Genomic DNA, 72,089 nt, shown 5'->3' with positions numbered 1-72,089 from the left:
CAAACTTAGAAAAATCAGATCTTCCACTCAGTAGGTCCAAAATTGGAAAACTTGGTACCGTTGGAAACTTCTTCCAAAGTACTAAAAGTTCCTAGAATACACTTTCCCATGATTCCTAACGGAAGGCATTCAAAAAAATTGGCTCAAAGTTACTGTTTTAGGCTTGCGAGACAGTTTTGAGGTTAGTTTTTCACCAATTTTGGAAATTCGGTAAAATTCACAAAATTTGAACTAGCCTCTCAGATTTGAAAATCAATTAGAGTTGCAATCAAAGTTTAAAACAAAACAAGCGAAACAAGAATTGGAGTTCTGAGCACCAAGATATAGTGGCTCAAAGTTGCTGAAAAATTGAGACGGTTAGGCAAATTTTAAGGTTCAATTTACAAACTTTGGGACTTTGTTTGAGCATTGAAATGAACTGGGAATGGCACCAAATTTAGCAGTATTATACTACCATATGAGCGCTATTCCTCTATCAAATTTCATGGAAAAATATGCCCGGAAAGTCAGTTAACAAAACTGTTGAAGTTTCAAGAATTTCCAAAGCAATTTGCCTTGTACTTTTGTTTTCCCTTTCTCAAACATTTGGCCCACAAAACCTCTTAAACATGGTTCATTTGTGTAGACATTTTCTAGGAAACATCCAAGATGTGTTTGGTAGGTGATTAACACCAAAATTTCGCAACATCAAGTCCCAAGCAACATTTGCTATAAATCAGTCCAAAGTAAGGGTTTTCAATCCCCGAGTCAATTTCGAACTTCGGCCAGAACTCACTCAAGTCAACTTGGAATTGAGCATGGTTGATGGCGTTGAAAATTAGATTCATAAAGATACAATCCCTTAGAAGAAATCATTTTCAAAATATGTCCACAGCTAGCTCACATTTGAGCATCAATTCGCTGCTCAAAACAGAGCTCCCATTGTAGACGAGAAACAGGACAGTCATGTTCAAACGATTGGTATGGACTACTCAGGTGGAATCAGAATGTGCATTTTATACCGTTGGAAAGATGGGAATGTCTAGTTTCCAGTGCTACAAACGGAACTCCATTTCGACATCGGAGTAAAAAGGTATGGCCGAAAGAAAAGGACTGCCTGGGCAATCCGGGAAAATTTTCCAGTTTTGCTAAACCTTTGAAATCGCAACAATTGACCAACCAAATCATGTTATTTTTCAATGAAACTTTCTACACCATTCATATAACATGTATACATCACAAACAAGTCATTATAACCTCAAAATGTTGCACCAAAGTGCACGAACATGGCAGGGGTAAAATGGTCACTTTTGTTCATTGCACCTTCCTTGAATTTCTACCAACAATCCAACATTATTCCACTAATTTAAGCACTAAACCAACATTAATAGCATCATCATTCATCAAATCACTCCATCCAATCCAAGTGGGAGTTCATAGAGCCCACACAACAATTTTTCCAACATAAACAAGCTACCCACATGAATATATAAGCTTATACGTGCAATATAACTTCCATAATGCAAGATTTGATGGGTTGATCGTCCATTACCTTCTTAGATGATCAAGACAGAAATTTTTGGTCCTCCTTAACCCAAGAAAAACCGTGGAAAGCAAGCTCTTTTGTAGCTTAAGATGTTCTCCAAGTGCTTAGCAAAGTGTGGTTGAATTTTGGTGTGATTTGGTGAAGATTTAGTGGTGAAATGGAGAAGAATTTGGAGCTGTTTTTCTTCCTCCTTGGTTCGGCTGTCTTGAACAAGAGAGAGAGAATTGTGTGCTGATGAAAAAGCTTCTCGAGGAAGCTTAAGTGTGTGGTTAAAGTGGCCTCAAAAGTCCGCGCGCACACGCGCATTTCGTGCTCGATTCCTCTCGAGTTTGTTGCACTAGTGTACTAAACCTCTAATGCACTTTCATTCATATTATTATTATTCACTCTAAGTAGTCCCAAAATAATGGTCTAAGGTCCCTCAATTAATCGCGTATGCGAAAATGCGTACTTCCGATTCGTGCGCGATAAAGTGAAATTTCTAAGAAATTCTTATAACGATAGTGTAACTAACTAATACTCGAGCATTTAAACATGAAAATACTTATTTCAAGACTAATGTATAAGTCTTCCAATTTTTCAAGGTCATTGTACTCTTAATTCGGTTATTGCTTCCAAACGCGCATTCACTATTCTCACTTAACGAGCTTCCAAAAATTAAATTGTGAAACAAGTCACTTTAAAAATATAACTAAGCTATAGATCCATATAATTAGGTCTAAAAAGGTTAGAAAATAATATTCGGGGCAATTGGCCAAATAAATAATTAAATGAGCTCGAAATAAGAATTTAAATAAGAAAATTTGCGAGTCCTCACATCCTCTCCCCCTTAAGAGAATTTCGTCCTCGAAATTCACACTTAGGATAATAGTCATACCCCTTAATAGTCACGCTTATCAGGTCAATCAATAACTTACACTCTGCAACCCATTTTTCATAATTTCTACTCACCCAATTAGTAGTCAAACTTTGATTCTATCTCATGAATCTAGGGTTTTGTAAAAGTGTGTGTCGTACTATGGTCACTTAGAACCTTAATTAAATAATAAGAAGCAAGAATCATACCTCCAATGACCTTAGCAGGATTTGAAACCTGTTGATAGCCTAATGTATAAACCCTAACTGGTGCTTTAGATCGACTTCCTCCAGCACTAGACTGCTTTGCAGCTGACTTTTCAAGCCTTTGAGTACTACCTCCTTCTTTCGGTATACTCGGACAGTTCGCGATCTGATGTTCAGTGCTACCACAATACAAACACTTTCCTGATTTCTTCCAGCACTCATTCTCTGTATGGTTAGGCTTGCGACAATAACCACAAATAACTTAAGGAGCCACAGGCTGACCACTTGGAGGTGTCTCCCTCGGTTGATCTCGTCCATTGTGGCCTCCTCTTGATTGAGTCTTTTTTTGTGTACTAGATGTCTCTACTCTTCCCGTTCCTTTTTCCTTTTTAGAGGGTGGGGCACCCTTATCAGCTTGTCCAAGAGGGTGACTGGAAGTGCCCCTTTTCTTGGCATGAAAATCCTTAACTTGCAACCTTGCACTTTCGACTCTCTGCGCCTTCTCTAGGGTTTCGGTGAAAGTAGAGATTTGGGCCGCTGCTAACCTCTCTTGAATCTCTACGTTAAGTCCCTGTACAAATCGCCTTATCCTTCTCCTCTCAGTGGCTACCAATTATGGGGCGTACCTAGAAAGTTTAGTAAATTTTCCTTCATACTCAGCCACACTAGACGCCCCCTGCTTCACTTTTATGAATGCATCCTCCCGTTTCTCTTGAACCAAGGGCGGGAGAAACTTCTCATTAAATTCTCCTAAAAGGTTTTCCCAAGTCCAAGGGGTTTGTGCTCTTTCCCATTTTCCCCTTATCATATCCCACCAAACACATGCTGCACCCTCAAACTGAAAGATAGCAAAAGTCACTCGCCTTTCCTCCGCATAATCTAGGGCGGAGAAAATGTTAGTCATTCTTTCTAGCCAATTCTCTGCTACCTCAGGATCAGACTCACCAGTGAACTTAGGCGGGTTGAATTTAAGGAACCTCTCCAAGGCTCTATCTTCCCCTCTATCCTGGCCCCCAGGTTGGTTAACTAGCACTGGTCCCTATCTCTCAGCTAATCGTTCTAGGATGTCAGTCATCCTATTAATGGCAGTAGCCATTTGGTTAACCTCTCTATTCTCTTGTCCTTGGGTCGGTCCAGTTGCCGATTCTTGTTCATCCCCTTGAGGTTGGACTTGCCTAGACCCTCGCCCACGACTCGTCCACTCCTTCGTCCGTCCATAATTCTAGCGATGCCTAGTGCAAGAAATAAAAGTGGTCAAGCGAGAAATTTCTTAAAACAAGAGCCGATCTTGAAAATATCCGAGATAACATTAATTAACATGTATTTACACTTTAAAATTCATAAAATTAGCAAGTCATGGGGAAATTACAAAAATATAGTACACAGGTACCATAAAAGTACTTTTAGTCACATACGACTAAAGTAAAGTCAACTGTCTCGAAAGTAGGTCACACAGTCATATAAAAGTACAATGGCCTTGGCACTAGGATCATCCCAACTAATTCTAACTACATCAGTCAAAAGGGTCTAATTTTTCTCGTTCATTTCCAACTCATACCAAACACTTGGATCCTATTGAGTTACATAGGACCATCCATCAATCTTTCTCTACCTCTCTCTCTTAAGCTCAACTACATTCCACTTCTCTCTAGTTAATATTATCCCACACTCGGTTAAAATATTTTCTGTCTGATGTCTCATTTCTCTTACTACACGAACTAGACATCCGTTGACCTCTTGCACTTGCTCTCACAAAACATTAATCCGTTCTTGTTCCTCGCAAATGGAGATCTCAAGTCCTTAGCATTGCCCTCAACTCTTAAGTACTCGGGTACAAGAATCCGAAATAAGGTAATTCACAACTCGAGTTGGCCAGTCCCAAGAGTAAATCACCACATTTGAAATTCCTACCCAGCATACTTATCTAACTTACCCAAGTATCAAGATAAAGGATTTATACTTATCACATTCATGATTCACAACTTACGATCTAGAAGAGTACTTAGGCCTTTACTCATTCACATAGTAAGGACCATAACACCACTTGGCCCAAAATCACGTGAAACGGCTCTGATTTTTATCCCTACAAGCAGTCACTTAACTTTAAAACCAGTCCCACAGTCTGGCATTCTAAACTTTTAAGCCTAGGATACACTACAAAGATCTGAAACCTAAGCTCTGATACCAACTGTGACGCCCCCACTTCTCCCAAGGGCGAACCCAAGGGTATTCGAGGAACGCCTGCCCAGCTCTCGCCAGGACTCGAAACAAATCGATTCAAATTTAACAATATACAACAATTTGTACTAGTCTAATAAGGAAAAGTCGCTTCCATAATCGAATATCTAAGTCTTGCACCGTTGGAATAACGAGTTCTCAAAATTTCATTTTCTAAGAAATCGGTAAATTTCAGCTTTGCGCGTCAAATTTAGAAAAATCAGATCTTCCACTCAGTAGGTCCAAAATTGAAAAACTTGGTACCATTGGAAACTTCTTCCAAAGTACTAAAAGTTCCTAGAATACACTTTCCCATGATTCCTAACGGAAGGCATTCAAAAAAATTGGCTCAAAGTTACTGTTTTAAGCTTGCGAGACAATTTTGAGGTTGGTTTTTCGCCAACATTGGAAATTTGGTAAAATTCACAGAATTTGAACTAGCCTCTCAGATTTGAAACTAAATTAGAGTTGCAATCAAAGTTTAAAACAAAACAAGTGGAACAAGAATTGGAATTCTGAGCACCAAGATATAGTGGCTCAAAGTTGCTGAAAAATTGAGACGGTTAGGCAAATTTCCAAGTTCAATTTACAAATTTTGGGACTTTGTTTGAGCATCGAAATGAACTTGGAATGGCACCAAATTTAGCAGTATTATACTACCATATGATCGCTATTCCTCTATCAAATTTCATGGAAAAATATGCACGGAAAGTCAGTTAACAAAACTGTTGAAGTTTCAAGAATTTCCAAAGCAATCTGCCTTGTACTTTTGTTTTCCCTTTCTCAAACATTTCGCCCACAAAACCTCTTAAACATGGTTCATTTGTGTAGACATTGTCTAAAAAACATCCAAGATGTGTTTGGTAGGTGATTAACACCAAAATTTCGCAACATCAAGTCCCAAGCAACATTTGCTATAAATCAGTCCAAAGTAAGGGTTTTCAATCCCTGAGTCAGTTTCGAACTTCGGCCACAACTCACTCAATTCAACTTGGAATTGAGCGTGGTTGGTGGCGTTGAAAACTAGATTCATAAACCTACAATTCCTTAGAAAAAATAATTTTCAAAATATGTCCACAGCTAGCTCACATTTGAGCATCAATTCGCTGCTCAAAACAGAGCTCTCATTGTAGACGTGAAACAGGACATTCATGTTCAAACGATTGGTATGGAGTACTCAGGTGGAATTAGAATGTCCATTTTATACCGTTGGAAAGGTGGGAATGTCTAGTTTCAATTACCACAAACGACACTCGATTTTGATATCGGAGTAAAAGGTTATGGCCGAAAGAAAAGGACTGCCTGGGCAATCCGGGAAAATTTTCCAGTTTTGCTAAACCTTTGAAATCACTACAATTGACCAACCAAATCATATTATTTTTCAACGAAACTTTCTACACCCTTCATATAACATGTATAAATCACAAAAAAGTCATTAGAACCTCAAACTTTTGCACCAAAATGCACGAACATGGCAGGGGTAAAATGGTCACTTTTGTTCATTGCACCTTCCTTGAATTTCTACCAACAATCCAACATTATTCCACTAATTTAAGCACTAAACCAACATTAATAGCATCATCATTCATCAAATCACTTCATCCAATCCAAGTGGGAGTTCATAGAGCCCACACAACAATTTTTTCAACATAAACAAGCTACCCACATGAATATATATGCTTATACGTGCAATATAACTTCCATAATGCAAGATTTGATGGGTTGATCGTCCATTACCTTCTTAGATGATCAAGACAGAAATTTTCGGTCCTCCTTAGCCCAAGAAAAATCGTGGAAAGCAAGCTCTTTTGTAGCTTCAGATGTTCTCCAAGTGCTTAGCAAAGTGTGGTTGAATTTTGGTGTGATTTGGTGAAGATTTAGTGGTGAAATGGAGAAGAATTTGGAGCTGTTTTTCTTCCTCCGTGGTTCAGCTGTCTTGAGCAAGAGAGAGAGAGTTGTGTGCTGATGAAGCTTCTTGAGGAAGCTTAAGTGTGTGGTTAAAGTGGCCTCAAAAGTCAACTCTCTCCCCGTGCGCACACGCGCGTTTCGTGCTCGATTCCTCTCGAGTTTATTGCACTAGTGCACTAAACCTCTAATGCACTTTCATTCATATTATTATTATTCACTCTAAGTAGTCCCAAAATAATGGTATAAGATCCCTCAATTAATCGTGTATGCGAAAACGCGTACTTTCGATTCCTGCGCGATAAAGTGGAATTTCTAAGAAATTCTTATAACAATAGTGTAACTAACTAATACTTGATCACTTAAACATGAAAATACTTATTTCAAGACTAATGTACAAGTCTTCCAATTTTTCAAGCTCATTGTACTCTCAATTCGGTTATTACTTCCAAACGCGCATTCACTATTCTCACTTAACGAACTTCCAAAAATTAAATTGTGAAACAAGTCACTTTAAAAATATAACTAAGCTATAGATCCATATAATTAGGTCTAAAAATGTTAGAAAATAATATTCGGGGCAATTGGCCAAATAAATAATTAAATGAGCTCGAAATAAGAATTTAAATAAGAAAATTTGCGAGTCCTCACAAATCGTTGTATATGAAAAATTATGTCACAAGATTTTGCCTCCCGTACCCATTATATTGCATCCCTTTTTCCTTGATCACTTATGTTTGTATATAATTTAATTTTCTTTCTTTTAGATTTCCTTTTTGCATACTCGTGACCCTTTTAAGGGATTATTTTGGTCTTCGTAATTAATGCGATTGATATCAATTAAACCCTTGAATGGACATTTTGTCCCTTCGATATTTTCTATAAATTTAAATTTGCATTCATGTAGGAAACATCCAAACGTAATAAATTTAAGGGTTAGATTAGCAAAATTTTGACTAAACCTCACAACTAACTTAGACTAAGTTGAAAGGGTGCCTTATGTAACGCCCCCACTTCTCCCAAGGGCGAACCCAAGGGTATCGGCGGGACGCCTGTCCAACTCTCGCCGGGACTCACTACAATTCATAATTCAAAACTAGGAATATTTCAAATAACTTCAATATATATATTTAAAGTACTCCAAAACACTTCATATTTACAATTAGTTAACTCTCAAACTTAATACAACTCAAAAGAATATGTACTACGGCCATTTGCTATAATACAATTTAAAGTTTCCAAAAAGGAAACTACTTAATACTATTCGCGAGCACTCTCGGTCTTGAACCCTGTTAAGGAAAACAAAAACGTGAAATGAGCTACACAGCCCAATGAGGTTCCAAGACACTCTAGCAGTTCTAATAAATTAAATAATTTGAGCATACCACATGTATGGTTCAAGGTTGCACATTGGCACATTAACATGAAACAGTTATCATTGTATAGAAATAAACACATATTGAAGGATACGGTGTTCCAGTGGAACCATTTCGGTCAACTTCACCTTATAACTTCCGATCCCCTCAGTTTGTCTGGCTATCGCTTTATCCCTCCTGTGGTAATAATCGAGTATACCGAAATGGTGGCCCAGGGTTCCAACCTACTCGATCGAGCCCAGTCCTGGCTCGAGCAGGTTAGTAACCAAGGGCAGGGTCTAGTTCAGCTTAGAGCTTACAATATGCACAAGTAATCAAGTAAATCGGTAAACGGTAAACAGTAAATGGTAATAGTTCTCGGTTAACGGTAAAAAATCTACCATTTTAGTAGGTCGAGTGAGATAATGTACACACTCGCCTTAAAACGGTGGGCAATTTCATATGAACAATTATCAGTAACACTTAACACTTAAACACGTAAGCAATATGCAGTAATTTCATATGAACATGTAATTTACGATAATCAAGTAATCAAGTAAGCAGGGAATCAAGTAAATCAGTAAACAGTAAGTAATCACGGTTAACGGTAAACGATAAACGGTAATCGGTAGACATTTATCATTTTAGTAAGCCGAGTGAGATAAAGTGCACACTCGCCTTAAAACGGTGGAAAAGTTCATAGGAGCAATTATCGGTAGTATTTAACAGTTAAACACATAATGACCATGGAGTAAACATGTCGTAAAACTATTCAAGTCACGTACTCCTATATGGAACACTCACCAATTCAAAACAAGTGAGTAAGTGTTCAAACAAGTGTTTAGGTGTCCGCTTCGAGTTCCTCTTGAAGGTCCCCTTGAACGCCTGAGCAAACAATAATTAACTTCACTCACAATCATGCATTTACCAAGAAAGGATGCCCACTCATTTAGACTAAATCAAAGCCTTAAAAGAGAGCTTTATTCTCTCAACTCGAGGTTCAAGAGTGAAGTTTTAAAGTCCGAAGAGAGACTAGCATCTTCCATGAAATCGAGTTCAAAACGTTCAATCGATATCGAGAAAAGAAGTCAAGTTCCTGAAATTGCATTTTTCTAAGTAATCGGCAAATTTCAGCTTTGTGCGTCAAGTTTAGAAAAATCATATCTTGCACTCAGTAGGTCTAAAAATGGAAAATCTTATACCGTTGGAAACTAGATCCAAAGCACTAAAAGTTTCTAGAAGACACTTTCCAAGAGTCTAAACAGAAGACACTCAATTTCGGTTTAAATTTACTGACTTGCACTTCCAAGACAGATTCGGGGTTGGTTTTTTATAAACTTTGGAAATTCGGAAAAATTTACAAAATGTGAACTAGCCACTAAAATTTAAAAATCAATTAGAGTTACAATCAGAGTTTAAAACACAACAAGCGGAACTAAAATTGGAGTTTCGAGCATCAAGATATAGTAACTCAAAGTTAGCTAAAAATAAGGACAGATTGAACATTTTCCAGATTTGAAAGGCTATCTTTGAAATATCATTTGACAATCGATTTGGCATTGGAACTACACCAAACTTGGTACGCTAAATCTTCCATGTATGAACAACATTTCTACCAAGTTTCATACAAAAACTCCCACGGAAAGGCAGTCATTAAAACAACTAAAGTTCAAGAAATGTTCCAAGGCTAGACTGTCTTCTCACGTCTCCTTCCTTTTTAAAAGCTTTGTTCCACACAATCAACCTCAATTAATTCAAATATTGAAACCAATGTTCCATAAACACCCAATAAGCAATTTAGAAGTAATTGACATCAAGGTTTTCGAAATATAACTTCCCAAATCAGATTTGACCATTTGGCCAAGAGAAAAGGAAAAGTTTTCTAGATTCGAAGAGCAACTTTGGAACATCATTTGTATATTGAAATGGTCTTAGATTGACACCAAAATTGGAAAAATTCAACTTCCATATGAGGACTACTCCTCTACCAAATTTCATGCAAAAATTCGTACGGGAAGTCAGTTAACAAGACCACTAAATTTCCAGGAATTTCTAAGGCAATTCTGCCTTATGCTTCCGTTTTCCTTTTTTCGAACCTTTGGCCAATGAAATCATCTCAAACATGGTTCATTTATGAAGGAAAGATCTAAGAGACATCCAACATACATTTGATAGGTGATTAACACCAAAAGTTTCAAAATAACAAGTCCCAATTCGAGCTAAGCCATTCAGCTAGCCAAAACTAGGGTTTTTTTATCACTGGTGCAGTTCTGTAATTTGGCCATAACTCAGTCAATTCAACTTGGAATTCATCATGGTTGGTGGCGTTGGAAACTACATTCATATGGATACAATTCATTAGAAGATATCATTTTGAAATTCAGTTCATAGCTAGCTCAAATTCAAGAAACAATCCTCAGCTCATCACTGACTTTCTAACAAAGCAGTAAAGCAGGACAGGTAACTTTGAAGAACTGGTATGGCTCACTCAAGTCGAATCAGGGGATAAATTTTATACCGTTAGAAAACTGGAAGTGTCTAGTTTCAAATTCCACAAACGGCACTCAATTTTGACATCGGAGCAAGGAGTTATGATCGTTTAAAGTTCGCTGCCAGAGTACCTCTGTACACGTTTTCCAGGTTTGAAAATATTTCGAAAATCCAACTTTTACCCAACCAAATCAAGTGATTTTTAGTGAAAAATTTCCACACAACCTATACAATATATCTACATCAAAATCAAGGTTATTTGGTCACAAAATAAATTGAACCAAGGCCTCTGCACAAACAGGGCAGAATCGGCTCTTTCTCATGCATCAACCTCCCTTTGGTTTCCTTCCACTTTTTCAACTTATACTCACTTATTTAAGACTTAATCAACATAAACAACACCCAAAATCATCATATCAGTCCAACATGTCCATTGTGGGATTTCATAGAGCCCACTCAAATGATTTCCAACAAAATAAAGATACCCACATGAAGCTACAAGCTTCCAAGTGAAATCTAACTCACTAGAATCAAGTTTCAAAGGTTGGATGATTTACTACCTCTTGGTTGATGAAACTCAGAAATTTCAGCCACTAAGAGCTCCAAGAAAACCGTGGAAATGATGCTCTCTTCCTAGTCCAAGTGAATCTCCAAGTGATTTGCAAGTTGGATGCAAAATTTGAGGTGATTTGGAATAGGATTTGAGGTAGAAATGAAGTGAAAATGGAGAGAGCTCTTTTCTTATTCTTTGGAGCTAAGTTTCGGCCAGCAAGAATGGTGAGGAGAGAGAGAGAGATCTTATAACTAAAGCTTCCCTTGGAAGCTTGGAAACTTGGGGCCAAAGTTTGGGAAAAGTCAACTCTCAATAGTGCGTGTACTCGCGCGTTTCGTGCCTGTTTCCTCTCGGGTTTGTTTCACTTGTGCACTAAACCTCTAATGCACTTCATTTATCACTATTATTATTCACTCTTAGTAGTTTAAAAATAAATGTCTAAAGTCCCTCAATTAGTCGCGCGCGCGAAAACGCGAACTTCCTACTTATGCGCGATAAAGTGCAATTCAAAAGAAATTCTTGTAACGATGATATAACTAACTAATACTAAGGTAAATAATCATACAAATAACTATTTTAGAAACAAAAACATGAGTTCTCACATGAGCCTAGTATTAATTCCTCAAATCTCCAATTAATTTGTACTAACGCGTCTTTCGGAAAACTTTCGACGCGCGCGCACGGTATAAGCTTAAACTTTAATTCACTCACATCTAATTTCTCAATTAGTTTTCTTAGTCTACTATTGATCATTCTTAATTCTCCAAGAGTAATGTACTCTCGGATCGAACATAGCCTCGAAAAATGTGTACTCCTTATTTCTCGCTAAACGAGCCCTAGAAAAATTAATTTTACTAACGAGACATATTAAAAATATAATTGAGACATTATTCCATGTAAATAAGTTTAAAATGATTGAAATAAATCATTCAGAGAAAACAGGTGAGTAAATAATTAATTAAGCCAGAAAAATAAAATAAAATAAGAAAATTCAGGTCCTCACACCTTAGGTTTGAGTTAATCGAACATTTGCCTTTCCTTTCTTCAACCGTGATTCTCGAACTCATTTTCTCTTATTTTCAAAGACCTGAAGTTGTCGAAAAGGGTTTTATTTTATTCTATTTTTAAATTTTATTTTATTTAAATTTTGTTAGAAAAACATTTTGGGTGACTTGGTACTCCCAAACTCAATACCAAGTGGCGATTCCTATTTTCTTAAAACTCTTTTTAGACTAATTTTTGGACCCAAACTGTCGCATTCTTTAAAGTCCCATTTTAGGCCCTTTATCTTTATTTATTCTCCAAAATTAAAAACGCATTTTTCTCACTCACCTTTTAATAAAAATTCATTTCTTTTGTAAATGCCTAAATTTTATTTTTCAAAAAAGGGGCGCGACACTCGCCTTCCTCTCCCCTTCTCCCTTCCCCTTCCCCACCACACCTCTCTCTCCCTTGATCTGGCCTCGACCAAATCGAGACCTTTAGTTGGCACTAGAAGCCACGATCTGGTCGTGGTCAGATAGCGACCATTTGGTCACACTAGATCTAAGGGAGGAAGGAAGGGGCGGGGTGTGGTTGGGAAGGAGAACGGAGGAGAGAAGAGGAAAGGAAGAAGGAAAGAGAGGGGTGGTGGGTGATGGATGGTGAATAGTAATATTAATTTTTAAAAAATATCATAAAAAATTTTATACTTTAAAAATATATGAAAATATATCCCAAAAACACCTCCAAAAACATCACCAAAAAATCTACAGTTGACTTCATTTGAATTAGTTGTTTTTTAGGTTGTTTTTAAAAAACATTACTGTACCAGTCATTAAAAAACAGACAATGTCATTTGGATTGTTGTATGTGAAAAACTCATAGTTTTGTTTAAAAAACCTTCGCTTCGATTTCTCTGTATTTGAAAAACAGCTGCTACGACAAAAATTTTTTCATCTGCAATCAGTTGTCAAACTATTTATGGCTATTTTTTTCATTTGACAAACGCCACAAGCCCAAGGCATTTTATGGCTAATCATTAGAACAACGGTGCACATGACCAAATTGTGCATTGTATCACTTTTGACAACAGATTGTCAAAACACGTATACTAATGCCACTCCCGTTAACATTTCCATACTGAAGTGTAGGACCTACCACCCAGTGCTGAAACCAATTCCAATAATTTAACACAATTCGACCATACACTAAGGTTCCAATCCAAGTACATCTTCACAAACTTAGGTACTGCAGCATGGACTTTTTAGCTACACTTGTACAATTCCGTGACAATTGTCCATCTTCCCATGTCCACTTCTATTGAATAAGGAAAAAATAACATGGCCTGCTCCATGGACTTTACCTAGTCCATCTCGCAGCGATTAAGATACATATGATTGGCAATTGCCCGCCGATCTTCGTTCCAATCAATAATTCCTTGTCGTGACATATCAACTGGCTAAGGAGCATGGACTTGGTTCCCTTCCTCGAAACTATCTTAATCGGCTCTGACGACATATCTTTCCTCGAAATATTGATCGTTCGGTACCTGATCTTACATGAAATTATGCAATGTACAATAGGCAAGGAAAATATTATTCTATGTGGCCATCAGGTAATTCTGCATTAGCCCCTTAAGTATTGGGAAGCACTTCTTCAGAACTCCGAACGTTCGTTCTATAATGCTCCTAACTGATGCATGTTGCTTGTTGAACAGGCTTTTGTTGCACGCTTCTGTGCCAATCCCCGAGCAGCTCAAAATGGAACCATGAATCCAAGCATATTTGTATATGCAGCGCCTACCACATAATACTTACCTTCACATTACCAATTCATTCAAGTCCAACAATTTCAAATACACAAAAAAACATGATTTGCTTTCCCAACTCTAATACTAAAGCATTACATTTTTGAGTTTTATTTGCATTTTTGGGATTCAAATTCAGGTCCCCTTTTTCCATCAACCACCGGACCTCATTCATGGTAAGATATTTTGGGAACATACCCGCCAGTGGCATAGGAAATGTTGCATTTTGGTCAAGTAAGGTGCTTTGTAGTACTCGTGAATCATGCACATTGCTCTCCCAACCTACCCAGACATATACAAACCTTATGTCATGGTTGCAGGCCACTAACACATTTTGAAATAAGCTGTTGTGTCTATTCTAATATCACTCTCTATCTCTTGCATTGCACCAGGCCGAGATGTGAGTACCATCTAATGTCTTGACACAATCCAATTTCAAATTAAGAAATTATGAATAATATATGTACAAACTTATATTATTCATTGCTGAGAACAAGGTTAACTTAAACCACGAGCAATACTTCCCACTATTCATAATCCATGGATGAATTGCATAGAAATTCCTCGGCCAGCGTTTCCAAGGAATCTTGAAAGTGTTTGGCCAAAACCTGATGCCGCTTATCATGACTTAGGCACACAATGGCAATGACAACTGAATCATGAATACCAACCCTCTATGTAGGGTGTAGTTGCCAATAATCTCGCTATAGCAATATATCATATAAGGCCAGGAACTGTGGAACCTCTATGCGCATTTTCTCGAATATCCTATCCCTGAGGCCATTTATGAGCTCGATTACCCATTGCTTGCCGCTTAAAGCACTGCCTTGAATCCTTCATCTCCCCAGACCACTGGAATTAGGGTCAAATAGAGCCAACAAAAATATCACAAATAGAACATATGCCAACACAACATCATCATTATCGCTCCTATCTTGTTTATCAAACCCCGGCAAGTTAATGAAATTATCCATTCAGTGTCCACGAGATCCCACCTAGATGGAAAGAAATTGCCCCAAAGGAAAGCAAAAAAAGAAATGTGCCAATCATATGCTATGTAATATTAAGCTCGAATAAAAACCGATTGTGTCGATATTTTGCTGCATTTGCATTTAAAGATAGTTTCAATAACACAGATGGCCAAATAGTGTTAGAAAAAATTCAAAAAAAAATGAAGTACAAATGACCGTCATAATAAATAGCCAATCCAATCGAGCGAAAACAATGCAAATTGAAAAAAAATCTTCAAATACAAATAGCTGACAAGTACAATAACTCAAAAAATAACAAGGTAGAGTAAATAACCATTGCTTAGTGTGCATGTTCCAATTCTACTAAGCATTCTAAAAAGCAGCGTGTTATATAGGAACTATAAACCATCAAGGTAGCAATGCAATCCTACAAATCTTTATTTGGTTGGGGAGATAGACACCCTCGAAGTCAGGCAAACTCAAGTATATCCTTATCGGATCTGGCGATGAACCAAATGGCATACTCCTCTAGATCTCGTAAGATATCGGTCACCTTGACATGAACTTTCCATGGGAAGTTTAGAGGAGATAGCTCCTGGAGGACAACTTCATAGGCGAACGGTGCATCTAATATGGGGAGGAGCATTTTTGGAAGGGGAACTCACCGACATTGTGCTACAGCTCTTTTTCCAGCTAACAAGGCTCTACAGTCCGTTCAGAATGTGATCAACTCTATTTTGTGAAAGCTTGGATGCGCCAAAGATGGGGTTTTCATTTGATGTGTCCCTGGATTTGCGTTTACCCTTTCCCTTTTTGGATTTCACTTTCTTCAGGGAAATCACCTGGACTTCATCTTCAGATGTGTCGTAGTCAACCAGACCCTTGCCCCTCGTATCTCTCGTGGCGTTTTCCATTTCCTTTCCTAGCTGAATTAGGATGTGAATCTTCAAATTCAGCACTAAAGTCCCAACTAGCACTGCTATTCACAAATACTGGCTCGAGTATGTGATAGATGAAGCAGGATTTGTCTCTAAATTGTGCAAAGTGCCTATTAACCTAAACAAACGCAGCGCAAATTCAAACATATTTCAAGGCAATGTGACTATTTACTTAGTTAGTCCTATCCATAGTCCTGAAGTAATAAAGGAAAAGGTTAAATGTATGCTCGCATTTACAGCCATACGTGCTACAAGTCAGTCCACCTAGCATTGTCCTGCACGAAGATGTATTTCTCATTATCGCAACCCATACCAATGCCTCTCCTCTTGAACGTCATGTACAATTTAGTGAGATTCTTTAGAGTATAGTATTTAACTCGAATTGTGTCCTTACAGAAGGAGGTCCTATAAAAACCGTTCAGGCGACTCTAAATTTCAGGAACAACATAGCTGGAGATGTTGTGGGGGGGTAATCTCGCCATTTATGTGCATGTTGATAAGATCTTGGGCGAAAACAATTTCATGCTCCTTACTGAAGTGCGAATGCTCCATATACAGCTTTCTTGATTTAGACATCTTAATTGGGAGAATGAATTGCATTTCAAAGTTTAAAATATGAAATACAGAAAAACACATACCAATATTTGGAATAAAGTAGTAGACAGGAGGGAAAAGTTTACCTTAAAGTAATTGGTAATGCATAATTTTAGATCATTTTCCCCATAATCGGATTGTGTAGTACAAGAACTCAGTAAACTGGTTTCTCTTAAGGCTGTGAACATAGTCAAAGTAGAACAACTGTGACTATTTTCCCCTAAACCAAAAATAAGTTTTGAAGCAATGCACTATATCATACCCTTTGAAGCACGCCTTGTAACAGGCAGCATGTAGTTATCCCGAGCTTCGATAACTTTGCTTCGATTCGAATGAAATGTAAGCCCATTCATGTGATAGTGTGGAAAGAAAACCAAAAGGGAAGAAAAAAATGACTAGTAACGGTATATATGTGCTCCAATTACTATATAGATAAGAGATATTCTACTTGAGGGTATAAATAACATTGGTAATAGTAAAAGCCTATTGAAATGCAAAATTGGTATGGAATGAAACAAGCTAGATTGTTGAATGGAATGTTTCAGTTTATTCTTGTGGATGTGATATTGTTAAGAGTGTAATAGTCATAAACGTTTGAGCAAATATATGGTTAGCGGTCCTTTCCTCGAATTTTATTTGCGTGAAATAGTAAAAACACCTTTAGGAATCCTAAATATATTGCAGGGCCTTATGAACAAACTTCGCATTCTACATGTATGTTGTGACTCACTTCAATGGAAAATATAATAACCGAAGATTTTTCTGTATAAACTATGAATTTATAAATTGATCATCTCAAATTTTGCAACTCAGCTCATGTCATTATTAAGCACATTGCGGGAATGTCCCAAAGAGTTACTAGGTCAAATATGAAGCTAGAAGCAATAATAATGAGTTTTCCCCCAGAAGAGATACATGCAACAAGTTGGCCATCGAAGATCATGCATTTTTAATATAGGAGAACAAGTGAAACAAAAAAGAGAACAAGTGAAATGTAATACTTGCTAGTGCAGCGTAGGATGCTATACTACCGTTGCCGCCTGCTATAGCGCACTGTCCTCACCAATAGCAGACTATGGTTACTGATGATACGGATTAGGGTCCCTAGCAGGAGTTGAGAAAGTTGGTCGACCAATGCTTCCCACCTATCACAGGCTGCTGCCATTGCTGTTAGTGCCGATGGTAGTTGAATTCACGCCGAGCAACTCGAGAACCAAATCGCAGCCGTACACTATCCTTCCAAAAACCCGAACTTGCCACTGATATTTTGTAGACCTAAGCTCTTATAGCCTCTTTTCAAGCACCAGAACTAGAACGTCAAACCCGAGACTGGGGGGAAGAGGCTGAATGGAACCTATTAAGAAGATGCAGAGCTTTGCAGGTCTGCAATTCGATGGCTTGAACTCAACTTGGAAGACAATTCCCCTCTTCGAAAACTCTATGCCACTTCAGATTTGGAGGCACTATGCAACACTTGGTTCGGAAGGAGCAATTGGAAGGTGGATTGGATAATTAGCGGCATGAACAATGCCCGATTTCTCTTGTCTCGGCTGGCACCTTAGTAGGGGAAGTGTGTGCAAAGGGTTTCCAAGGACAAAGGATTCAATTGGAGAAACAAATAAAGGAACATTGGGTCAAAAAATAGGTTAATGGTGTTTGTAAACAGAAAATACAGCATATAAAAAAATCAGTACTGTGCACTTTCCTATTTTTCCTCTGCTTGGACGTGCTTTGTTAAATACATATACAGTTATTCATATATTTCTCATATCTAGACGGAGCCAAAGTTTTACGTATATATAGCTACAGTAAAATATTTCAAAAACACCCCTAAAAACAACTAATCTAAACGGAGCCTGTGACAGCCCCACTTCCCCCTAAAGCGAACCAAAGGGTTCGGCGGACCGCCTACCCAACTCTCGCCAGGACTCACTCAAACTCTTCAAAAGAAATAAAAAAAATAACCTCGAGAAAAAAAAAAACAATTCCCAAACTTGAAACGCATACTTACATTCATTTCTATCTCAAAATAATATACAATCCCAAATAAAATGAAAGTTCTCAGTTCTTAATACATCCAACCATATTCAAGCACTAGGGCGAGAACCATTACAAAAATTCAAAAGAACTAGACTAGGCTAGTCTGTACAGATCTCTCGTCCTTACTCGTATCCCCTGTTAAGGAAAATAAAACTAACGGAATGAGCTAAAAGCTCAGTGAGGTTCCGGACACACAATCAACTTAACCAAGGACATTAATCATGTAACAACAAGTAATCCAGAAAACATTGACAATATAAAACAATGATAATACATTCATTAAAAGGATACATGCTCACATGGAGCCTTTCGTTCTTTCATTCACCTTTCATTTCCTTATTCCTCCAATCATTTTAAAATGCAATTTGTAAGTGAAAACCCCTCCATTGACATTGTCACTCATTCATTCATTTCATTCTTCCCCCTTCTGGACATTGGCCAGACTCCACCTGACAACGTGGTAATACTCGAGTATACCAAACTTTCACCCAAGGTCACCAAATCGCCCGACCGAGTCCGCTTCTGGCTCGAGTCGACCGGCAACAAAGGGCAAGGGCCCAATTTAGCCAAAAGGCTTACATTCATGCACAACTGACATTCAATCACTTAAACATTGAAAATTTCACATTTCATTTAGGTCGAGTGTGATAAAGTACACACTCGCCTAACAAAATTCATTTGTAACAAACATTTATCATTTAATCAAATATCCACAACAAATCATATAGTTTATGTAGACACCAAAATTTTAAGGTATTTTTGTTTACTGGTATTTTTATTTTGATTAATTTCATTTACTTTTAGTCCTTTATTTTTAAGTCATTTTATCATTTAATTAAACTTTAATCATTTTATCATTTTATTTTATTTGTTTTTATTTTAGGTCTTTATTTTATTTGATTTTATTTTTGATTCATGTCTCTTGTCTTATTTTAATTGAATTAAGAGTTTTTTGCACTAAGTTTTCGAAAAAAAAAGGGAAAAGAAAAAGAAAAAAAAGAAAAAGAAAAAGTCAATCGAAGGGACAAGAATAAGACACATAAGCCTACTTTGGGGTTTGAAATCTTGGCCTTTCATATTAGGTTTAGTCTTGGGAGGTGCCTTTAAAAGGCAAAACAGCCGCAACCCAAAAGGGGGACAATTAGAGAGGGGAGCTTCGTTTGAGGTTGGAGGAAACAGAAGAAAAGAAAGAAACATGGGGCGACTAGGGAGAAAAGAATAAGAGAAGCGGAGACGAGAGAGAGAACCGAGAGAGGGCCGAACGAGAAAAATCTGAGAGAGGCTATGGGGTTGTGGGGGAAGAGGAACTAGAAACCAGAAAAGTGTAGAGAGGTCGGATGGACAGGAAAACAGAAAGGGCAGGAAAAAAGGCCGAGAGAGGTTTCGGCTCAGACAAGAGTAAAAAATAGGGGAACAATTAAAGAGTGGAGAGCTTCGTCTGAGAGGAAAAATAGAAGAAAAGAAAGAAACAGAGCAACAGGGACAAAAAGGAGGCGGCAGAAGAAAACAGAGGAGAAGCTAAGAAAACTAGGGGAGGGAGAGAGTGAGCTGGGCGAAGCAACGGCTGGGGAAGGAAAAGAAATAAAATTTCAGGAAAACAGAGAGTTCGGTCAAGGGAGGAGGAAGAAAATTGCTTCGCCAAGGTTGGAAAAGGGCAGAAAAGGAGCAAGGGAAGGAAGGCCTGGTCTCCAAATCAGCAGCGGCGGCCATGGCGCTTTTCGCCGCCTGGCGCACATCAGCCACCCTTTTTCAGCTGCACCGCATCATCTCCCTCTTGTGCCCGCCTCCCCGTCCCTCTCCTTAATCTCCATAACGAAACCCCAGAGGCAGCTTGGATCCCGTACAACATCCTAACCCGGAACAAAACATCCGGGTCTGGCTACTCTCCTCCAAGGACCGCCACACCGAGGTGGAGAGGCGCGGTGGGAAAATCTGTACGCCTGCCGCCTGTGCTGCCAGGATCTTCCAATTGACACGGGAGCCGGGCCACAAGTCCGACGGCAAGACTATCTGGTGGTTACTGGAGCAAGCGGAGATGGCAATCATTTAAGCCACTAGTACGACACTATCCCTGCCATCAAATTGCCGCACTCGCGAGGAGCTGCTACCACTTCACCAAATATCCAGCTTCACCATCGCAAAGCTTTCACGTTGAAGGGGAATACGGTAAGTCGTCCTTTTCTTTCATATTTCAGTTTTTCTTCAAGCTCCCAGAACGTTTCAGTTTTTTCTTCAAGCTCCCGGAACCTGTTTTTTTTTCATGCCTTGGTTTGTAGCAATTTTCTGTCGACTATTGGTGAATTTGGAGTATGTACGTTATACATGATGATTGGAATTGAAATCCTTGGTTTTCTGACAAATTTTTGGGGCTAGTTACACTTCAATTCGAGCAAAACATCTGGTGAAATTTTAATGCCCCCAACCTGTTCGACGAAACGCCTAACTAGGTGTTGTATTGGAAAGATGATCTATCTGTGTCTTTGCGTGAAGAAAAACGAATAAGAATTCATGGTAGAAAGCAGAGTTTCGAGTGACTCTGATATGCTTGCTGTTGTTTTCTTTTCTTATGTTCCGAGTGGCCCTGACGTGCTTGTTGTTGTATAAATTCAAATTGAAAGGGTATGAGAAGGGGCTTGTGTGATTTTCGTTTTGATTGGGAATGGCTAGAGTAGAAAACGAATTTCCGTGGTTTGCTCTGATCGCAAAAAACAAACGAAAATGGTAGTCTGATGTTGAGCCGTTTGGAGAAGATGATTATTTTCTGATTTACAATTTTAGCCCCTCCATTTCCCATTTCTCTGTGATTTTACCTTTGAAGTTCCAGAACTTCGTAATTGACCCCAGGACTTTTATAAAGGCTTCAATTGGGTCCCTGCTACGATTTGCAAATTGGTCCTTGAGCTTTATCTTTCCTTCAATTGTTACCCCAAAAGTTTCTGGAAATTGTGATTAGACCCTAAAAACTTTCTGATATGTGCAATTTAGTCCTTGACAGCTTTAATTTTTCAACTCAATTGCTTGTTTGCTTCAATTAATTACCACGCTTTGTTTAGATTGCACTTAATGCATGAGTTTAAGAACTTTGTGTCCAAGTGAGCTTGTGTTTGCCTATTTTCTTTAATTTTCTCAAATAAATTGGTACCTTGACCTTTTCTTTCATTTTGGAGGATAAATAAGTGATTCCACTTCATTAGGGCTCCAATTCAAGGGAGGTACACTCTATTCCCTATTTCCACTTTATTTGACCCTACGTGCATTATATGACTTTATGTGCTTAATTGCATGCCTTTTAAGTATTTTCATTTTATTTATTTATTTATTCGCTTCATTTGTTTTAATTTAGTATATTTTAATTTTTGATCATTTGGGAGGCACTCGAATGCCAAGTTGTAATAGTTAGGTTTATTTCATTTATTTCCATTTCCCCCGTTAGATTGTAGTAGGCCTTCCCCCCTAAAAATGTAATAGTTAGGGCCTTAATTGCCTTATGTGTTTTGCATGCTTGGGTGCTATGTGTTTAATCGCTTTCTTAGGATTTGGCATCTAGATATGCATGCTTATGTGTTATGTGTTAAGTGAATTACGTGCTCACATGTCTACTTGCTTTAATTATGTACATTACTTATATATGTGTATGATGGATGCAAATGCATGTAACCGTGGCTAGTCCAATGCTAGTCATGGTTGTCTCCTCGAGCTCTCGCAAGTCCAATGCTTGTGAAAAAGCGTTAGTGAAGGGCTAGTCCAATGCTAGACCAATTAGGGCCGTCCCCGCGCTAGCACATACTTGCATGCCTTCATTACATCTTCATTCATCTTTCCTTTTAGTTTTTGCATTTTTGCATGACCCTTCACTCCCTTTCCCTTACACGTTTAGGATTACATTTTCATTTAGATTAGCTCATTTGCTTGTGTAGGTTAGGTAGTCACCCTTCTGGTAAGGGAAACGAGCGAGTATGGCTACACATAGCCTTAGCACGCTAGTTTTCCCTTCTAACCAAAAGGAAAAGCAAAAGTCACGATTTAGGGTCTCCCCGTACCCATCTTGCTTGCATTCCTCTAGGGTTCATGCATTTCATTTACCCCCTATCATTTCACACAACTCTTATTTTGTACATTCTCACTCTACCACTCGCACTTTATATACTATCACTTGCACACATGCACTTTATGCTATCACACATACATTTCACACTATCACTTTACATACCTCACATTGCACACTCATTTGCATACTCCCACTTATACACCATTATCTTTTATTACTTTTTTTACTTCACACAAGCTCGTGTTTTCACATTACATACATTCATTCCACTCATTCTTACGTCATTAGCATTATTCGTGACCTCTTGGAGGGCTCATCCTTGGCTATCACAACTTATGTGATTTAGTCCAATCGAACCTCTAAGAGATATTTGTCCCACTTGATTCATCATTAGATCTAGGTTTTGCATTCATATAATACATCCAAATGTAATAAATTTTTAGGTTAAAATAAGAAAATCCTTGGCTAAATCGCGCAACTAGCCTTGGCTAGGTCGAAGGGGTGCCTTGGATTTTATCCTTGCCTTCCCCTTCGTCAAATGTGACTCCCGAACCTTTTCGTTGGTTTACGTAGACTAGGAGTCGTTTAAAAGGGGTATTTCTACTTTTTTTCCTTTGAAAACTCATTTTTGGTGACTTGGTACACCTTAACTCAATACCAAGTGGCGACTCTGATTTTTATTTCAAAACCCTTTTTAAACTCATTTTGGGTCAAAATCGTCGCATTTCAAAGTCCCATTTAGACCCATGTTTTTCATTCATTTTTCGAATAAAAAATTCACCTTTTAAACCATTTATTTTTCTTATAAAAAATGGGGCGCGACAGTTTATGGAAACATAACAAATAAAGAACACTCACCTATTTAAGCAAAATAACGTCCAAAGTATCCTTCCGGATAATACCCTCAATCACCAAGGAAGCCTAATAATAACCAAGAGAAAATATTACGGTTAAACCATCCAAAGTTTAGGTGAACCAAAGAAAATCCGAATAACTACTAGTACGAAGTATAAATATGGTTTTGGAAGTGAAAAGAGTACATTTAAACCAAAGGACATAAGTAAAATATATATATATGTATATATATTTTGAACTCGTTTGAGAATCGAGATCAGATAGAGTTCAAGTTCGAATCTTTCTTAGGAACATGAATGCCTATTTGTTATGAATTAGAGATTAGAAATGATCAGGCTTTATGTACTAGTAGAGTTAGCTCTTGGTTTGGATATAAAAGGGTGGTAAAGGTGTTGGATCACAGGTTATGCGAATATGAACCTACATGTCTATTTATCTTTCTTAAAGGTATTTTCTAAAATATACGCTTTACCCGAACATATTTTTAACTCGAAACTTTGAGGAAAAGTGTTGGAACACCCTCCATGTATATGTTATGATTATTATGTACATGTTTTAAAATTCATGCATTAAGTTGCATGATTAATCTTCTTAAACCTATTTGAGAGATTTGAAAAAATGTATTGATGATTGTGGTTAAACATTATTTGAAATCTCTTACTAAGAAAATTTAGTTTTGGATCATGAAGAAAATTTGTATCTTTAACGCTAATTTTGAAAATTTTGAATCGCATTTTGCCACAGATACATTCAAAATACATCAAAAGTCTCGACTTTATCTTGTAGGTCATGATTGGTTTGATTTAGACAAACTTTTTGAGGAAATGGATTCTGGTCCTACTAGTGCGTGACAGTTTTTAGTCAGGGTTTGGAACTTGTTTCATATGGCGTATAATTTATGGTTTCACTACATACGTGAGTAAGACCTTAGAATGGAAGTACATATCCTTATATCAAGGGGTATTACTTTATTCGTGTGTGTGGATTTCCTTAAGTATCAAATTCGTGGAGAGGTAAGAGTAAATATACCTGGATGACTTAGATGCGTGAGAATTTATAAGTTGTGAATAGTTAAGTTTTAAATTTTGATTTTCTACTCATTTAGATGCTTTGAGTTGTTGATAGGCTGATAGTCAGGATTAAGCAAATGGATGAAATCTTTTTGTTGCTTTGAACATGGATGACTTGGCATGTTTTGCTACAATCTTGTTTATTCCCTTTTCTTTTGAAATGATTTGATAAACTTATCCTAACTTGATGAAACTATTATGGTCTTTTATAGCAAATGAAAGTTTACTTTGCATTTAATCAATTTCATGACTTATTCGTATATCTAAATTTTGTTACGCTTATAACCTTGTGAGAAGGCCATGTCTATAATATCGAGGCTGGAATCAAGTGGGTATTAGGATTAAATATCTTTTACCTTGCATAAATGAATCATTTGAGTATCTACAAGAGACAGTAGTATTTTCCAAGTTAGATTTAATACAGGACTACAACTAATTGAGGATTCTAGAGGAAGATGTGATTAAGGCTAGTTCATCAGAAAAGTAAGCACTTTGAAATTCAATTATGCCATTGGGAGTAATTAATACACCAGTAGCATTGATGGATTTGGGTCTTTAACTCGTATTTGGGTTAAAAATTGGTGATAATACTCATAAATGACTTGGGGACTACAATAAGATATTATTGAATGTAAGGTTTCATTTCGTACTTCGATATTTGCATACATGTATACGGAACCGGATATGATTTTTGAAGTTATTGATTCTTGAGGGCTCTTACTATCTATTTTGAAACATTACTAGGGTTAAGGTCCAGTAGGACAAAACTTGTGTGCTATTAAGATCTTATCGAATTTGATCTGCGAGATATGTAAAGTGCATTGCGTATACCAATTTAAAGGGTTATTACATCATTTGTTCTTGAATTGACAAATTTCTTAAGGTAATTGAATCTGTGAACTGCATGAAAGAATTGTTATCTCGCTCGTCGTGAACAGATTAAGACTATAAGACTTACGTGATATTTAATGCGGAATAAGTTTTACAATTCGTAAGAGCGGGATGCAAAAGAGACATCTGGAGTTTCGAGTTAAGGTATGAATTTCGAGGACGAAATTCTCTTAAGGGGGAGAGGATGTGAGGACTCATAATTTTATTATCAAAATATTATTAAATTGGTCATTTTAAAAATATTTCGTACTCGAGTTACCCCAAAAAAAAAAAATTTACTAAAGTACATGAATTTCTCGAAAATAAATTTTACCGATTGGTTCTTTAAGCGCACATTATTTTAATACCCAAATTTATTCAAGATGAATTTCTTATCATGATTTTTATTGTTATATATACTTGGATTATCATATTGTAGAGTTTTAGAATCGAATAAGTTGAATTTCCAAGTTCAAACGAGAAAACCCTTAAGTTTGACCTTTATGCGCGAGCGTGCCGAAAAGGCCCCGACAGGCACATTAATTTGATTAATTGGAGATTTTAAGAACATGAGACTACTAGTAATGTACTATTAATGTACTAGGGAAATTACCCCAGAGGTTTAGTGCACAAAAGTTGCAAACGAGCGCGAAAATTGGACACGCGAAGACCCTAAACGGACCTAGCATGAGTTGACACTTAGAGTTAACCATTAAGTCACCAATTCTCTCCACTTTCATTACAAAATATGATTTCACTCTCTCTCCTCTCTTCACTCTCTATTTGGCCAAAAATAGGAAGAAAAAAAGGGGAAGAAAAAAATCTAGCCAAAATCCTCACAGACTTGCTTCAATCCACTTCCAAATTTCATCATCCATTAGAGGGCTTTGATCCTAGCTTGGAAGAGGGGGCTGTTCATCGGTTTTCTTGGAGGAATTTCGGTCAAAATTTCTGCCCTAAAGCTGTCCAACTAAGTTCTTGAGGTAACTCACTCACCCACACTTCAATCTTGTAAAATTATAGCTCAAATGGAGCAAAGGTAGCATGGGTTTGCAACCTATGGCAGAATTTTGGTTGATTGGTTGAGTAATTATTTTATTGCAATTTCATGACATGCTGGACGGCTTGAGGATGCTTATTGGTGGCTGATTTGATGAATTAACATGTTGTGGTTGCTGATATTGTGCTATGTTACATGTATATAGAATGATTGAAGGAATGAAGTTGGAAGAAAGTTAGAAATTTGGAGAAGGTGCTGTCCGAAATTTCAAGGACTTGCTGCCCTGTTTTGCTTTGATATTTTCGTGTATAATTTGGCTACAAATGTGAGTGATATATGTTGTGTTATGTGTGTGGTGGTTGTCTAAAAAAAAAGAAATTTTAAATTAGCCAATTTGGTTGGATAAATTTTGAGTTATGAGCAAAGAGGCAAAACTGGACTAGGTCTAGAAATTTTCTGACCAGTGATCTTGTGGAGATCATAACATTTTTCTCGATGATCAAAATTCAGTGCCATTTGCGGCATTTGAAAGTAGACTCTTAGAGCTTTAAAATGGTACCAAGCTCATTTTCTAGTTCGTCCCGAGCGATTCGTGGCGAGTTTTGAAATTTGGCTGCTTGTTTATTACTGTTCATCCGAGACTGTCCAGAAAATCCATTTTGTTGCTTGATTTTGAACCGCTTATGTCTGGATTATGGAATGATTTCTTCCACATAAATATATCCTTGTGAACCTAGTTTCTAACACCACCAACCGTTTTCAATTTCACTGAGAATCGAGTGAGATATGGCCTAATTAGCGAAGTGCATTAAATCTGAAAAATTTCTGGAAAGGCCAACAATCCAGGAATTTTAGCGAACTTCAACTTTTTATTTCTTGAGCTAGGAACATCGGAATTGAGTTCCATTTTTTTTTATTTGAAACCTGGATTGGGCTGGTTTTGATTCTATGATTTTTGGCAAAATTCCAAAGTTATTGGAAAAACTTGGACTGTTTTGACCTATCTTCAATGAATAGTAAACTTTCTTGGAGAAATTGACTTGTTTCTGATTTGATTCTTGGAAAGTGACCTTCTACAAAGTTGTTATGCTTCGAATGAAGTTTTTGACGGTGTAAAATTTTCCATTTTTAGACTTTCCAAACTTCTGGAATGATTTTTTCAAGAATGACTCGAAAAGTGAAAATTTCCAATTTGGACCTAAATGTTCTTTTAAGGGCCTAGGTTACATTTTTACAACTCTTAGAGCATTTCAAACCTATTTTCATGGTGAACTTGAGTTCACCTATCACTTGAGACCTCATTTGAAAATCGGTTCCTTATGAACTGAAATACTTTGGAAACTGGAATTTTGGAGTCAAAATTGACTGTTTCTTTTCTTTACACGAATACTGTATGGCCTGGAATTTGATATACAATGCATTATTGCATACCTTCAGGATCTCAAGAGGACTTCGAGGGAACTCCCGGCGAAGCGTCTTAGAGCTAATTTCTCAAACTTTGACTTTTGATACTTGGTGAGTGTCAAGTGCATGTTTACTTGTACTTCACTTGAGACTTGTTGCCTACATGAACTCTACTTGAACTTGTTGTTACATGAACTATACTTGTTGAGGGAAGTGTGTACTTTACCGCACTTCATCTCCTTTACTTGGATCAATACATGACTTGCGACATGAATTACATGAAATTACTAGATTTTACATGTACATGACCTGAAGTCGAATGCAGAGAAAATCTCATCGACTAAAACTTGATTTGTTTTTGAAAACCTGACCTGTGGGGATGCCCAAATCCAATGGTTAAACCTCGTAATCTCGCAGCCAATCGTGAGGTCTTGGTCGGGAAAACTTGGTAAACCTTGGGACCTGAAGCTTGATCTTTTGAGACCTTGCTTGGCATACTTGTATAGTATCGCCTTTACATGCCTGTTGGTTACGGATCCGAGAGGGTGAAATGATGGATGGAGGGAAGTAAGTGGAGATCTACAGATTGGATATTTATTCGGTTGACGGAGTGTCAACCCCTGGTTCGTGGATCGGGACTATGGCAAATAATCTGTAAATGAGCTCCGGAGGGCTCCAGTATCCTTGAATTGTTTGTGTTTATGAGTACTTGCCGATACTTGAAACTACATGACAATTACTTTTGATCACTTGAACTACGTGCGCATGTTATATATAAGTATTTTTTTCCTGGCCTCACTGAGCGATTGCTCACCCCATTAGTTGTTTTCCTTAACAGGAATCTAGATCGGAGATGTTTTGAAGAGATCGACGTGTTTCTGATATTTTAGAACTTTGGAAATGAAATTTAAGGGCTGGTTATGGACTTGTATTTTGGAAATCTGAATGTATATATATTGGATTCTTGTGTTGTAAGTTTGAATATATCGAAGGAAACGAATTTTATTTAATTTGCCCTTTTAGCCATTAATTGCTCGTTAGTTTAAGTATAAATGGACCTGAATCCTGGCGAGAGCTAGGCAGGCGCCCCGCTGATACCCTTGGGTACGCCCTTGGGAGAAGTGGGGGCGTCACAGTTCTTGGCCGAATTTTTGGCCGGATTGCTGGTGGATTTTGAAAAAAAAAGTGTTTCACCACTGCCCTAAATCCGGCCTGGAATCCGGCCGGCAATCCGGCCAGATTCTAGCCGGATTGTGACGTGGCAATTTCGCAGCCAGGTTTGACTGGCTGTTTTTCCTTCATTCTTATCTTGTTTCTTGGCTGAAATATCTTCCATTCTTGCTCATTCTTGGCCGTGCATCATAGAGAGGAAAAGAGAGAAAAGGTCTTCATTTTCTAGCTTCAATCTTTGCGCAAATCTTGAGTTTTAACCGGTGAAATCACAAACTACTCCGTACAAGTGTACACTAAGGAGAAATAAAGGAGTTAGTGGAGTTGTTTGGAAGGGGAAAAACTCTAAGCTACCATATTTCTTGAGTTAAAAGGTAAGTTATCAAGAAATCCTCTCTTTGTTCCTACTAATGTGGAATTAGTAGTTTATAGTGGTTGAATATGCTAATTTATGGCACAGTTCATGAGTTATGGTTGGGCTTGTCCAATTTTCAAATTATTGGTGATTTTTCTGTTTTATATGGTATATTATGGTTGGTTATGGAATGATGGTCTTATATTGGCCTAGTTGAGGTTATCATGGGCTAATTGTGGGCTGTTGTGGAAAATTTCAGCTTTTAGAGAAAATTTCAGTTTTAGGGTTTCAAATTTGGGGCTTTCTTATGGTTGGTTATTGAACTCTTAATTGGTTAAGATTTAAGGGTATTGTGGCCCTAATTAGGTGTGTTTTATAGTCTATGATTTGTATGTGTAATTGTGATTGAATTGAGATGTGATTGGTAATGTATTGTAGGATGGAAAATAAGGAAATTAAGGGGAAGTGCTATCCCAAATTTTAAGTCTATGTGATTTCTTGGTTTTGGCTTGCTTTGAGTGGAAATGAGTGATTTTGGGGATGATTTCATGATTTTAAGTAGAGTTTGACAATTTTTTGATTTATTAGTGAATTTTCTGATTTTATATGATGATTGTTAGTTGGTCATGGAATGATAGCTTGATATGGCGCCTTTGTGTGCTAATTGTGGTTGTTTGCGAAAAATTTCAGAATTGGTGCGGAAAATTTAAGCTTTAGGGTTTCAAAATTAGGGCTTAATTGTGATTGGTTTTGGAATTGTCTATTGGCTCATATTGAAAGGGAATTGTGGCCTAATTAGATATGTGGTATATCTTATGCTTCGTATGTGTAATTGTGGTTCTATACAAAGGTTAGTTTAGAAGGGTACTTTCAGTTTTTACCTTGTTTCTGGACTCACCTTGGACTGCACAATTCTCCATGTTTTAGACCGAACCGGCTTTTGGACAAAACATGAAAGTTGTAGAAATATGAGTTAGCTATCTACCTGTAAAATTTCAGATCGATTGGAGTACTGTAGCTTGTGTATTGACCGAAATACCCTTGACTGCCCTTAAGCCCTGTTTCGTGGACAGTTTCCATTTTTCTCTAAGATTTCGATTTTGACCATGAATATGTATAATTTGGCTTTGGAGGTCTTCATAAGAAATGTTGGTATATGTCTTAGTTTTGTAACTCCATAAGATTCGTTTCAATCGGATAAGTGTAGCTTCAATTGTGATTGAAATGCCAAAATGTGATAGGAACTTGATGCTTTTAGAATTGCTTTTGTTTGACATGATAATTGTGATCTAGGGTTTGGACTTGAGCAAGGCAATGTCTGTGATGGATGGTTCCTGAGCTATGATTGGTGAGTGATCCCCAAACTATTTCCAAAGTTACTTATGAACTGTTTCTTGCACTGTTTACTCTCTTGCATATCATGAGTGCTTGCATGTGGACCATGACATATTTTGGCTCAAATGAGTACTTGGAATCCGTGTGCTTAGAACCAACGTCTCCACCCCTGATTATTTGGAGCAAATGGCTCCCTTGTACTGTTTGACTGACTGGATCCGTTTGAGCGTTGGAGTTCTAAGTACAATGACTTCACTGGCTCACAAGAGTAATATATATACATTTGATCACTGATTCATAATCTCATTTAAATGCACTATTGTGAAGCTTATTTGATTATTGATTTTATTGGACACTCGCTGAGTTTCTAGCTCAGCCCAAAAATATGTTTTCTCCCCACAGGGCTCGAGGCAAAGGAAGCTCTTGTATTAAGTTCTTCATGTGACTAGATGAAATATCTCCTGTACAGTTTGAATTTAGTTTTATCTGGTGTAATAGTTGGGTTTGTATGAATGTTTGGAATTGAACGAATGTATGTATACGTTCCACGCTTGGAACTAGTATTCGATTCGCTTGAGATATGTAATTCATGGAGGATTTGATGTAATATTTGAGATGTATATTGTAATTTATTTGAGGACTGTAGTGAGTGAGTGAGTCCTGGCGAGAGTTGGGCAGGCGGTCCGCCGAACCCTTTGGTTCACCTTAGGAGGAGGTGGGGTCGTCACAGTTCGAGGAAAAAAAAAACAATTCCCAAACTTGAAACGCATAGTTACATTCATTTCTATCTCAAAATAATATACAATCCCAAATAAAACGAAAGTTCTCAGTTCTTAATACATCCAACCATATTCAAGCACTAGGGCGAGAACCATTACAAAAATTCAAAAGAACTAGACTAGGCTAGTCTGTACAGATCTGTCGTCCTTACTCGCATCTCCTGTTAAGGAAAACAAAACTAACGGAATGAGCTAAAAGCTCAGTGAGGTTCCGGACACACAATCAACTTAACCAAGGACATTAATCATGTAACAACAAGTAATCCAGAAAATATTGACAATATAAAACAATGATAATACATTCATTAAAAGGATACATGCTCACATGGAGCCTTTCGTTCTTTCATGAGCCTTTCATTTCCTTATTCCTCCAATTATTTTAAAATGTAATTTGTAAGTGAAAATCCCTCCATTGACATTGTCACTCGTTCATTCATTTCATTCTTCCCCCTTCTGGACATTGGCCAGGCTCCACCCGACAACGTGGTAATACTCGAGTATACCAAACTTTCACCCAAGATCACCAAATCGCCCGACCGAGTCCGCTTCTGGCTCGAGTCGACCGGCAACAAAGGGCAAGGGCTCAGTTCAGCCAAAAGGCTTACATTCATGCACAACTAACATTTAATCACTTAAACATTGAAAATTTCACATTTCATTTAGGTCGAGTGCGATAAAGTACACACTCGCCTAACAAAATTCATTTGTAACAAACATTTATCATTTAATCAAATATCCACAGCAAATCATATAGTTCATGGAAACATAACAAATAAAGAACACTCACCTATTTAAGCAAAATAACGTCCAAGGTATCTTTCCGGATAATACCCTCAATCACCAAGGAACCCTAATAATAACCAAGGAAAAATATTACGGTTAAACCATCCAAAGTTTAGGTGAACCAAAGAAAATTCGAATAACTACTAGTACAAAGTATAAATATGGTTTTGGAAGTGAAAAGAGTACATTTAAATCAAAGGACATAAGTAAAATATTTGTAAAACTTATGCTCACTCGTAAAACTTTAAAATCTCCATTTGAGTCAAAGTGACAAAGAAAACGTATTTCTATTAGTCGTAAATTTCATTTTTCCAAGGGTACAAGTTTCGGCCAAGTTCTAACTTATATACCTCGATAAAAGAAGACGCAAATTTCCTAGATGGTTCAAGTGGTATTCGTTCTCCAATCCTTACGCAAATCGCGAGTATATCTACCTAACCCTGGAGCGCAAATTTGGCCAGCACGCCCTTTGTATTTACCTATTTTTTAGCCATTTATGACTTCATTCTTTTCCTCAATCAGTCCCAAAATCACATGCAAATAGTCTCATTACAATAGCCGTTCAATAGACTCAACGTCATACAATTACAAAACCATGCTAAAGAAATGACCGGAAATAAGGTTTAAGGCAAAAAAGAAAAGATAGGTTCGACGTCTCTTAGCGTATCGGTCATAACCGAAGCTATGCTTATCGGATTGGGGTGCAATTTATATCATTTCAAATCTAAGGTAAAGGGCTACAACTTTGATGAAGACTACTCAATCCAGTTCATAGTGTATCCAAGTCAAATGCATCGTTTACAGAACCAGAATTTCACCGTCAGGCTGGTTAATAGCACTGCGTTCATCTGACAATAATTCAGGTTAAAAAAGTCCGATTGAGGCGTTTTCAGTGGCATTGGAAAGCTAAAACATAGCACTACAACTTTCATGTTTTGGCCAAATGCTAATTGAATACGTATCAAGGTGAAAAAAATGCGGCTAGAATGGTGAAATGTCAAAATGGTCCACAGAGCTCTACCTATGGCAGTCAAGGGTATTTCGGTCATTTCACAAGATCCAGTACTCTGATTGAGCTGAAATTTTACAGGTAGCTATAAAACATCATTTCCTACAACTTTCATGTTTTGAGTTAAGCCCAATTCGGCCTCCATCATGGCCGAACAGAACCAGTCAGAACAGGGTAAGATGAAAACCCTAAAACTGAAATTTAACATAACTCTAGCTCAACCCATGAAATCTTCCACAAAACAACATCTATAACAACTATAAGCCACTAATTAACAATTAATTGAAGTAAAGAGGAAGTTCTTGGCAAAATACCTTGAAAACTCAAGAAAAATGGTAGCTTAGTATCTTTCCTCCCAAATTGACTCCACAAACACCTTGGAAACTATCTTAACTAGCACTTTTATGGAGTAGTTTGCGATTTAATCGGTTGGAACTCAAGATTTGGACAAGAAATTGAAGTGGAAGATGAAGAACTCTCTTGGCTTTTCTCTCAATATTTTCAACCAAAGAAGACAAGAAAGTGAAGGAATTTTGGTCAAAAATCTAATTTTAGTAAAGTTAATAACCTTGGTCAAAAGTCCAACTTCCAATAGTTTTGTAACAAATGGCACCTTAGGGTTCAAATCTCATCCTTTTGTCTACCAATGGTTAATCTATCTAGCTAACCTCTAACTATCTCCTAGCATCTTGTAAAATAATAACACTTAGCACAAAAATCACTTAATCACCAAAATTTTATCGCACTAGCGGATCCCACGTCTATAATGCATTTCAAATTTAACGTATACTAACTTATACTAGGAAAATGATTTAACACTGTACTTGCTTATAAAAATGCATAGAAACATTAATATTTTAAAGGCAAGTTTAAAAATGTAAGCAAAAATAAAATAATGCTTAGAAAATATGAAAATTTTCGAGTTCTCACAGAGCCACTATTTCCTAAGCAATAGCAATTACATTTATTTCAACCACTACTTATCTAAATAAGTTGCAATAAATAATTAAACTGCTTATATGCTATTCTACTTAACTCTAGTGCATCTAACGAATTACTCTTGGAAATCTGAAAAGCAAAATGTGAAAAGTGTGGGATAAGCTCACAGCTCAGTAAGCTATCAAACCTTTGACCAATTGGATCAAGTACTACACACCTAGTATGTTAAAATAATACGTAGACCAAAGTTACAATTTAACAATTGAATACAACAATAATTAACTAAACACGTAACAATAGTCCAACTAACAATTCATCCAACAAAAACCACTAGCAACCTGGGTCACGAGTCAAACTTAACCTCCTTGACTTGGGTCACGGGTTGGAATTCACCTGTCCAACCTGGGTCACAACTATACAATTAACCCGGTATAGCTCGGTTGCCAAAGCCAGTTCCAGAATGACCCATATTCAAGTTAACCAATATACACAATTCAACAATCACCAATTAATTAACCAACCACAAAATACATGTTACAACAGAAAAAAAACCACAGGAATTGACAACTCCAAATAAGTCATACAATCAATAATTACATACTTGATCCATTTTCAAGAAAAACACAGGTAAAAATATATTTTATAGAGGACATAATCCAATAACAGCTTTAGAAAAAATAATTCATACATTTAAGAAAACACTGGTTAGGAATAGGGCCACTTACCTCTTATTCCTAAACACAAAGAAATCTTCAAAAAAATTCCAATTGATCAACTCCGACCTATATATTTCATGAATAAAGATGCTACATCAAGAAACGGATTGGCCAATTAGAACACTTATCCGTAGCTATGCTTATACCATTACTAGTCATGACTCAAATCCTTCAAATTGCGAATTCATTCATTGTTTAACTAAATCTCAAGTTGCCAAAGGTATTGCCAGACCATCCATCTCTCGATCCTAACTGATGTGAACTCGACCCAGCAAGAACCTGTCTTGAAGAACCAAATTGATCAAGCAGCGGAAAGATCTATCTTGATTAGACTATGGCCAAAATTGGATGGATTCTAATCCAATTAAGGACCGCTCGAGAGTAATTAGAGGGATAGTATGACGGCACAATTCAATGTGGTTTTGAATTGATAAATCAATTGAAAACTTAAAAATCCTCTCAAGTATTTAAGTCTGGGTCTCTTAGACAAGAGAATCGCTAAACACAAAGTGTTTAGCTGAAATTTTCTTTAATTCATCATGTCTTATTGAAAAACGTCAAACTTAAGGCTTATTTATAGCCTTTATAAAAACTGAAAAACCTAATTCAACTAGAAAACACTTAACTAAACCTAACTTGGCTAGAACTAGGAAACTAACTTGACTTAAGGCTCAACTATGGTCAATATGACCTAGCCTTTTAGTTAACCAAAATAACGAGGCTGGAATAAAAGACAGCAATAAATAAATTAAAGCTAAGGACAATCAAGCTCAACACTTCGGTTCATACTAAAACTATTGAGCTCGACCACGTGCTACACTTGAAACAACATGAAACTCATTGGAACTTGACATGATTGAAACTTGTTGATTCATGGTAAGCCTTGAAATTAAGAAAACTCAATCTACTTGGAATTGAAAGGGGATCCAGATCTTTATGTTTGCATCACTAACAATCATGTGCAAGAGATAATTATGATTGCATGGACAATCATTATTCCTTGATCAGCCGATGCTCTATCAATCTAATGATAACCAAATATAAGTCTATACCAATGCTTGGTAGCCATGGTATGCAATTAATCAGCCCAAATTTCAAGACTTCTATTAAAGTACCATATGGACTATTGCTTCCACATGATTACAAGACTCATGATTTCTATATTGTTTTTCTCTATGTAACTTGAACTGAAAGGTGGCTTGAAAACTTATTGCAATTAAAATTAGAATCCCCCAAAGAATTAGTGTGTGTCGCCTCTCGACTCTGCAAGCCCTTGCGTCTTCTTGAGAATTGCTTGAAGCTATTTGAGAATCGTCGTCTATTTTATTTTGTTGGTTTAAAGAATGTATCAACAAAGAAAACTAGGCATTCTCTCTACTTTAATAATAGGGTTAAAAATAAAAAAATTACCTGTGGTTAAGTGAATATTCGAGAAAACTCCCTGTATTTTCAAAACATATAGTCCAACATCTTATGATTTGAACTAAATTGAAAACATGATGGAAATCATCAAAACTAACATGGGTAGACGAAATGACAAAAATACCATAATATATAAAAGGGTAAAATGCAGAAAAGCCCCTTGTGGTTAAACCAACTTACAAGAGAGTCCCCTATGGTTTCAAAAAAATATATAGTATTCATTCCTTTCACACATAAATAGTTGTTATACTTTGGTTAATATCTATATATGGGATAACACCATGATCACAAAAAAAACCCCCCACAATCATCCATTGTACATGTAAAATGCAACATCTCTTTTAAGGGTTTTTTTTATCTTGTCAACTTTTACTTTTGCTTTTTGTGAACACTCACAAATTTTATACTGGTATCATTAGGTGTAGTTCTATTGCCCACTCGAGAGCTTAAGAAAGATATAAGTAACTATTTTGCAAAATTTTTCTTCACTTTGTACAAAGAAAAAGTATTGAAATTCTCACTTCAACTTTTTAAAAAAGACCCTCTAAGATAATATTATAATAGCACAAATCCAACTTTAAAACTTTTACCACATCCCAAAAGTAATGAGCGTAAGATTGGTGGTTGATTTCTCTCAAGAAGCTTTACTCTCTTTTCAATATATTTTCTAACAGTTTCGGATTAAATCCACCTTATATGTTTCAAAACTACAAAGGGCCTTTTTGTAGGTTAAGTTAATCATAGGAGGCTTTTCTGTAAGGGGCAGAATGGGTATATTAAATGAAAATTAATTATAAAAACTGTTTTCAGATAAAAACTAGTTGTAAAACAAGCGTGTGTGCTTCAAATATGAGAATCTGAAAATTTATTTTTATATTTTATATTCTCAAAAAAAATTATCTGTTTTATATTCTAATATATTTGCCTTGAATTTTTGGTTAATCCAATGGTTGAATCATAATTTTATTCCTATTGTCTCATTCAATTTATTGCATGCTGGTTTTCTTGGGGTGATGCGATAAATTTTGTAAACTAGAGGGAGTTTTGTACAAAAGAGTTATTGTGCTACAAGGTGTTAAGAGTTCATGGAGATATTAAGATGAATTAGTGACAAAGGGATAGACTTAATTTGTAGTTATGTCATTTGTCAATTATCCCTCCAAGCTTGATCAAGACTTTGACTAAGACCAAAGTTCCCAAACCAACCCTTTCTTGCTTGACCATTCCAACCGAGAGAAGGATATATTGCTCAACAAAACATTTTGCTCCTTGCCTCCATTTTTGACCAAGTCCAAGTAGCATGCAAAAGTTGTCCAAGTTAAATTTATTCCCTCTTGTTTCTTTTCTTTAGTTCAACCGAGAGAGAGAGAAAAAAACAAGACTGGTCCCCTATTTTTTTTTTTTACACCAACCAAGAGAGAAATGATAAGGAGAGCTCCTTTCCCTTCCTTCTTCCAGCTGAGAGAGAAGAGCTGAGAGAAACCCAAAGAAAACTCCAACCGGTCCTCTTTTCCTTTTCTTCAATCTTGAGCCTCAATCAAGAAACAAGAAACTTACAGCTCATCCTAGCCAAGAGAATTGGCGAAGAAAGGCAGAAATTTCCAGCTCAAAAACCGTGGGGAAAGAAGTTGAAGCTATAAGTTTCATTCCAGCTTCCATTCTTGTAAGATCAAAGGTAAACTTGCTAGCCAAACTTTCCATTTTTCTCAAGACACACCAAGATGATTGATGCATATTAGTTCTAGCCACGAAAATGGATATTTTGTGGGAAAGTAATCTCATTAGAAATTGATTTATATGCTGAAAATTTCTAGATTTGACCGAGGGGTACATGAGCTCAATTTACAGCCTCTTATTTCGACCTTTTGAGGAGTTTCCACTCAAAAGTCATGCTATAAGTGTTATATTTCTTGTTTAGTATGATATATAGCATGTTGTCTTTGATTTTGGTAGCAAATTGGTGGCTTTAGGTGTGAGAAAATTGGCAGCACCAAAGTTGAATAACTCCTATGAAACTAATGGAGTGAAGCTGCAAGTTTGGTTCCTTTCTCCCAAGAAATCTTGCTGCAATTTATTTAAATGTACCGTATATATCTCCTATTTCTCTTCCTAGGACCTACACATATTGTATTGTTTACCTTCAGGAGAAATAAGACTTGATTTGTGAAGAAACTTTGCTGGAAAATCTGTTCAGTTAATGAATGTGGACTGACCGATTGCATAAAGCTGGATATATCAGTTTTACTTTGAATTTGGAGTGAATTTTTGCTAGAATTTCATGTTTTATATCATGACAACCGTGTATATAGAAGCTGGTATGTTGATATGGCTGAATCATAGTTGTATGTTCATTGATTTGGCTGAAAATTTGTCTAAGAAACCTTGAACTTCGGGTGAAGCTGGAATGTTGTAGTAACTTGTGGCTCAATTTGGACTAACTTATGAACTGAATCTCTTTGAGGTATCTTCTAACGATTGTTAGTGCTTTGAGTCTAGTTTTTAATGGGCTAATTTTTATGATTTTCTAACATTTATAACTCAAGTTATGATTTTTCCAAACAAGTGCTGCTTGCTAGAATTTTTCCAGCTTGGACCAAGAGAGAGAGATGATAATTTTTTTTTCAACTTTTCTATAACTTTTGGCTGTAAAACTGCATGCATGCTGTTAATCTCTCTTTATAATACAATAATAGTGACATGTATGTGGGTTCTAAGAAGAAACTTGAGTTTTAAGTCTGTGATTCTTATTGGAATTTCTCTAGCTTTGTCGAAAGAGTAAACTGTGTAAGTGCAGCTCTTATTTGCAAATTTTGGTTGAGACATGTTTTATTTCTATTCGTATGATACTTATGGTATGTTCACCGTTGAATTTAACGGAAACTTGATAACTTGACTGGAGAGCAACTTTAAAAAACTGTTGGAAATCTACTTGAATGGACGAGTGAGGAAGGAGGGAACATTTCTAGTTTGTACACGACTTTTGGGGCTGCAAAACTTTTTGGTTGTTGTTCAATAACCCTTATAACATATTATTTTCATATGCATGTTGAGTTTACGTGATAAACAAAGAGTTTTATTGAAGAAAAGCTCCCTTAGCAAACTGTTTTCTTACTAGAAAATTATCCAGTTTTGAGCCATAGAGAAAACTTTAACTTCTTGTGCTTAATGCAAATTTTCTTGTTGAGTTTTACTGGAATCCATGAGTAGCACCACCTCTCTTGGAACAAGTGTGAGGACCCGTAAATTTTCTTTATCTCATAATATGTTATTTTCTTTTCTTGCATGCATTTTCTTCATGAAACCCTATTATATTGCTTTTTCGAGATTTTGATAAGTAAATATAATTTTAAAATCATTTTTCTAGTATAAGTTAGTTTTTAAGATTTTAAGAGTGTATACTGGATGTGGGACCCACTAGTGCGGTAAGTTCGATAAATTTCGGCCAATTAGGTTAAGTTGTATATACCGGGTTTAATTTATCAGGTGTTAAGAGACAATTAGAGGTTACCTAGATGGATTATCATTGGAGAGACAAAAGGATAAGCTTTAAGCCAAAAAGTGACAAGTGTCACCATTCAATTCACCCTTGGACTTTGACCTTTTACTCTACCTTTACTTTACCTTTCCTACATATTAAAAATTCACCACAAAATCATCACCATACTCATCCTCTTGGCCGAGACTTCTTGGAGAGAAAAGAAAAAAAAAACCTTCAACTAGTTGATCCAATTTCTTGCACAAATCTTGTGATTCAACCGAAAACTCTCGGATTCACTCCGTAGAAATCCTTTTTTAGGTGGTAGTGACTAAGTTGGTGGAGTGGTTTGGAAAGAAGAGGTGCTAAGTTGTTTGTTTTCTTGAGGTTACAAGGTGAGTTGTTAAGAACTTTTCCCTTTAGCTTTGATAATGTTCAAATGGTAGTTTTAGTGGCTTAATATGATGACATATGGTGTGATTATGGTTGGAAGTGAAGTTATGATGGATTTTGATTTATTATTGTTATTTTTCTGCTTTGTATGATAATCATGGTTTGGTCATGGATTGAGGGCTTATTATAGTGTAATATGGAGCTAATATATGTTGGATACGATTGGTTGCGGAAATTTCTGGTTAGCGAAGAAAATGACAGTTTAGGGTTGTAAATTTCTCCTGTTCTGCCCGGTACTGTTAGATCTAGTTAGAGGCCGAATTGGCCTTAGCACAAAACATGAAAGTTGTAGGAAATGATGTTTTATAGATGTCTATAAAATTTTAACTCGATCGGAGTACAGTACCATGTGAAATGACTGAAATACCCTTGACTACCCATAAACCCTATTTTCGCGGACAGTTTTCTGTCTTCGTGGAGATTTCAATTTTTGACTCTGAAAATGCATGAGTTAGCTTTGGAGGTTTTCATAGGAAATGTAGTTATATGTCTTGGCTTTGAAACGCCAGAAGATACACCTCAATCGGACTTCGGTAGCCTGAGTTATTGTCGTTTAATCATAGTGCGGTTAACTAGTCTGATTGTGAGATGCTGGTTCTGTAATTTGACATTTTGACCTAGATACACTATGAACTGGACTAAGTGGTCTTCATCAAATTTGTAGGCCTTTATCTTAGCTTCGAAACGATATAAATTTCACCCCAATCTGATAAGCGTAGCTTCGATTGTGTCTGTTCCGTTAAGAGACATCAAACCTGCTATTTAGCTTTTATTCTTAAAACTTGATTTCTAGTTGCATTCCTAGACTTGCTTTGTATTTGGATGAATTTGAGCCTAGTTGAAGGGCTATTGTATTGAGATTTCTTATGTGTTGAATTGGACTGACTTGAGGAAAAATAATGAAGCCATAAATGGCTGGAATATAGCAAAATACAGAGGGCATGCTGCCCAAAATTTTAGGGCTACGCGATTCCTTCAAGTTGAGTTGATCTTAGTAAAAATGAAGGGTTTTGAGGGTTGTTTGTAACCCTAGGACTAACTATTATCTTTTTACTCAAAAGTCATATTTTTATTCTTCTGTACTAGTACTTAACCTGGAAAGGCGTACGACATGTAGTCGAGCCTCTTTTATGCATTCCATTTACTGGGTTTGTGGATATGCGAACTATAATTGTTTTATCTTGATTATTTTAGGGTTTCTTGGCGATTAAGGCCACTTTGGGTAAAAAAACTTTTGAAGTATCCGTACTGGAACCGGTGAGTGTACCACTCCCCTCATTTGTTGCTTAACTTGATTTTTGCCCCTGCAATCTGCGATTTAAATGACTGCACTATCTGTTTATTCTGTTTGAGACGAGGGTGTACTTTATCACACTCGTTCTCTTGTCTGTCCATATGCCTATTTACTGTGTATAATCTGTTAACTGTATCTGAGTCTGTTCGGACATCGTTTGGAGGCTGGTATCTAACGACCTTTCTGTGACCTCTGAACTCAACACCTGTGGCTAGTTATTCAAGTCAAGCCGGCAAGGGTCTGGTCGATTAGATAACGAACCACGGTAGTCTGTTTTGGGAATCTTTGGGTATTGAAACTCTTGATTCCGGTATACTCGAGTATTACCATTACTGTTCCTGTTCGGCGTTCGGGCCCGGTAGGGGTATGTTTGGTGGATGAAAATTGGTGTAAAGTGGGGTCTACAGATATGTTGGTTCTATTTACGTTGACGGAGAGTCAACAGGTTCGGATCAAGTACTGCAAATGAAAATCTGGCTCCTGAGAGCCACTTGTATCCTTTCCCTTTGAATCACTGTGTCTAACTGCTTTCATCTATATCTGGTATATGTGTCTGATTGGTTAAACGTGAAAGGCCATGATTTTATCCTATATGTTTGGTACCTCATTGAGCGTAAACTCACCCCTTTCTGATACCTTTGTTTTCCTTACGGGGGACAAACTTGAAAATCACGGTTTTGGACGAAATGGGTCAAGCTAGTATATATGTCATGTTGTTAAACTCTTTTGAAAACGAAACCCTAATTGTATTTTGTGTAGTATGTATACCCCGGATTGCCCTGTATGTTAATTTGTTCAAGACTCCAATGTAAATATATGTATAAGTGTTTAACCTTATCTATAAAATATATTCCATTGAGACTATGATTTTATGGTTTGGTAAGCATGTTCTCACCTTAGTAGGTTCCGATTGTTCATTTTCTTTGGGTCCTACCGCGCGTACTTTATTGGATTTGTGTAAATCGACTCCGTAGTCCTGGCGAGAGTTGGGCAGGCGGTCCGCCGAACCCTTTGGTTCGCCTTAGGGTGAGGTGGGGCTGTCACAGGTGGTATCAGAGCAGCTTCGCGCGGTCTCTGCGCGGAGTGAGTTTGGACCAAGTGGTGTTATGGTCCTGATTTCGTGAATGTGTCTAAGTGCTTGTTGGAGCATAAGCTATGAACCGTGCATGTCATAAGTGTAAAGCTCTTTACCATGGGACTTGAGGAAGTTAGGTATGTATGTCGGGTAGGAATCTTTAATACGGATGATTTACTCTTGGGACCGGCCGGCTCGAGTTGTGAATTATCTTATTTGGGATTCTTGTGCCCGGTTACTAAATCGATGAGAGTCTAGGTTAGAAAGGACTTAGGCGAACTAGAAATTTGATTCTATGGAACTTCATGTGGGTTGTTCGGGTGTTCATAAGTATGATTAACCTGGATTAAGATATAAATTGTGGCATTCTCGTAGATTAGGAATGGAGGCCTAGAAAGGAAATAACTTTTCGTTAGTTGCTTTTGTGCTTTTAATCTAGTTCGTCTATAATACTTTTGGATGACCCCGCTACCTTTATGGACCTCTTTTGGTTGTATCTAGCTGACTGCTACTGTGTGACTGGTTCGGTACAGTTGTGTGTATATATGCTTTTGATCTGTGTGTACCTCTTGTTACTTGCTTATGCCTATAATTATCTTTAATATTATCTTTGCACCTCGACCTTAGATTGACTTAGATCAATGGAGGGCACTCGTAGAGGACGAGGCCGTGGGCGTGGAATTAGGCAACCCACGTCTGAAAGGGGCACTGGGGAAACCTCGTTTGGACCAAACCCTGAATCTAGGGTTGACCCCAACGTCCAAATAGCTGCTGCCATGCAGCAAATGACTGATTTGCTAGCCCAAGTTGTGCACCAACAGGGTCACAACCCTAACCCCAACCCTGGGAACCCTGGTAATCATGTGGAGAGCGAGGACCGGGCCCTCGAGAGGTTCCAGAAGTTTGTCCCACCAAAGTTTATTGGGGGATCCGATCCAGATGTAGCCGAAAGGTGGCTAGAGAAAATGGTGGATATCTTTGATGCCCTGCACTACAAGAAGGAACGGCAGGTGACTTTTGCTGTTTTTCAACTGGAAGGGGTGGCCCGTTCCTGGTAGAACATAATACGACAAAAGTGGGACCGAGAGCAAACGCCCAAGACTTGGGTGAACTTTATGCGGGAGTTCAACGCTAAATTCTTCCCTCCTCTAGTTCAGGAACGAAAGGAGGATGAATTTATCTGGCTTCGTCAAGGGACCCAGACAATGGCCGAGTACGAGAGCCAATTCACTCGGCTGTCCAAATTCGGGCCCGAACTCATCGTGACCGAGCAACGAAGAATACGGCGATTCGTCCAGAGTCTGAACGTGGAGATCCAGAAAGATCTAGCCATAGCCCAAATTAACGCCTTCGGCGATACCGTAGAGAAGGTGCAACGAGTAGAGAATGCTAGGCTGCAGGTGAAAAACTTCCAAACCAAGAAAAGGGGCTTTCCGGGGAGTAGCTCTGAGCAAGCAGGTACAAGTACACCCCCTAAAATTGGAAAGGGAAACGGGGAGTACGACAACCGAGGGTGTCACGTGATGTCTCTCAGGAGGGACCGGTCTCTGCTACTCGTGGTCCCTGTGGATATTGCGGAGGGCCAAATCATACGGAGGCAAATTGTTGGAAGAAAGAGGGAAAATGTCTGCGCTGCGGAAGTGCCGATCATCGGATTGCTGACTGCCCAGTTCGATTGCGAAAAGGAAAAGGGACCCCGCAACCCACTAAGACTAACCGTGGACAGTCGAAAAGGAAGGGATTGGATTGAAGGTACCGGCTCGAGTATATTCTTTAGAACACCATCAGGTCCCTGACTCGTCTGAGAACGTAGAAGGTACGATCCGTTGAGTACCTTAAATTTTGATAGATTCCGTTGATAAGAAAATTTCGAGAACGAAATTTCTTTAAGGGGGAGAGAGTGTGAGGACCCGTAAATTTTCTTTATCTCATAATATGTTATTTTCTTTTCTTGCATGCCTTTTCTTCATGAAACCCTATTATATTGCTTTTTCGAGATTTTTTAAGTAAATATAGTTTTAAAATCATTTTTCTAGTATAAGTTAGTTTTTAAGATTTTAAGAGTGTATACTGGATGTGGGACCAACTAGTGCGGTAAGTTCGATAAAATTCGGCCAATTAGGTTAAGTTGTGTATACCGGGTTTAATTTATCAGGTGTTAAGAGACAATTAAAGGTTACCTAGATGGATTATCATTGGAGAGACAAAAGGATAAGCTTTAAGCCAAAAAGTGACAAGTGTCACCATTCAATTCACCCTTGGACTTTGACCTTTTACTCTACCTTTACTTTACCTTTCCTACATATTAAAAATTCACCACAAAATCATCACCATACTCATCCTCTTGGCCGAGACTTCTTGGAGAGAAAAGAAAAAAAAAACCTTCAACTAGTTGATCCAATTTCTTGCACAAATCTTGTGATTCAACCGAAAACTCTCGGATTCACTCCGTAGAAATCCTTTTTTAGGTGGTAGTGACTAAGTTGGTGGAGTGGTTTGGAAAGAAGAGGTGCTAAGTTGTTTGTTTTCTTGAGGTTACAAGGTGAGTTGTTAAGAACTTTTCCCTTTAGCTTTGATAATGTTCAAATGGTAGTTTTAGTGGCTTAATATGATGACATATGGTGTGATTATGGTTGGAAGTGAAGTTATGATGGATTTTGATTTATTATTGTTATTTTTCTGCTTTGTATGATAATCATGGTTTGGTCATGGATTGAGGGCTTATTATAGTGTAATATGGAGCTAATATATGTTGGATACGATTGGTTGCGGAAATTTCTGGTTAGCGAAGAAAATGACAGTTTAGGGTTGTAAATTTCTCCTGTTCTGCCCGGTACTGTTAGATCTAGTTAGAGGCCGAATTGGCCTTAGCACAAAACATGAAAGTTGTAGGAAATGATGTTTTATAGATGTCTATAAAATTTTAACTCGATCGGAGTACAGTACCATGTGAAATGACTGAAATACCCTTGACTACCCATAAACCCTATTTTCGCGGACAGTTTTCTGTCTTCGTGGAGATTTCAATTTTTGACTCTGAAAATGCATGAGTTAGCTTTGGAGGTTTTCATAGGAAATGTAGTTATATGTCTTGGCTTTGAAACGCCAGAAGATACACCTCAATCGGACTTCGGTAGCCTGAGTTATTGTCGTTTAATCATAGTGCGGTTAACTAGTCTGATTGTGAGATGCTGGTTCTGTAATTTGACATTTTGACCTAGATACACTATGAACTGGACTAAGTGGTCTTCATCAAATTTGTAGGCCTTTATCTTAGCTTCGAAACGATATAAATTTCACCCCAATCTGATAAGCGTAGCTTCGATTGTGTCTGTTCCGTTAAGAGACATCAAACCTGCTATTTAGCTTTTATTCTTAAAACTTGATTTCTAGTTGCATTCCTAGACTTGCTTTGTATTTGGATGAATTTGAGCCTAGTTGAAGGGCTATTGTATTGAGATTTCTTATGTGTTGAATTGGACTGACTTGAGGAAAAATAATGAAGCCATAAATGGCTGGAATATAGCAAAATACAGAGGGCATGCTGCCCAAAATTTTAGAGCTACGCGATTCCTTCAAGTTGAGTTGATCTTAGTAAAAATGAAAGGTTTTGAGGGTTGTTTGTAACCCTAGGACCAACTGTTATCTTTTTGCTCAAAAGTCATATTTATATTCTTTTGTATTAGTATTTAACCTGAAAAGGCGTACGACATGTTGTCGAGTCTCTTTTATGCATTCCATTTACTGGGTTTGTGGATGTGCGAACTATAATTGTTTTATCTTGATTATTTTAGGGTTTCTTGGCGATTAAGGCCACTTTGGGTAAAAAAATTTTTGAAGTATCTGTACTGGAACCGGTGAGTGTACCACTCCTCTCATTTGTTACTTAACTTGATTTTTGCCCCTGCAATCTGCGATTTAAATGACTGCACTATCTGTTTATTCTGTTTGAGATGAGGGTGTATTTTATCACACTCGTTCTCTTGTCTGTCCATATGCCTATTTACTGTGTATAATCTGTTAACTGTATCTGAGTCTGTTCGGACGTCGTTTGGAAGCTGGTATCCAACGACCTTTCTGTGACCTCTGAACTCGACACATGTGGCTAGTTATTCAAGTCGGGCCGGCAAAGATCTGGTCGATTAGATAACGAACCACGGTAGTCTGTTTTGGGAATCTTTGGGTATTGAGACTCTTGATTCCGGTATACTCGAGTATTACCATTACTGTTCCTGTTCGGCGTTCGGACCCGGTAGGGGTATGTTTGGTGGACGGAAATTGGTGTAAAGTGGGGTCTACGGATATGTTGGTTCTATTTACGTTAACGGAGAGTCAACAGGTTCGGATCAAGTACTGCAAATGGAAATCTGGCTCCTGAGAGCCACTTGTATCCTTTCCCTTTGAATCACTGTGTCTAACTGCTTTCCTCTATATCTGGTATATGTATCTGCTTTCCTCTATATATATTTGGTATATTTGAAAGGCCATGATTTTACCCTATATGTTTGGTACCTCATTGATCGTAACCTCACCCCTTTCTGTTACCTTTGTTTTCCTTACAGGGGACAAACTTGGAAATCACGGTTTTGGACGAAATGGGTCAAGTTAGCATATATGTCATGTTGTTAAACTCTTTTGAAAACGAAACCCTAATTGTATTTTGTGTAGTATGTATACCCCGGATTGCCATGTATGTTAATTTGTTCAAGACTCCAATGTAAATATATGTATAAGTGTTTAACCTTGTCTATAAAATATATTCCGTTGAAACTATGATTTTATGGTTCGGTAAGCATGTTCTCACCTTAATAGGTTCCGATTGTTCGTTTTCTTTGGGTCCTACCGCGCGTACTATATTGGATTTGTGTGAATCGACTCCGTAGTCCTGGCGAGAGTTGGGCAGGCGGTCCGCCGAACCCTTTGGTTCGCCTTAGGGTGAGGTGGGGCTGTCACAACAAGCCTATTTTATGTGATTTATGATTGAAATAAGTATGAGAGGGGTTGTTTTGGTGACAAAAATGAGGTGAGGCTCGCTGGAATTTGCTTGCTTAAACCGTGAACTACATCCTAGGTTTTCCAGCTTATAACTTCCATTTTGTTGTAGTTTTTCAAAGAGTTTCATGCCTTATATTCACACTATGAGGCATTGCATGATTTGTACTTGAACCATGAAAAAAAGTTGAGTTTTTGGTTAGCAATCCACTTACATGTAACCTGTTGATTGGTTTGGACTTAGGTTATATGTGATTTCTTGAGTGCACTTTGATGGTAGTGTAAAAGCTGAAATTTTGACAAAATCATGTGTAAAATAAGAGGAAAAGTGATGGTTTCTTCTAGTATGCTTTCTAATTGTATTTGTTTCACTTTAACCTCGAGGTTGGTTGTCTTTTTAGCTATTTGTTGCTGAAAATTACAGCCATGAATTGGAATGAGGAACTCCTTGGTTACTCATGTCCCTTGGCATATTTACACTTTTGCACTAGTAGTTACTTGGATTTTCTTTGGTTCACCTAAGTTTTGAATGATTGAACCATAATACTCTATCTTGGTTATTCTTAGGGTTTGTTGGTGATCAAGGGTATAACCCGGAGGCAAACTTTTGACGTTATTTTGTTTAAACTGATGAGTATCAAGTGCATGTTTCTTGATATTTTGATATGAATGATACCTCGGGTTATGTGTTGAATATTGAACTTGATAAGGCGAGGGTGTACTTTATCACACTTATTCTCCCCTTCTTGAATGATCTTGTACTTGTTTAAATTTAATTGACATGTACTTGTGTTTGTGCTTGTGCTTGACTTGTAAGTGTTGAGCGGCAGCATGTACCGCACTAAATTCGAGTGGGAGGTGCCTCTCATTCCCGTCTCAATACTTTATCTTGATTAAGTCGATTGGAAAATTATCTCATCGACTCTACTGTTGAGCGACAGCATGTATCACACTCAATTCGAGTGGGAGGTGCCTCTCATTCCCGTCTCAGTAGCTCTATCTTGATTAAGTCGATTGGAGAGTTATCTCATCGACCATCCTTGTTCTTGCTTGGATATACTCGAGTATTCCCACCACTGTTTCTGTTTGGTGTTCGGGTCTGGTGAGGGGTATGTTTGGTGGACGAAAAACTGATGTAAAGTGGAGATCTACGGTCATTGTTTTCTCTCTTTAAACGTTGACGGAGTGTCAACGGGTTTGGAACAAGTTAATGAAACGGGGAAATTGGCTTTTGAGAATCATCTGTATCCTTTTACTTGAATGCTCTGTATGAGTTGTGGTGTTTACTTATTTCATTATTTGATACTTATATTTGATCGATTAAAAGTTTAATTATGTGATTTGTGACTGTGTGACCTTTTGGCACCTCATTGTGAGAAAGCTTACCCTATTACTCTTTGTTTTCCTTACAAGGGACAAAGTTTTGAAAACGTGATTTTGGGGAAAGAGTTGAGTTAGTTTTAGTTTTGTTTTGTTTTGTTTAACCTCCTCTGTATTTGTATACTTCACATGTATTTGTATAAGTTTAGATACTTTGGCTTGTATTTTAAGTTGAATCTTTAGCGACTCCATTGTATATAGTTTTGGTTGATGAATGGAAGTTAAATTGCGCGTTTTAGTACTTTATGTGAATTTTGATTTAGTAATCCTAGCGAGAGCTAGACAGACAGTCCGCTAACCTTTGGGGTGGTAGGCCCTAAGAAAAGGTGGGACTGTTACATCAAACACGTTAGTTTTGACGACTTTTGTAATGTTTTTCAATTTAGTTCAAACCACGAGGGATTGGATTATAAATTTTGAAATTACGTGAGATTTTTCTGCATGCTCGTTTAATTACAAGTAATTTTTTTGTTTTTTACCCTTGATAATATGGGTCATATTAAAAGTCTTAAAATAACCTCTAAAAGATATACTTAATAACTAAATAAATTTTAGTAATTCCCATCCTAATTTTTTTTGCCACTAAGTCCCTCATAAAACTTTTCATAAAAATTTCCCCCTACCTATTAGAAGGTAGATAAAACTAAAAACAAAAAAAAAAATCACAGGCCTTACAAATCTTGAAAGCCCTTGTTTGGATAGAGTATTATTTAAAATAATTACTGTAATACTTTTTGTGATATAATGTATGTGAAATAAAAAGGTGATTAAAAATATAAAAAGATGGGTTGAATGATATATTTACGATACAAACAAAAAATATTTTGATATCCAAACACAATCACCACAAATTAGAAAACCTTCCCAGCTCAAAAGCCACGAATCAAATTCCCTCCTAAGCCCTCGCTAATCCCCCACCAGAACCCAACTACAACAAAGAAGTTATCACTTTTGAGCTTCTTCGATTGCCTCCCTTCATCTGTAATATTCAATCTATGCAATCTCTGTACAAAAGTTACTTCAATTTTTCAATTTTGTACACATCTTTCTTTTCAATTATGTATTCATATAGTTTTCGCTTAATTCAGGTGAATTTGTCTGCTGAAAATCATGCCTGACGTGCATGCTCTCGTGAACGACTTTCTAATCAAGCTCAAAAGACGGTAATCCATATGAGATTATTCCCTCGAATTTTTCCAGAATATGAATTCTGTTTATTTATTTGTTTGTTCATTTTCTGGTTTCCATTTTGTTTGTGATTAAACTAGTAAAATTGAAGGCTCAAAGGCCACGGCGAAGGTAACCGCGGAAGTGCTGAGGTCATTCATTTCGCAGCAAAGGCTTCCCAATACAAACCAGGCCGGAGCACTAATTGACGCTGTTAAAGCTGTTGGAGAGCAGCTAATAGCTGCTAATCCTGTTGGTATGTAAAATGAAACATTATTTGTTTTCTGTTTTTCTTTCTTTTTTTTTGTAATTTTTAATATAATAATTGTAGTTTGCGGTTTTTCAATTCTATGTTAGTTTAAAAACTGGTTAGGTATTTTATTTATCACTGATAAAACTGTTCAGGGTATTTTATTTATCAATGATGCAAGGATAAAGAGTAATTATTTCTGGCTGAGCTTAAACGGAAAAGGAAAAAAAGATGGTGCAAAACAGAAAAGAATTAACTGAAATGAAATGTATATGTATAAAAATCCGTTGTGCTGTAATTGTACGTTTTCATCTCGAAAATAATTGAATAGGGTGGAGAAAAGTGATACATAATTTTATACATAATTGTGGCACTTATACCATAATTTGCTTACAGTAATTTGTTGCTTGCTTTTTCACGATATTGGATATGACTGGTTGCAGAGCTTGCTGTTGGTAATGTTGTAAGGCGTGTTTTACATATCATTAGAGAGGAGGATCTCTCTCTCACTGCAGCTGCAATTGGCGGGCTGAGTCTGTCTGCTGGAAGTGACGATGAAGATGATGTTGGGCATGATGAACATCCCGCTTTATCAGCAGCAGCTGTTGCTGCTGCTGCCAGAAGCACTTTGAGGCCTCCCTCCTTGCAAACGCTTCTTGAGGATGTACCACATACAGCAGCTGTTCCTCATACATCTTCTTCAGGAGGCGATTCTGAGGGAAAAAGCAAATGTAAGTATACCATTTTCTCCATTTATATAAATAATCCCATTATTGGTTTCTAGACGGTTGAATGTGAATTCTTGGTGATTATAGATCCAAGCACCTTGGTTTCTCTGCGGTAGCCATCATGGCTAGTGATTATTCAGTAGTTTACCTATGCTGGTCACCTTGTGTACTTATAAACCATAATTTAATATGTTGGTGTTGCTTTTAAGTGTCTCTGCATTTGACGTGTGCTGCTAATATTTGTTCTCAGCTGCTGATAAGAATTCAAGCACAAAAAGGCTAAAGCATAATGTCATTGAGGCAGTTAATGAACTGATTCAAGACATAGTCACTTGCCATGAACAGATTGCCGAGCAAGCTGTGGAGCATATACATCAAAAGTATCTTTCTTTAATGCTTTTGTGAAAGTTCTTTTATACTTCTAAATACCACTTAAGTTTGTTTTACGTCATCAATCATAGTGGGAACAGGAAATATGTGCTCATGTTATTTATCATATTCTCAAATGATTGAGTATGATCAATTAAAGTTACCTTTGTCATACTAGCATGTTTGTTTGGTTGGCTGGCTGTGGAACTAAGTTCAATACATGCTATTGCAGAAGTCCAGTTACAAGATTCTGTGGGATATGGCTGAAATATTGCCTTCATGTTGGCTACCCACACTAGCTAAAAATGCATTGTGGGAATTGGATTATATATTCTCTAGATAATTTGTTTTCCTTTTATTGGTTTGATAGAACTTCATTGAACTGAAGTTGCCTTTGCTTTTCTGAAGACAATAGGAAATTATCACTTACATCTTTGATTAAATCCATTTTCTTTGGGAGTACTAGATTGATCTTTGCAATTTTCCTCAAGACTGCTAACTTCATTAAGTTACTATTGACAAATCTAGCTTTGAGTTCTATCTTAATTTTTGTAAAATTAGGTAAAGTATGTCACTGTAAGTTTGTCATAACTTAATGACATTTTGCTGTGAAGGAGGATAATAACAACTCAGCTTTATGAATAAGTAGGTTGTAGTGTGCTTTTTCTCAAGAGAGTTGATGAATGTCTTACCATGTAATTTTTATAGTCATTGAACTGAGGGCTTTGTTTTTTCATTATCTTGTGTTTCTTGATTGTTTTTCATTGTGTTCATTTATTTCTTTTCCCAAAAGTTTTGTTTGGTAGTGCTTGCTTGGAATTATGGGAGCAATTGATCTTAGTTGAGTTTTAAGTGAATAAGCTTTTCTGAAGCTGAATTCAAATGATTGGACTTGAGTGCCAGGTTTCACATCCTCTGTCAAGCTGGATTTGGTTAGAAAACCTTTAGAATTGATTATTTAGATGCAATATATGTAAGCTTGTGTTCCTTTGGAGTTCTTTTCAGCCTTGCTAGGCCTGTTAAAATTGATTAATATGCATAAACAATTAGCCTCCATATGATTGGAAAGATATGGGAAACATTAAGGTATTGTCCCGAAAGAAGAGAATAATCAATATTAGGAATTTTCCCATGTTGTCAGAGTTGAATTGATTATCATTGAAAATGTCTACAATAAAAGGTCAACAAAGGTATTGGCGATCCCAGTGAGCTCGTACAGACTTTGGACTAACTAATCTTGGCTTATCTGCTTGTTTAAGGAAAGTGTGGCAACATCCTAATTATAAAACTCAAGCGGGTAATGGTGGTGTCTTTTTAGCTGAGCTTATTATAATGATTAGTATTTTCGAACTACCAGCTCGAGGAGAAATTTACATTAGCCAGGTTATATAAATTGATGCAGCACAAAGAATCTTTAAGGTTAGAAGATAGTTTCAGCATTTTAAGCTATCAAAATCCGAGAATAAGAGTGTAGAAGTTGGAGTTCAGCAGGAAGCAAGAGAGTGAGAGAAGGAGAAGTAAGAAGCTCTAGGAGTTCCACCTAGACTTCCTTTTGTATTAAGCATATGAGCGTAGGTTGCCTTCATCTCTGAAAGAAAGCAAAGTTGTTGTCAAAATGCTCAATAAAACACAATTTCTTTCCATTTCAACCTTCCTAAGCTATTACAACTGACATATATAGAGAGAGAGCTAGCCTTCTGTGCAGAGACGTTTTAAGCACCAAGGGAACATTGTAGCTAAGAAAATTTAACAACTAAGAAAGCACTCAGTGAAAAGATGTACATCCCCAATTAGATTTGCCACCCGTAGGGGGCGACCACCAAATTTGAGTTCTTATGTCCAACACTTAGACTTCTAGAAACTCTAATTTCAGATAATACGTATGCTACCTCTAGTTGATTAAAATAAAGGCAAGCACATGGAATCAATTGAAAAAAAAGCAAGGAGCTCCAGACTGTTGCTTTCTGGAATTGTCCAAACAGTAATAGATTTTTTCTTCGCATTCTGCACATCAGCAGTAGAGCCTTCTTCAGCTATGATTTTATAGAAATCTCAGTGATAGCTTGTGTGCTCATAGACATGGTATGGATCTTGCTCTCAGTTAAAGGGAAAGCTAATGGCTCAGCAAATGGCCTATCAGTATGATCTTGCACTCTTGCCAAATATGGTATATTAGCTATTTCTGTATCACTGAATTGGGTGATCTAAGATCCCATATGTTTATTGCAACATGTGGTTCAACTGTATGACGGCTTGGTTAGTATCCTACGCCTAGCACACTACATTTTGAGCAAGTAGTGATTTCGGCTGCTTACCTTTCTATGGGTAACTGTTAGGTCACATTGGCCAGCTTGCCGTCATTGCTTCTCAGTATCTTCTTCACTCTTGTCTCTGTTTTTTCTTCGAGCTTACTTTGCATGTCCATTTCAATCCCTATAAATACTGAAAATTCAAACCTCCATAGAGATAATCATCTCTTACCATTGCATAAAAGTATGGTTCAGACCATTTGCTAGAGTGTATGGATATGTGATTGAAACTAGAATGAAATAGAACCAAATATGAATATAGGCAAAGGAGTGTGTTGGTTCACGTTTTTGCAGCCTGAGATCTAATTGGAAAATGTTTGTAGTAGCTTGAGCTTAAGTCTAGCTCAATAAATGCTAGTCAAGAATTGATTCAATTGAGGTCCAGTATTTACATTTTGTTTGTCTTTCAATATGTCGAAGTTTATGTGGTGCTACCCCTTTGAACCTTTTAATTAGTATGTTAGTGTATTTGATATGATACTAGTTGATTTTAATCTGATTATCTGTTGGTTGTTATGTCTCTTTTGTTTCAGTGAGGTAATATTGACTTTGGGCAGTTCAAGGACGGTAGTGGAATTTCTGTGCGCTGCAAAAGAGAAAAAGAGATCATTTCGTGTATTTGTTGCAGAGGGTGCTCCGAGGTGAGACAAGAGGCTAATTACTTTGTCAGATACCAAAATACAGCTTCTAGTATGTTTAGGTTTCCAGTATTTCCCACTCTTTTAATTGATTCATCTTCCGCTAAAATCAGATATCAGGGACATACCCTCGCAAAAGAGCTGGTTACAAGGGGGCTTCAAACCACAGTAATTACTGATTCTGCTGTCTTTGCAATGATTTCCCGTGTGAATATGGTATGCAGTGATTGTGGCTTATTGATTATTTTCTTTTTTAAATTCCATCATGCTTTTCACTTGATTATTTTTTTTTCCTTTTTTAAGGTTATTGTTGGAGCTCATGCTGTGATGGCTAATGGTGGGGTTATAGCACCTGTTGGATTGAATATGGTGGCTTTAGCAGCTCAAAGGCATGCAGTCCCTTTCGTTGTACTTGCAGGAATTCATAAGGTTTGTTGGTGTCAAAACTCAGCTCAAGCAATAAATTACAAGATCAACTTGTTTAATTTGCAGAGAATGGATGTAGTTACTACAGCTTGTAGTTCGTTTCAGAGCGAATGAACTTGAAGTTTTGGATATTACTTTTGATACATGAAAAGTAATAAGGAAGAGCTTGTAGATTTTTCTTGTGACAGAATACTAATATTGAGGTCATGGAATTTAAATGAAAAAGAAGATTTGAGCTGTGATGCAGTAAGCGTGTTAAGTAAATGGCTAAAAAGCTAAATTCGAAGACATGTAATGAGAGTAGTAAAAATTCAACAGGTGCTTCTTCGGGATGCCCGAGAAGTCTAATTGTTTATTTACCCCAGTGGATGGAAAAGGATGAAAGAACAAATAACCTTGGACAATTATTTAGAAATGATTGTAGGTTATATGGAGTTTCCAACAACCACATCTGAAGCTCTGGAAATCCCTTCATTGGCGATTGTTCAAATGCATCTCCAGGTTGCTATAATTGAAATCTGATTGCTGCTAGTGCTTATAATCAAATTGACTCTTTGGGAATTTTAAAGGCTCTTAGTTGACATGATTTATTGATTAGATTGATAATAAGTGCTCCATCATGGAACTCGTAGAAAATCTTTTTCTGAAATATTTTAGGCGATTAATGATAGAATTCTGTTGCATGTTTGATTTTATCCAAAGTTATCATTCTCAAGCAGTTTAATCTTTAGAATATGTTCTCTCACCTGAATTACAGTGTCTCTATTATGATTAATGATGAGATCCTATATGTGTGTGCGTCTGTGTGTAGGTTCATCTGCAGTTAGCATTCCTATGCAGTGTAATTTACTGAATATTGTTTTTTTCCCCCCTGACCTCATCATGAAACAATTCTATTCTTGTGATTTCTGAAAGAATTCAAGTGGAAAATATGTTTACATTTAAGTGCAGTTAGCATTCTGAACTAATGTGGCCTCACTTGTTTTGTGGATGGGATAAGGGAGTCATACCAGGATTAGTTATCCTGAGGTGACTCATTTTTCATTTGTTCATCTATGTAAAATGGTTGTTTGGAGTTTGGATAGTGTTATATTGTTCATGCATTTTTGGAAGTCCAATATTATGGCTGGTAAGTATGGAAATGATTTAATATAACATGGTTGTCTGAAAATAACTTTGAAAAGTCATTTTATCACATAAAGCTGTCTTCCTAGGATAAATAGTACTACCTTCCCTCTGGGATTATTAATTTAGAATAAATGGGATTGGTAAAATCAACCAAACAAAGGATGACATGAGATTAGTAATCCTATCCTTTTTTTTCCAATAAACCAAATGGACCCTGTTTTAGAGCTACAAATAAAGTAGTGAGTCAATTCAGTTAGTTTCTATGTAATGAAGAATGTTTTGCCTTTTCATCTTAAAAATACCAGCAATGAATATTTGGAATGTGCCAATGAGAATTGTTCTGATTTACTTCTTTGGATTGAAGAAGTAAAATGTTAAAATGAAGTTAAAAATGTGAATGTCGAATCTGTTAGTGTGTGTTTATGATCAATGAGCTCTAATGTGCAGACTGAGGCACTTATGAATGATATGTTTTCCTTGTCTATTAAGGATAAACCATCTCAACCATGTTTTCTTGTTTTGTGAAAAGAAGGTTGACAAAAAAAATGGGTGATCCACAAAGCATATGTCAATGAGCTGAAGCTATGTCCTGAAGTATCAAACCGAATTTCGTTATCTATTGTCACCTATTTAAGTACTTCAGAGAACCAATTGATGGTGGAATTGTTGAAAAAGACCTTCTAGCTTCCTTTCATGTCTTGACTAATCTAAACAACCTCATAGTTGAGCTGGCATCAATTTCCTAATGGCAGAGGAGTTTAAGTGTTCTAGGTAGAGTGATTTTATAGTTAAAAACTGCACCTCATGTTTCTTTCTTTGCTTCCTCATGTGTGCTTATTTGATAGAGTTCTACACTTCATGCTTAAAAATGTCTTCCAGCCCTATTATTCTAGCAATAAAGGTAGGAGGGGGTACCTATTCCCCTCTGAAGATTGTTGGCAATAACAAGATGACTTGTATGTATGTGATAAAATTGAAGTTTCTCTGGTATGCTGGTTCACTTTCTGTTATCTAGAGTTTAATGAAATAGTTATTAAGATGTCTATGATGTAGAAAGTTTCATGTTGCAAAAAATTCTTCAAGGGAAACCACATTAATTTGATTGAGTTTTGCTGCAGGGCAGAATTTTATTTTTTTTGTTTGAGTAAATGGAGTGTGTACTAAGATGCAGTTCTATGTTTCATATATTTCCTTTATTTTTGCTGGGGAATAGCATTTACAAGACAACTTCAGAATTGTGACCTGGCTTTAGAATCAGGCAAGAGATAATTTAAAACATCTTAGTTTAATTGGATTTTTTTCTAAAATGGTTGGGCTGTCTCTAGTACAGCATCTGCAGAAGTGTTGGTTAGCACATTCAGAAAGCCGACAACCAAGTTAAATGACTTGTTTTATGAATTTGTACTTGGTGGATGAGGTCCACTTATCAGAATATAATCATTTTTCTGGTTGTTGGAATTATTCTGAATCTTTTGAAAGGAAAAATGCTATTTGTTGCCTACTGAGTGGCACCATTCTTGGATAGCTACCACACTCAACAGAAAGTTTATCCAGTGTGGATATGACATTTTGCTTCTTAAAGTTATGCATAGCCTAAAGAAATTATTTTAAGTAAACGAAGGCAAGATGCAACTTTGGATATAAGTTAAAAGTAATGAAGGGGAGTTTTCTTTATGTGAGGTCAGTCCAAAATGTTTGACACATCAAAACTGGGGGAGATCTCTGATCAAAGTTGTCCTTGCCTACAGAACCACCTATTAATCATGAGTATTTTCTCCTTCATATAAGGGGTAATCCATAACTGACCATTCTGTGAGATATAAAAAATTGAACAAATGATAAAAGCTTTTGAACGTAATGGATAATAAAAATCATATTTGGGTTGTTATGGATAGTAGAGTTTGTGTTTCATATCAAAATCTGTCTACAGAAGGTAAGTTGGCTAAACATACAAAATTGTTATATCCCTCTGCAGAAAGTTGATATTGTGTTACATTCCTCTGAATTGTCTTGGTCAATTGGATACCTTTATGTGTTGGAAACTCTGAAAGCAGATTCATTGTAAAGTTGGCAGTGGAAACAATGAGGAACAAATGGGGGAGCACATATAGTGTTTTGAGTCTTTGGGGTCCAAGTGCTAGTTTTATCTGTTTGGCTACCATGATCAACATTCAGACTTCTTAAATAGCAAAATCTGTTTTTGATATAATGCTAATGAGCCCAAACTTTTCTGAGATCTTCTTCCCCTAATTTGATTTTCAAGAATGTTTGGTGTATGTTACTCAAAATTGCTTCTAATTTGAAAACGTTACTTAGTCAAGTAGAAATCTAGGATACTGTTGGACCTTTCTGAATATGCAATTTTTTTTTTTGGGCTATTGATCAGAAGACAATGTTCATCAAGATCCCATGTCAAAAGCCTGAAAAGGTCAGATTTCATGGACATGTTTGCATACTCAAACAAGATATTGAGAGCGAATATACATTTGAGCTATTGTACAAAGACCATATAGCAAATTTTAATAGGTATACGACTACATGGTGAGTGAGTTCATATACTGTGGTCTTAAGCAAGGTCCACGGTCATTGTGAAATCCATTAAGGCAATTTGATTGGACACCACTGATTTCCACCATTGAAGCATAAAGGGTTTCTTATTCAAGAGACAGAGACTTCTGTTTCAGCACCTCGTGAGAAATATCTGAAGTCACGTGTTTGTTCAATTTGGGAATGGGGGCTTTTCTGTCAACGTATCAATCAACTGTTGAACAGTAGAAAAAATATTAAATTGACTTGTCACGTTCTAATTCTTTGTTTCTTGAACAATTCAGAGGACATTTCTTTCAACGGGGGCTTTTCTGTCAACGTATCAATCAATTGTTGAACAGTAGAAAACAATATTAAATTGACTTGTCACGTTCTAATTCTTTGTTTCTTGAACAATTTAGAGGACATTATTACCTTTGGCCTCAAGCCTGTCTTATATTTTTTAACGCTAGAGCTTAGAGAGCAAGTTATATATAAAAAAAGCTCAATGTCCAGCATGCAGCTGCCTATTGGTCCTTCTGGGGCACAGGTTATCTGGTGTTGAGTAGAATAGAAGTTGTAGTCACACTTAAACATATCTTTAGATGTTATCTGCTTTGACAGATTACATGAAGGGGCATTTCTTGTTTCATTATGTTAGCTGATTATGCATTTTGATTGTGAAAATTCAAATTTTCTTTTTCTGATTTTTTGTATTTGCTTTAGCATCTAGAATTTAGATTTTTAATAACCAGAAAAAGCTAAAAATTGCAACCTACGCAAGTGTAGCTTTAGCTAATCTGATTAACAGCTGAACTTTCTGTGGACAATAATTATTTTCCAAACTTGTTTAAACTACAAAAATATCAAGAATGAAATACAATTTAAGTTTGATGTTCAACTTTTTAGAATGTTTTTATAATGTATAACTATCAAATACTTTTAGGTGGTTTAATTTTTATTATAAAATATGTGATACAAGAAAGTTACTTATTCAACATGAAATTTCTTATATTCAGCATCTGATTGCATTTCGGTCATTTTCATCAATAATAAGTTTTTACAACCTTTGAACATCCAGGTTTGAACATGTTTATATCAGTCTTTTTTTTTTTTTTAAGAACATCCATGTTTAGTTTTTAATCTATTTTTTCACAACAAATAGGAACATCTGTGAGATTGTGGGAAATCTAATCTTCTAGAGTCACTTCTGAATAATCAGCTTTTGCCAAATGTATAGTTGACGAGACACTGGCCCCAAATTTAGGGCTTGCATCTCTCAGTTAGAATTTCACACTTTTACATCTTGCTTATTGATTTTGGCTTATGGAACCAAAGCAGTGGTAGCAGTTATATTAAAAAAATCTCAACCCTTTTAGTATTGTGCTTTCATGCATTTCAGCAGGTTTGTGAGCTATTGCTAAATGTTACTTAGCTTAAAACAACTGCATGATTGATTCATTTGGCCCCACTTTACTGTTGTGGAATACTTTTTGCTGACACTATTTGTCTGTTCTGTTAACTGTATTGGAAGTTATAAACCAGAAATTGGTTTTGTTCTTCTGTGGTTTCTTGAATCAAAGAATGAGTCTGTGCTGTAAGGGCATCAGTTTCTTGTCACTGATCTAGTGATATGCCTGACAAGCAATCTTCAGCAGTTTGAATTGAATTCCAACTGATCTGTTGATCGTGCAATATATAAAATAGCTCCACTACCTCACGGGCCTTTTCTATCCCATCCTTTAAGGCAATGTGTTAGCTATTATTATATCTAAAGTTGGACTACATTGTATGTGCTAACTTCTTGATTATGTTTGAGTGTCTAATTTGACACACTCCCCCTATCCCTATATGTGCAAGACTCCAGCTCGCTGGTCAGTGTATCTCACCACTTCTTACTCATGGAAGTTTATGTTAGCTAACTACCCTTCTGCTCATGTTGCAGCTGTGCCCTCTCTATCCTCACAATCCAGAGGTCTTACTGAATGAATTGAGGTCCCCATCCGAGCTCTTGGACTTTGGGGAATTTTCTGATTGCCTAGATTTTGGAAGTGGCTCTGGTTCTCCTATCCTGCATGTTGTGAATCCTGCATTTGATTATGTGCCTCCAAATCTTGTTAGCCTATTTATTACTGATACGTAAGTTTAATTAATGCTTTATAAGATGTCTTTCATAGTTCTAGGCAGTACCTATTACCTTTAGTGTTTTTTTAGTAGTTAAACTAAAATATTTTATCTAAGAACTTCATGGATTAAATAGCTATACACTTATTTTAGATTTCTTCATTCCTGGAATTTTTCTGATTCATTATTTATTTTTTGACAGCGGGGGACATAATCCTTCATATATGTACCGACTTATTGCTGATTATTATTCTGCTAATGATTTGGTTTTACAACGGAGATCAGCTTCTTGATATTATATTGGCCACCTCTGTTTCTACACATTATTAGGTGAGCTTTCCCATTGTTACTTGGTGAATTTAACATATTCCATTGATAATTATACATCTTACTTTGCCCTTTCACTACATGTAATCAACGCTATAATAACAGCAGCTTTCTTGCAAATTTTATGAATTGCCCGACTTGCCTGCATGAATTCACATAAGCCAGTTGCAGTTCTCTAGTCGCTAATGAAAGAAAACTGATATATGATTCTAAATTGTGTCCAGTGTTCGACCCATGCATTTGGTAGCAATGCGTCATCTAAGTATGGATTAGTTTAATGCAAGAACTTCTTGGAGACCATTAATTGTGAGGACTTGAGTGTGAACCACACAACATAGCAGTTAGTGGAGACATATATTAAGTAAATAAGCGTGACACAATGGTGTGATTTCAGATACTGTAGCCTAAATTTAGGTTAACACTTATTAAGTAAATAAGTGTGACAGAATGGTGTAACCACTTGCCCTAGGTTTTCTATATTTTACATTGAAACTAGGCACCCTCTAATGTGCTTCTCTTTCTAATGCGAGCTATAATCTTTCTAGAAGCAATTTTGCTAGATCCAGGTATCCTATTATGTCTCGGCTACAGGTGTCAATCATAACCTAATTATGTTGATCCGCCCAAACGAGCCCATTCATAAGTGGATGTGTGTATGGATGAACTTTGAATGGGTTTAGATGGGTGATTCAATTAAACCCATTTAATTGGTGGGTAATTGGTTGATCTGCATTAACCATTTATACCCATTTAAAAATAATTGCACATTTAAACTCAATTATTGGTGAATGTAAGCGGATAAATTTGAATTTCTTACCAACCCAATGCCAATAAATGTTGTTATTTCTTGTCAAACAACATTTGAAAGAACAAAAAAAAAAAATTTTCAAGCGGGTCATTAGTGGGTAATTCCATATACCCATATGGGTATAAATGGGTTGATCCAATTATATACGTTACCCATTTGTGACCCCTTCAAACCTGCTCAAATCACCCATTTTAACAGGACAAGTAGAATATTTGACGTCGAAAACCCATTTGTTGTGTGGGAATGAGGATAATAGGTTATCCATATTGATATATTGGGTGTGTTTCCCAGAACGAAAGGTGGTTTGAAGGAGAATCACTAGTTTTGCAACTAGGAGATTGCCTAGAGGAAGATGACAGAGAGGGAGAGAGCGAGAGAGAGGTAGTCTCTCTTGTTCTATGCGATTTACTGTCTTTAGATTTTCTCTAAAATCTCACACACCTCGATTGGAAGTTATTTCTTGCTAGCTTAAGATTTGAAATTATATATAGACAAATAAAGATTCTAGTTCCATTGACTTTTTAGCTGAACCTTTGCATATAAGACATCCAGCTTTTGTTGGCTATGTACACATTGCTCAGTTTTTAGTAGGCTAAAAGAAATGTTGCCCCATGTATTAAGATCATGCAGGCACAGATATGAAGTTCAAAATAACTACATTCCTGTTATGATTGAAGTAGTACTTTACAGGATATTGAATTCATGTAATTCAACTAAGGGTATGTTTGGTTCCCCATAGAATTGGAGTGTAGAATTGGAATTGGGGCCCCAATTTCAATTCTTGTGTTTGGGTACTATAGTTCCTGTAGAATTAGAATCGAATTGCAATTCCAAATTGATCGAATTCCATGGTTCCAATTCTTTGGCTGGACCAAAGAATTCCAATTCCAATTCCATGGCTGAACTCCTAAATCGGGTCAACACGCGGGTCTTGTACGGGTAAAATCTCAAAAATGGGTCAACTATAAAATTGATGGAAAAAACTCAAACCTCTCTCCTCTTTCCATTATCAATCGGCATATCTAGTGCTCTGTTGGAGCATTCCTGCCGCCGCCTCCTCCAATTGTGCTGCCTCCACCCATCACTTTTGTTGCCACCTCCACTTCTCCATGCTCCACTCGCTGCCCATTGCATAACTCAGGTTGAAATTTTGGGGTTTTAATTAATTTATGTCAGTCTCCTCCTTCCCTTGTTTATGTTGACTTGTGCATCCACCTCTGCCAGCCCTGTGTTGCCCGCCTTTGAATCACACCTCTTAAGAGTCAACAAATGGGCGTTCCAACAGCAATCTTATCAATCTCCTGTCTTTTTTTTTTTTCAAACTTCCTAAAATTGTGTTTCTTTCACTTTTTCTTTTTTGCTTAAATCACTTTGTTTGCATATTCATATATGGGACTTTCTTGTAAGATGCAAAACTCAAACATTTATAGTAGGTAAAAGGTATGACTTCCCTCTCCAATTCATATAATAGAGTAGGTTTTTAATTTTCTAAAATTTAAAGTTCTTAACTTAAAAAAAAATAGGTTTTAACTTGATAAATATTAACTACTTTTTAAGTTAGAATATATAATTAGTTTTTATTTAATATAATTTAATTAAGAATAAAGGAAACAAGAGTCATATATATATATATATATATATATATGCAGAAAAGGAACTAATTGGTTTTTTCCTTTAAAGCTTTAGTAACAATTAGTTAAATGCAAGAAAAAATAAATTATTAAAGGCACTAATTGGTTTTTTCATTGAAGCTTTAATAACAATTAGCTAAATGTTAAAAAATTATTACATAGGAAAAAGAAAAAAAAAAGAAAATTTTATGCAAGCAAATATTAGATGGAAACAATTCTAATTCTTAATGAATTCTTCTCCCATCCAAACAAAGAATTTGAAATTCGAAATGAATTCTGTATCAATTCTATGCATTTCCCAAACAAAAGAATTCCAATGTTTAGGAATTCCAATTCATACAATTTTAATTCTATAGAATTTCAATTCCAATTCTATAGAACCAAACGCACCCTAAAGGATTTTACCGGGGCTTATATTTGGATCTGTTTCGGTATTTGACACTGATGCATTGCATCGGCCTTGTTATATCCAACAATAATACTTTTTCATGTCTCCTCAATTGCGAACTAGGTTATAATTAGGTCCATTGAAGTCTCTGTCATGGCAGTATGTCACTATGTGCTGTCTTTGTTTACAACTTTCAATATAAACTGGGATTTTTACCGTATCAGAGGATACAACTTAGAAGTAAATGCTTCAGAATATAAATCAACATAGATTGTTTGTTACATTTTATTAACTTCTTTAACCCTTTTTATTTTGTTTGATTTTTACAGTTTCTTGGGTTTTAGGTAGTTCCATCATATGATGAAGTTGTGTTCAATTAACGAGAATACACAGCAGTAGGATGCCACAAAAATGAATGAAACAAAAAATGCAGGTATGCAACAAGGATAGGTGCGGAGTTCTAATGAGTCCCGAGGGGCAAATTTTCTGCGGACAGACAAAATGAAGGTAAAAGAATGCGTGTGACTTTGATGAAATGATGCATTCTTTTTGTGACAACCATAAGGGGGTGCAGTTTTGACCGGTTTGGGAGTTGTATGCGGTATGCCATTGGACTTCTAAGAAATTTTTATGTTGTATTTTACTAGAAGTTTGTCTGCAAAATTGAACTTTCTTCAAGGACAATTGCTGTGAAATTTTGGAATTGCATGCTTTTATTTAAGCAAAGAAAAGATCATTTGGGGTGGTGCAGCAGACTTCAAAGATTTAAAGCTACTTGTTAAAAGAAATCTTTCAGTAACTGTTCGCAATTTGGTTTAATCTGTTGTGACGTTGCATTGACTTCCTATGATTCCGACTGATCGCCGAATCAACATCTGCAAAGGGGTTTGCATCTCACTAGCAAAAGATTGTTGCTGCTCTTTGGAATATGAGGCAAAATGTTTAGCAGGGCAACGATCAGAAGTAATCCTGCTCTTTAGCGGTGCAACTACTTTATTTCAAGTACTTTATCTAGAATCCAAACCAATTCGATTGGTTCCAGCCGTTTTTATATATCTCTGGATTTTCGCACTATTGCTGCCATGTCTCGAATATGTTATGAGGAATGGATTCAGAGCAAAAATAGGTCAATTCAGATGCATGCTAAAGTGAGTTAACACTCTTGTTAAGCAAGGACGCTATGTGAATAAGAAAATCTAAATTGTATCACACCTTACATTTAAGCATGTATGGCTAGGATAGAAGGATGTATAGTTTTTTGGTGGCAATCTATGTTTTCTTACCAGCCAACGACTTGTGCGAGGGCCAAGACCATACCTGATTTGTATGGTCCAAAAAGGCTTGCTTTATTTTCGGTTATGCTTCGATCGGAATTGGTGGCAGTTTGTTGTACATCCAAATCCGCATGATTAACTGAATTTTAATCCGCATACCTCAAATTGCTAATTCATTGCACAAAAAAGGTTTTTGTACCTTTTTGATTACTAGAGAAACCCAAGGAGAAAATAGTCGATCGGTTTGTTTGGATTGTAAGTTATTTAGGATATTTTTACTGTAGCACTTTTTGTAATATGATATATGTGAGATAAAAAAGTGTATTAAAAATTGTAATGTTAATGTAAGCAAATAAAATTGAAAAAATAATGCTCAATCCAAACAAACCCGATGTACCACTGTGATATTCTCAACAAAAAATCAATATGAAGCTGTTCAATTGCATTATTATGCTGGATCCTTTCATAAATTTTCTTTGAAGAGCAAAATAATATATATTACAGTAAGAAAATGAGTTGTACGTCTTAAATGCAACAGCAATCAAGCAATAGTAATAGCACCAATGATGCATGGAATAATAAATTCCCACGAGAATTAAAATTAAATGATGAACAACATAATCGGCCTCCAGTAGCATCAACTTCAGACTAAATACACGATCTAACTCCTCCAATTACAACATGGTTAGTGATTATTGTTGTTGATGCTCCATGTCAAACCAGAAAAAGACAGAAGCCCGTGCATAAATTACACGAACTTGCTGCAATGAAAGAGCCCCACTGGCTAAAACAGCCTTAGCACCTCCCTCAATTCTAGTTCGGGAAACAGACACACTGTCACTGCAGCTCTTTACAGCAGATGGCACTACCTCGTACTCAGTGGCACTGGCTGTGCTCACTATTGCATATGAGAGATGGTCCAATGGATTTGACTCACACTGAAGAATACAGCTATCGATTATTAGCCTTCCACTCCTATGAAGCAGGCAGCAACCAAGCTCTGCCCGGACTGTCAAATTAGCCAGTTTACAGGTGGATGAAAACTCCAGTGCACTGCACAAGAACATAAACAGAATATAAACAGCATATACGGAGAATTTTTGGTCAACAGTGAAGCAGTTTCAAGACCAAAGTTAAAAAGTTAGATGGACAGCTATATTTCATTATAAACAGCTAAACAAACAGCTACATACTTTTCTATCCACAAATCAATTGCACAACAAAAGTGGATAAAGCTATCTGACAAACATCTTTCCTAGAGCTCATCGCTAGTTCACTACTACAGACTATACCAATCCACACCACCAACTAAACCCTTCTGAAAATGCCTCTATTCTAGGCAAAAGAATTCACGAACCCGTGAAGCCACTCAATAACATGTTATTTAGACCCACGAAAGATTTTAACTCCAAAAACATTTTAGAGGTAATTGCATAGAATAAATCAGAATAAAAAAGATACCGATTTCAAAATACTACTATAATTAACTGTTTCAAGAAAAATGGAGCCAAGGTTGCCATTATTTGTTAAATAATTGAAAGAGTACGAAGCCGCTTTCTGTAATCAGACAACAAAGTTCAGAACAATATATTTTAAACCGAAGAAGAAAGATCGGGGATACTCCACATAATTGGAAATGACCTTGTGGAAGGTAAATCAATTTATATCAAAGACCCAAAAAGAATTTAATCTTGTTCTATGAAATAGCAGAGCAACAATTTTATCAGCATTGGTTCTAAAGGATTATGTACACTGCAAGCATTCAGTTAAAACAAGACATTGCATATACTAGATATTATCAATGAAATTTCCTACTGACTATCTGTACAAAAGAAATGCAAGAAAAGCTCTCTCTAAAACGCATCAAAGCCATGAGCGCTAACCATCTCATATAAGACGCAAAATCCATAACTATTTCATGATCGTATATAACATGAAAAGATATTACCGGGCCAAAAACAAAAAAGAGTAAGGTAATCTTCTCATTTATTTTTGCAATTGATTCTGCATTTCACAGTTCACCTCAACTTTATTTTTCTTTACTAACACAAAATCGTTTGTTTACTCTTCAACCAAGAGTTAGTCTTCGATACATCACCTGCTGAATTTTGGTACCATGCTCTTTTATGATCAGTTTCCAGAGTCTCACCATGACTTTTAAGCGGGAACAAATACACAGAGGGAAAAAACAAACAAAACACTTGAAGTTTGCGAACCTGTCAAAGCCTCGTGAGCAGACAAGTGTTGTATCATCAGGAAGCTCCCCTGCTCCAATCTGTACAAGAAAGTTAAGTAGAAAATGGCATCCTAATGTTTACTTTTCTATCTTTTTTCTTCAAATCCCAAAGTTTTTCATTTTCCTTACCAACATAAATTTTTTCATACAATAAGTGACAAAGAGAAACACGCAAACTGCCCGCAATTTTAGCAACATAGCTTTGTTTCAGTAAATTCTGATTTTTGCCATTTCATGATTTTACCATCTCAAGATCCATACGCAGTTTCAAAAGAATATTTCTGATCCAAAAAACAATCATCTTCACCATTTTTTAACAATGTACAATGTCCGCTAAAATTATCTACACCTCACAGATTTCATGAAGCTAAACTAGAACTCTTTCTCCAATCCATTCTCACCATGATGAAACACCACAAATCCCTTGAGTATGTATGGGGACACAACCATGTTCTCAACATTAGGCACATTAATATTCTTAGGATCAATCAATAAATGGACATCGAAAAGAAAGAAAGGTTCAAGATGCTTGCAGAGGGAAATAAGAAAGAAAAAATTAACACTGTCCAATAACTATCAGAAAGATCAATCATGTAATTGGCAACCTCTGAACAGTGGAGCCTTCATTATTACTCCTGTTTTTAGTTATACAACTGATGAGTACAAAAGTACCTTGTAAGCAAAGCAACTCACCTGATGAATATCTACCCGTTCTAATAAAAAAACCAAAGACGACCAAATGTAACCAAATCAATGAGAGCCTTCAATTCTAATGGCTTGTACATGAGTAGAAGGCTCCAACTGCATGGTCTACTGAATAGAAAAGGGCATCGAGTACACTAAAACACACATTTCCAACTTTTGAACAAATTTGCTACCTCCACACTAAAATGCACGCATCAAGCTAAATAAGTACAGAGAGGAATTAAAATTTTGTTATACCATGGTTTTCAAACTTATGAAGAAAATTATGTTACAAGAAACCAGCTGAACTTACCAGGCAAAGTGGTTTTTTGATCTGGATGTTGGATGCTAGATGACTTCCGCCTGATGCAATCAGAATAGTATCCCCAGGCCTGAACATTATTGAGGCTCAAGTCTGAGTGAATACTAATCTTAGCACATAACCCAGGAAACAAGCATAGGTAAATGTAGTTTTTACTAACCTTGCTGCAGCAACAGCTGTTTCAATGCTGGGGAAGACACCTGGCTTAGATAAATTTTTGACAGAACGATCTACGCGAAGCCAAAGCCGTGGATGACAAGCAAGGAAGTGCCATCTGTGGCAAACGAGGGCGGTGTTATACCGATCTGCAAGCTCAACAGCAATTTGTGACAAAGATCATATAATAATGGATCATACATGTGTGCAAGCTAATTATCTGGCACCATGTTAATCTTTTATAAGAAAATAATAGCCTTTTCCTTTCTGTGCTTAATTTTCTTAAAACTGTGACTTTATGGCTGCTTCATTCCGCTCAACGACTTAAATCAACAACACTTTCACGGTGATTACAAAAAACACTTATTCGACTAGTCATCCAATGCTTCAGCGCGGAATGATAACTAAATGAATGCTTTCTGGTATATAATTTTTAGCTACACCTTTAATAACATTCATGTATATTGCATACCACCTAACGTCGTATTCTAGAAATGCATACAACCCTTTAATTGCATGCATTGTTTGGCAACAATCAAAATTTAAAATAACATGTTTAAGGGAGAACGCGGAAGCGATGAACCAAACTAAACATATCAAGTGCAAATGCTTAATGTCGACTCTTTGCTAAAATCTGAATAACAGGATTCGGATTTATACAAAACAACTTATCAAAAAGATAATCAGCAAAAGGTTCAACTATGGTCACAAAAATCCAAAAAATAAACTAACTCCTTTATGGTAAAGGTAAAAGCTTTGACTTCAGTGAACTCAAAAAACCCTACAGCACAGTAGGAAAAGGCTTGAATTCAGCTTAAAAATCACAATTAAGGATTTCTCAATTAAAAATTGAAACTTTATAACTTAATGCGTTAAAAAAAGAGTAGAAATCAAACAATTAAGCAAATATACTGCAGAATAAAGTGAAATAGAATCAAAATTTAGACATGGGTTTCAACATATTAGCTAAATTGAGTAAAGCTACAAATTCAGCTAATCAGATAAGAATAGGGCTTCCTATCCAGCAAAGAAACATGATTTATTGAAATTGTGGGTACATATACCAGGTTTAGGGGAAAGAAAGCTGAAGATATGCATCAGACAGCCGTCATCCAGATTGTTTATAGGTGAGTAAGTCGTGTCTCTTCCGTATCGCTTCCATTTTCGCGTTTGTCCGTCTTCCATTATCCCCCTATGAAACGACGGCGCTCGGAGATGGACACTGAATGTTTCGCGCACTCGGTTGGTTGTGTGTACTTGTGTCGTTTCCTATCTGTTAGAGTACTTCCGCCTTCGACGTAGAGTGCGGAGTCCAGTTTTGAAAGGCCCTTACTCCTTTTCTTTCTTTCTTTTTTCCCAAAGTGTAAGCAGGCGGAAGGGTTCGAACTGAGACTTCTCGCTCACGTCGCTCTCTCTGTACCACCTAATTCATCTCTCATCCCCCCTCTTCTGAAACGTCCTTCCTTCAATTTGCTGATCTTCTTCCCTACTTAATCTTGATGCTTTTCGGTGTTTTTTTCTAATTTTTCCAGTAACAATTAGTCCCTCCCCTTTTTCACTCCCTTATTTATAGTATCTTTTAATCAATTTATTAGTTTCCACCTCATGTACGTTTGTTTTTCTTATGCTTTATCAAATCTTTTTATCAATCGACTAATAATTTTTTATCTGTCTAATCATGTTTTATAATTTATTATTTGGCTTGATTATTTAATAGAAGTTTCTTTATATTAGAAGTTACTATTACTTAATTTTGAAAATTTTTTATTTTTTCCTATAATTCATTACCTTCGTATTTATAACAAATTTCAATCAACATATTGATCTCTTACTTTTTTATTCTTTTTATTTTTCATTACAATTAATTCTCTTCCCTTTCACTTCCTATTTATAACAACTTTTAATCAATTTTATTAATTTTTGCCTTATATATGTTTTTATTAATTATGTCTTACTAAATCTTTTTTATCAATAAACTTATAGTTTTTCTTATTGTTTAATTCTCTACAATCACATTTTGTAGTTTTATTATTTGGTTTGATTATGTGTTCTAGAATTAACTATCACCAAAATGTAGACAATTTTTATTTTTTTTCTATACTTCATTCCTTCCTTTTTTTCTAACAAATTTAAATCTACATATGGATTTCCTACTTTATACACATTTTCATTGATTTTTTATATCCATGGATCCATAGTTTCAAACACTGTTCACTTCTTGTTTTTTAAGATTGTTGATTTTGCTTTTTTATTTTATTTTTTTATCAATCAATATATAGCTTTCATTTTCTTAATTTTCTCATATCATGTTTTCTATTTCTATTATTTGGCTTGATTATTTGTTAATAATTCTAAAAACGTTGACAATTTCATTTTTTTTATCATCCTGTATTCCATATTTTTAGCATATGACTTATACTAATCCATTTGAGTTGTATAAATAGTTATACTTTTTCTGAGATTTTCTCACTATTTATTATATGTTTTCTCCATTGCGATCCAATTTCTTATCAACTTATTATAGACCAAAATTCATTTTGATGTATAGCACGAATTAGAAAAAAGTTGATGGTTTTTTTTATAGATTTTTTAAAAATAAATAAAATAACTGCCTCCCGAATTAATTTTTCTTTTCCAATTTCTATTGCTTTAGTGTATTAAAACTATCATCTATCTATTAGGTTCTTCTTCTAGAAAAAATTTATTCATCAAAGCATCAAATTCTAAGTGCATTTACGTTCTATTATTTTTTCATTACATCTAAAGATTTTGTATTAATTGCATATTTTTTATTTTATATAATCTATCTAGGATGTTCATTCTCTAATTTGTAAAATTGAAAGAACTATATGTATTTTTTCTTATAATTAATGAATTATAAATTTATAAAATTGTAATTAATTTCCACCCATTCTCCAACATACAAAAAAGGAAAGATATTTTCTATTTCTTTCTAATTAGAAAACTTAAGATCATTTACCTATTTTTTAGAGTCATGATCACATGTTACTTATGTGGACATCTTTTTGCTCTTTTTCCTTTAAAGAATTTTTCTTATTAATTTCTTTTCTTTACATTTTCTAAACAATTAATCAAATATTGATAATATTCTCTAATATATTTACTTTTCCCACATGATACTTTATCACCATTGATGTATTTTTATATTATTTAATTTCAGTGTTTGTCTTATGTTTAGTGTTTCAAAATTTAATAATTTTGTTATTTTAGTTCTTTATTCATGCTCGTCTAAAAACAAAATCTTGAGATAAAAAGAACTTGTGCATAGTATATATAATAAAACAATATTCAATTTTTATTTTGGAAAGTTGCTGAATTGTGTGAGAACCCAGATTTACCCTAATTTTTTTTTCTAGGGTTTTTTTCCCTTAAATTTCATGTTTTCTGCATTTTCTGGCCTAGGAATATTTTCTTGGTGGATTTTATGAGCAATTATAGTTTTAAGATGATTTTTCTAGTATTGGTGAATTTTTAAAAAATTAAGAATATATATTGGACGTGGGACCCACGAGTGCGATAAGTTCGGGAAAATTCGGCCAATAAGGTTAAGTTTCGGATACTGTGAAAAATTTATCGGGTGTTAAGAGATAAGTAGTGTGTGTGAAGTGATTGATGTGAGAGAGAAAAGAATGATAAGAATGCATTTAATGAGGTGACAAGTGTCATCTTCTCATTGGTTGGACTTTAAGAAACACTATTCACATTTTTGACTTTT

The 72,089-nt window shown here is 36.3% G+C and overlaps 2 protein-coding genes across 4 annotated transcripts; one reads left to right on the top strand and one right to left on the bottom strand.

The window, feature by feature from the left end:
• The first annotated feature begins 49,720 nt into the window (after nucleotides 1-49,720).
• Nucleotides 49,721-64,500, top strand: LOC113760871 (translation initiation factor eIF-2B subunit beta). Of its 3 annotated transcripts, none has more exons than XM_027303610.1 (11): nucleotides 49,721-49,843; nucleotides 49,951-50,025; nucleotides 50,131-50,285; nucleotides 50,723-51,010; nucleotides 51,258-51,387; nucleotides 54,219-54,326; nucleotides 54,437-54,539; nucleotides 54,627-54,752; nucleotides 60,349-60,542; nucleotides 60,730-60,857; nucleotides 64,115-64,500. In XM_027303610.1, exons 2-10 carry the CDS (start codon nucleotides 49,973-49,975, stop codon nucleotides 60,818-60,820), a joined length of 1,248 nt encoding a protein of 415 aa, XP_027159411.1. In that variant the 5' UTR covers nucleotides 49,721-49,843; nucleotides 49,951-49,972; the 3' UTR covers nucleotides 60,821-60,857; nucleotides 64,115-64,500. The 3 variants fall into 3 exon arrangements, with proteins under 3 accessions (XP_027159411.1, XP_027159410.1, XP_027159409.1); XM_027303609.1 differs by having other exon boundaries at nucleotides 64,026-64,500; XM_027303608.1 differs by having other exon boundaries at nucleotides 64,011-64,500.
• Nucleotides 64,501-65,421: 921 nt separating this feature from the next.
• LOC113760872 (F-box protein SKIP5) lies at nucleotides 65,422-69,862 on the bottom strand. The gene is made up of 5 exons (XM_027303611.1): nucleotides 69,418-69,862; nucleotides 68,358-68,502; nucleotides 68,189-68,267; nucleotides 67,172-67,230; nucleotides 65,422-66,008 (listed from the first exon to the last, which is right to left on the bottom strand). Exons 1-5 carry the CDS (start codon nucleotides 69,536-69,538, stop codon nucleotides 65,648-65,650), a joined length of 765 nt encoding a protein of 254 aa, XP_027159412.1. The 5' UTR covers nucleotides 69,539-69,862; the 3' UTR covers nucleotides 65,422-65,647.
• Between the last annotated feature and the right edge of the window lie 2,227 nt (nucleotides 69,863-72,089).

Source organism: Coffea eugenioides, chromosome 2 (genome assembly GCF_003713205.1).
Source record: "Coffea eugenioides isolate CCC68of chromosome 2, Ceug_1.0, whole genome shotgun sequence".
Taxonomy (NCBI): Eukaryota; Viridiplantae; Streptophyta; class Magnoliopsida; order Gentianales; family Rubiaceae; genus Coffea; species Coffea eugenioides.
This window is presented reverse-complemented; position numbering and strand designations above follow the sequence as displayed.

What these genes read in the sequence shown, in the direction of transcription:
- LOC113760871 (XM_027303610.1), top strand. Translation starts at nt 49,973, where the DNA reads ATGCCTGACGTGCATGCTCTCGTGAACGACTTTCTAATCAAGCTCAAA. An exon ending in AATAGCTGCTAATCCTGTTG is followed by an intron (nt 50,286 to 50,722) that starts GTATGTAAAATG and finishes GACTGGTTGCAG; the next exon opens with AGCTTGCTGTTGGTAATGTT. An exon ending in TACTTGCAGGAATTCATAAG is followed by an intron (nt 54,753 to 60,348) that starts GTTTGTTGGTGT and finishes CTCATGTTGCAG; the next exon opens with CTGTGCCCTCTCTATCCTCA.
- LOC113760872 (XM_027303611.1), bottom strand. Translation starts at nt 69,538, where the DNA reads ATGGAAGACGGACAAACGCGAAAATGGAAGCGATACGGAAGAGACACG. An exon ending in TCAAAAAACCACTTTGCCTG is followed by an intron (nt 67,231 to 68,188) that starts GTAAGTTCAGCT and finishes TTTCTTGTACAG; the next exon opens with ATTGGAGCAGGGGAGCTTCC. An exon ending in TGCTCACGAGGCTTTGACAG is followed by an intron (nt 66,009 to 67,171) that starts GTTCGCAAACTT and finishes GTTCTTGTGCAG; the next exon opens with TGCACTGGAGTTTTCATCCA.